The following is a 70,220-nucleotide window of genomic DNA, read 5'->3' on the forward strand; positions in this document are numbered from 1 at the left end:
CATGCGACAGTGCTGGCCCAGAAAGCTTTCTTATAACGAATTGGCCAGCATGGTCCTGAAGGCCGAGCCGTCCCAGGACCTGTAGTCTGTGAACCGGCAGTCTGGAGGAGCTGATGTTCAAGTGCAGGTCCAAAAGCCCGGGAACCCAGGAGTGAGTGGCTCCGAGCTCCAATCTAAAAATTGTGCCACAGGGCTGGGAAGAGCTGGTGTCTTGGCTGGTCCCAAAGGCCAGAACAGACTCAGCCCCAGGCACACAGCAGAGGGAGGGGGCACCTGTCCGAAGTGTGGGGGCCACCAAGTCAGGGCTGCCTGTCTGCTTTCCTTGCGTGGCTGATGCAGTCGCTCACCTTGGACACACCTGGGGCACACCATGGCTAGCCAAGCATCATGGCCCGGTCAAGCTGATACTTTCAAGGAGGCCCAGCTTCCGAATTCCTGTCGATGTCCTTGACATCATGGCCTGCGTGGACATTCACTGCCAGCAGGATTATGGGCCTGAGGGATTCCAAGTCTTGTGGGGATGGTGCTGACTTGTTGAAAGGCCAGGGCTTGCTTTGATCTCGGTTCTGCAGCACTGCCTGGTGGGAGCAGTCTGGGCTCTGGGATCAGTAGATCAGACATTCGAGCTCTAGGTCTGCTCCTTACTGGCTGTGTTACCAAGGGGGAGCTGTTTTAATCTCTCTGATTCTGTTTCATTGTTGTCAAATGAAGGCTACTCATAACGCCTTCCTTGCAGGGCTGGGTAGACAGTGGACATGGAGCTGATGATTTAATTCTTGTACCAGGTGTCATAGTTGCTGCCTCGAACTAGCTGGGCTTTTGGCTTTGTCCTGTGTGCCCCAGTTTTACCCCCATACCTCCTGAAACCTTTGCACCTGAGGTGGCATATCACATTCTCTCTTTTTTTTAAGATTTATTTATTTATTGGAAAGTCATATATACAGAGAGGAGGAGAGACAGAGAGGAAGATCTTCCGTCCAATGATTCACTCCCCAAGTGAGCGCAACAGCCAATCCGAAGTGAGCTATGTCAATCCGAAGCCAGGATGCAGGAACTTCTTCCGGGTCTCCCACACGGGTGCAAGGTCCCAAAGTTTTGGGCCATCCTCGACTGCTTTCCCAGGCCACAAGCAGGGAGCTGGATGGGAAGTGGAGCTGCCGGGATTAGAATCAGCGCCCACATGGGATCCTGGGGCGTACAAGGTGAGGACTTTAGCCGCTAGGCCACGCCGCCAGGCCCGGCATATCACATTCTCCTGGCAGATTTGGAATCTGGGTGGCAGGTGCACAACCAGTACTCTGGAGGGTGGCAGTCCTGGAAAATGGTGAATCGGGATGTAGGACAGAGCTGCTCAGAGCACCAGGCGGCGGGGAGTGAGTGGGGAAGCAGATTCCTCTTTCCTCTACCTCAAGGGAGGTAAATTCACAGGAGGGACAGATCCTTGGCCAGCAGTCAGGGAGAACCACATGTCCCCATATTGGTTGTAAAGCTGTGGGGCTGGAAACATTGGTAGGCTACACAGGAGCAGTGGCAGAGCACCGGCCAACTCCTGCCCAAATCTCTCAACCCCAGGGTAAGGGATGCCAGAACCCTAGATGTACAAGGCCCAGTACTGAAACAGGTCTCAGAGTACCCCGAGTCAGGAAGAACAACCTGATTAGGTCCTAATTGCTGTTAAATTATATATGCATATATGTATTTTGAGTCAAATCTGCATGCCTAATGTGATTTTTTGATTACATTTTAATAGCCTGGCTGGGATAGGGGAATCAAGAAGGAAGGCTTAGCTCACCCTTCTTTGGGGGAAGCGACATTATCAGCAGGGTCAGAGGGAAGCCCTGGCCTGGGGCCCCATTCCTGGGCTCACATGGACAATCAAGGCCTGGCAGCAGCCTGGATGGTGTCAGCCTCGCCTCCCACCAAAGTCCCATTCTGTCCAGCTGGGGAAGTCCACCTGGCTTGTGCCTTGAGGGATACATGGAAGACAGCTGTCCTGTTTGGGCTTTCCAGGTCCACAGGCTGTCTCCCCCAGGCCAGATTCTTCTCTGGACGACAATGAAATTTCTAGCTAAGAATCCTGGCCCTACCCCCATGAATGTGACTTTATGACTCATGGCTCTGTTCCTTGAGGGTCTAGGTTTCTCCAGGGGCAAAATGACCATGTTGTTCCAGTTATGCTTGAGACCCCTTCTGGGTCCAGTGGGCTGTGACCAACTTCCTGCTCACTTAAAGGCCCCTCTTGGCAGGCTTGTGACGTAATGAGTTGAGACACTGCCTGCAATGCTGGCATCCTGTAGCAATGCAGATTCAAGTCCTGGCTGCTCCACTTTTTATCCAATTCCCTGCCAATGCCCCTGGGAAGGCAGCAGATAAAGGCCCACGTGCTTTGGACGCCCAACACCCACATGGGAGGCCTAGATGGAGTTCCTTGCTCCCGACTTTGGCCTGGCACAGCTCTGGCATTTGCAGCCATTTGGAGAGTGACCCAGCGAGTGGAAGCTCTGTCTCTTTGCCTCTGTGTCTCCTGGGAATGCTCCAGCCATGGCCATTTTCCTTGGTGTCTCTCCCTGGCTGTTTCTGTGCCTATTATAGTAACACCTCAAAGTGTGCAACGATGCTAGCAAACCCCATTCACACTTAGCACACACATCCTGTTTTTAAATAGCATGTCTTTCTGATTCTAAAAGCCAAGCTGTACTCGACCACCACAAAAACATTGGAGTCAGAGAAACATAAAGGAGGAATGTAGAATCACCGACATCTTCCGGCAGAGCGCTCCCTGTGAACGGGTCTTTAACATGCATATAGGTGAGGGTTTTTTCTTCTTTCCCTGTTAACATTGGGATTTTGCTGTAGATATCCATTCATGCTGGCCCAAGTCCAGCCTGGAAACTGGATGAGGCTCTCTCTTTTGAGGCTGCTGCCTTTTTAAAGGCCACTCCAGGTACCCATCCAAAGAGGAGCTGTGTGTCCATCTTGATTCCTGTGGTCTTGAATTCCCAGAGTTTAAATTTTGACTGCCTGGGAATGTGTGCATGTGTCTACATGCATTCATGAGAGAGAGGGAGGAAGGGAAGGAGGAGCAGAGACAGGGCAGTGCTGACTGGGGGGAACCCTTGAGAGCCTATCTGAAGGGACTCTGTCAAGCCATGCTGACCATTCCCGGGGTCACAGTCCTGCTTCAGGGCCCACCACTGGCAGCTTCTGTGGGAGCCACCTAACTCCCTGTCTGCTAAGCCAGTTGATTCCCATTGAGCAAAGAAAGCAGCTTTCCTGCCTGCTGTGGAGGTATCTACGGAGGCTGTGCCAAGCGAAGCAATGATGACAATGCTCTCTTGTGATGACTGCGACCCTTGGACCATGCCCACCCTCACTGACATGCCTGGAAGTGAAAATGCTTACATGTCAGGAGTGTGTCGGAGAAACTAGGGGGTGTCTCAGGTGGAGGGATGTAGGCCTTTACCATCACACATTGAGGTGGGGGAGACAGGTCCCCAAGAGGCTACACAGGAGCAGTGGCAGAGCACCAGGCCCATGTGACAGTTCTCCATTTTAGGGACAGACAGAGGAGGCATGCATGAGGCACGGTAGATGAAGAACTCACAGGGCCCGCTCCCTGCCGTGTCCACCTCATGCCCTTTCAGCTCCTGCCCGACCGAGGAAGCTGCACTGTGTCCTGTGTGGATGTTTCCTGGTACCTCACTTCCTTTCTCTCCAGGAGAGAGTTCCAGCAAATATCGAACCCAGATTCCTCAGAGCTTCCTCCTTGCTTCAACAAGTACCTGCTAGGAGATGACACCTACCCCCCTACCCCACTCCCCTCCGGAGTATTAAGGGACAAGAACTCAGAGGAGCACGTGACGGCCCCTGGAGCTCACTGGTTGTGGAACTCTCCCTGAGAGATGCAGTGGTCCTGCCCAATTCTCAGGTCTTGAAAAGCCATTTGTTAGGGAATGGAGTCACAGCTGTGGAATGGTCATGGCTGGGTATCAGACTGTTGCCCAAGGTGGGGCTGCAGGACAGCCATTATGTTCTGTCTGTGGGTTCTGTGGTCAGGACAGGATGCAGGAGTAGAGGGCTTAGACTCTCCATGGGGCCAGCCCCCAGCTGGGAATGCTGAAAGGCCAAGGTTACCTGATGACCAAGGCTGCTGGGGTTTTCTGGAGGCAGTTTTATGTGCACCTGGTCATCATATGGTCAGTGCTGGCCAGGCTGCCAGGTCCTCGGCAGGTATGTGTATGTGTGAATACTGTGCATTTTTGTTTACATCCTCAGAGCATGGCAGCTGGGGTCCAAGGACAGGTGTCCCAGGAGAGCCTGGTGCAAGGTACATCCTCCCTGATTAACTGGCCTCAGTGGTCTGCGCACCTGCCGGCCTCCAGCCCACCCAGATGGAGGGCAGATGTTACTTCTCCAATGGCGAGTCTCACAGTCCTGTGGTGGGATGATGTGGGCGAGACTGCCAGAGCTGCTGGAACACAGCCTGTCCCCCGGGTCTGGTAGGCTCCCAGAGCCTGCAGGGGAAGTGGAGCACAGCAAGCAGTGGCTGTGGTTTGGGTAGCACTTACACCTACAGGCACTGAGGGCAGCCTGCTGTCCGCCCCATCTTCCCAGCCACTTCTGTGTGATCACTCTTAGCCCATACAGGAAGGCCACACTGCTGCCCCAAGTCACAGAAGTGACATGTGTCCACCAGGCTTGTCATCCTTCCAAGCCCTAGCTTGTAACACTCCACAGCAGGCCTGAGCTTGGTTTATCTCCAGGCCAAGTGCGATAAGGATGTGAGAAGCTTGCAGCTGCAGGGTCAGATCTGGGAAGGCTTCTTGGCAGACATGAGGTCTGAGCAAAGCTTAGAGAGTCAAGTTTGACTATCTGGGGGAAGGGGTGGCATACTTGGCAGAGCAGCAGTTGAGTCAAGAGGCCCCCAAGTCACCCTAGGAGTGTTGCTGGGACCCCGAACCCTGGCCTTTCTCCCCCGATCCCAGTCCTGGTACCCTGATACATCATGAAGTTACTCCCTACCCCACCCCCACCAAGTGGCAGAGGCGTGGGGTGGAGAGCAGGATGGATAGATTTGGTCCCAGAAGAACAGCAGTGGCGCTGCCACTGTCCTTTGTGTTCCCATCAGCTTCCTTCCTGTGAAGCTTGGAATAGGACAGAAGCTTCCCCCTCAGCGCACGCACACACACACACACACACACACACACACACACACCAGCAGACATGGTCTATCCCTTTTGTTGAGGGGAATGGGGGAATCTGGGCTGCCCCCAGTGAAAATAAAACTTGGACTCCAGGGCAGTGAGGATGCCTGGCAGGCTGGTGGACTCCCTTGGAGGCGTGGCTAGTCAGAAGTTTAATTTTCTTAGCCACAGCAATCTTCCTATTAAAGGCACAACCACGCCCCTTCCCAGCCTCCCCACCCCCATCTTCTGCTGTGCACCCCTCCACCCTCTCACCCCAGAGCCCCCTCAGTCTCTTTATGTTCCCTTTGTCTCCCTCCACTCTCCTCCCTGTAACTCTGTCTCCACCAGTCTCTGTCTCCAGTCTCTCCCGGATCTGTCTGTTCCTTCCTTCTCACTTTCTCTGAGCTGACGGCAGCCCCCTCTTTTCCCGGACAGACCGTCTAATTGAAACAGAGTGCTCCAGAGAATGTTAAAAGGAAAGGCTGCATTCATTAGCTGGCGCCGACATAATTAGCTTCCTCCTTGCAGTGCCTGGCGTCTAACTAGATAATGAGTGTCCCTCTGTCCAAACAGAGGGCAGGCGGGACAAGAAGGACAGGCCAGACCTGGGGGTGCCAAATGGCCTCTAGCTTGCCCCATCCCTCAGATGCTCAGACCTGCCCTCTCCTGTGCCTGAGCCGAAGTCGCACTGAAGCAGCTCATGTCTAAAGACTTGACATGGCGCTAGCTGCATATTAAGCGGCAGAGGCTGACAAACAGTGTCTGCAGGTGCAGCATCCCCCGGATGGGGCAGGGAGAGCCTCTGGAAGCTCAAGGAAAGCCATGACAGGCACCCCTGGCACTGGCTGAGCTCCTCAGGGTCCCCAGAGGGCAGCGAGGGAGCTTGCTTAGGTTGCAAAGTGTTGGTGATTGCACCTTTGACTCCACAATCCAGTGAGGCCGGGAGCTGCGGGGGGCACCTCCTCTGTATAGGCGAGGACCTGCTGACATTCAGAGAGGCTCAGCGCCTTGCAATCTTCATGCCATGGACACAAACCCAGGTCCTGATTCCAGAGGCCCCTTCTTTCCCTCCCACCCTGATACTTCTGGAGCGGCTTTCCAGCCACAACTTAAATAAGAAGCTGCTGCGGACTCACATCTTGCATCAGCTTTGGGTTCTAAAGTTTGGGAAATCCCGAATTATCTCCTACATGGTTCTCTTTTACTTATGGTGTCCAAAGCCAAGCTCTCGCTGGGAGAGGTTAAGAGACAAGAAGCAAGGGTTTTCTGTGTGGTGCATACGTGGCTCCATCCAGGTGAGTCCAATGTGTGCACCTGGTCAGTGGCATGTGGGATTTAGTTCTTAATAGGCAGGGTTGGTGCCCAAGGCTGAGAGAAGACTACCCAGGCATCATCCTCTCCCTGTTCTGTAGGCTATGGACACCGAGGACGATCCTTTGCTGCAGGACGTGTGGTTAGAAGAGGACCAAGAGGAGGAGGAAGCACCTGGTGAGGCTTGCAGGGGGTCCAGGAAGCCAAGGCCCAGAGCGGGGGCAGGGGCACAGTGTTGCTGGCGCCGCTTGACCCTGCCATCGCGGCCCCCAGCCTCGGGTTTCTGGAGCATCCTGGGCTGGGCCTTTACCAACCCGTGTTGTGCGGGGCTGGTGCTCTTCCTGGGCTGCAGCATCCCCATGGCGCTGTCCGCCTTCATGTTCCTCTACTACCCACCACTGGACATCGACATCTCCTACAATGCCTTTGAGATCCGCAACCATGAAGCCTCGCAGCGCTTCGACGCCCTCACCCTGGCGCTGAAATCGCAGTTTGGCTCCTGGGGACGCAACCGGCGGGATTTGGCCGACTTCACCTCCGAGACGCTTCAGCGCCTCATCTCAGAGCAGCTGCAGCAGCTGCACCTGGCCAACCGCTCCCGGCCAGCATCCCGAGTCCTGCGCGCTGCACCTGCAGCCTCCGGGGACCACACTCCTGGCTCCCAAAAGCCGGCAGCCAATCACAGAGGGCATCTGCAGCGTGAAGCCCCGCCCCTGGCGGGTCGGGCAGCCAACCAGAGCGAAGCCCCTCGGGATGGGCGGCACCGGCCCAGCGCTCCGCCCCCTGCAGGGAGTGCGGCCAATCAGAGCCGTGCCCGCAGGGGTGCGTCGCGCTGGGACTACTCACGTGCCTATGTCAGCGCCAACACGCAGACACACGCGCACTGGCGCATCGAGCTCATCTTCCTGGCGCGTGGCGACGCTGAGCGCAACATCTTCACCAGCGAACGGCTGCTCACGATCCACGAGATCGAGCGCAAGATCATGGACCACCCGGGCTTCCGGGAGTTCTGCTGGAAGCCCCACGAGGTGCTCAAGGACCTGCCGCTCGGCTCCTACTCCTACTGCTCCCCGCCCAGCTCGCTCATGACCTACTTCTTCCCCACCGAGAGGGGCGGCAAGATCTACTATGATGGCATGGGCCAGGACCTGGCCGACATCCGGGGTGAGCAGGGGCCGGGCCTGTCCTGTGGCCTGGGGAGGCCGCGGGAGTGTGCGGCTACACTGAGAGTTGTTGGGAGCTAGGCAGTGGCTAGGACAGAGGGAGGTTTGGAGGTGAGGCGAAGCGGAGGTCTTAGAGGGGAGGCTGGGGGTGAGGGCGGGGACAGTGGGGCATGGTCAGAGAGGACCAGGGTCAGAACAGTAGCTGAGAGACCGGGGCTGAAGACAAACAGGTGTTTGAGGTCCGCAGTAGGTGTGCCCTGCAGAAGGAGGACTTGGGCAGGACCGAACCCCGCAAGTCACCATTGCAGGGACTCTAGAGGGTGATGTCAGACCCAGCCTTGGGATTCAAAGCCGGAGTGGAACTAGACTTAGTGAGAGCTGCCCAGAGCAGGTCCGGGGGCTGCCCCCTCTGGACAACAGTCAGTTCTGTCCTCAGTAGGGACCCTTCCACACAGCCAGGGCTCCTCCTACTGCCTTCGAAGGGGTGAGGGGTGCAGAAATTTCCGAGGAGCCCATCTGGTAAGCTGCTTGGGCCCCCACCCCCGCAGGCTCGCTGGAACTGGCCATGACTCACCCCGAGTTCTACTGGTATGTGGACGAAGGTCTCTCAGCCGACAACCTCAAGAGCTCCCTGCTGCGCAGTGAGATCCTCTTCGGAGCACCCCTGCCTAATTACTACTCGGTGGATGACCGCTGGGAGGAGCAGCGGGCCAAGTTCCAGAGCTTCGTGGTCACCTACGTGGCCATGCTGGCCAAGCAGTCCACCAGGTAGGTCCAGCGCCCCCGCCCCGTGTCCCAGGAATGAACCTCATCGGGAGGAGATTGGTTTCCGAGTGGCTCCCACCCGCGGTCCCTTGATTTGCTTCCCCATGGTTTTCCTTGGGGGATATTTTTTTCCCCAGTTCCGAGGCTGATCCAGGGACATCTTTGCTGTCACTCTGACAAGTGATAAGACCCCTTTTCTTGACCAACATTTATAGTTAGTGAATGTGACGGGCGGGGGAGGGGGGGAGGGAGGGAAAAGGTAGAAAGTCCTAGAACTTTTGCTCCTGAGACGGTGTTAAAGGTTTTTCTGGAAAGAGAGTTGGTCAGAGAATAAGGGCTTGCTCTCTGCCCGTAATACTCACAGGAACAGGGGGACACACTGCTGTGTATCAGTGTTTCTGCTTGTGAAATGGGAGCTGTGAATAACAAGATAGCATGCAAGGGTGCTTTGGGGTGGAAAATGCTTTGGGGTTCTGTGTCCAGGACGCAAGGTACCTGTCCTGCTAGACAGTAACTCCAGGCCACTGCCCTGACCGGCCAGCCCCAGGCACAGGAGCAACACACACAGACACACGCACACACATACAAGATGACTTTCCTCTTCTCCCTGGAGTTTCATAGAAGTGATGACAACCCAGGCCCCTGTAGACTTGGCCGAAGCGCTGTCTTTGGGATTATGAAGTGTTTTTTTTTTTAATGGATTATAGGTTACCCAAGGAAGAGCATCCTGCACCTTGACTTCCTGTGGAATAGTACAACCTGTCACTTTTGCTGCTTTCCCAGCCTCGCTAGAATCTGAGAGCACATGCTCTGTGTTTGCCTGTAGTCTTTGCGGTTTTGTTACAGTCATTTCCTTCCTGTGTGCATTCTAAGCCCCAGTAAGACATTGCACTGTTAATTTATACCAGCTGTGTCCATAGCTGCTCATTCACATATTTACCTTTCCTGATGTTCTTCATTATTTCCTACAATTGTGAATTTCCCTTTAGGATAATTTTCCCAGTGTCTAAAAAACTCCTTAGTACTTTTGTTTGGTAGCCTGAAAAAAAAATTATTTCACTTTCATTTCTGGAGATATGATTTTGCTGGCACAAAATAATAAATGGGCGACGGTTTTCTTTTAATGATGTAGGATGCCCTAGTTGTCCTCTGACTTCCATCGTCTATGGAAAAGTCAGCTCTAAGTCTGTGTTGCTCCTTTAGGGGACTGCACTGCCCCCTGGTTTTATGGGTTTCTTCGGTTACACTCAGATGTGCTGGCGTGGTTCTCCTGGAGTCACACAGCTGCTTGGATCTGTGTTCTGATGTTATGAGTCTTGGTATCCCCATACGCCTTCCACCTGCCTCTCTGTCCCCTGTCCTTTTAGGTCTCTGATTATGTGATCATCTTCCCACTAACCCCCAAATGCATTTGGTGTTCTGGTCTAGGCTTTATGGATTGATTATCCCTAATCCCAAAGCTTCAAGTGGATCTGAAGTGCTGCAGAATCTGACACACACTTGAGAGCCGCTGTAATGCTCAAAAAGTTTTGAACTTTGGAACATTGTGGATTTCAGACTTTTGGATTAGGGATGCTCGACTAGTAACATCTAAATAAGCTACAAAATCTGAAATACCCCAAGCATTTTATAGCAGGGATTCTCAACCTGTGTGTGTGTGTGTGTGTGTGTGTATACATGTCTGTGTGTGTACATGTCTGTGTGTGTACATGTCTGTGTGTGTCTGTGTGTCTGTGTGTGTACATGTCTGTGTGTACATGTCTGTGTGTGTATCTGTGTGTACATGTCTGTGTGTGTGTCTGTGTCTGTGTGTGTACATGTCTGTGTGTGTGTCTGTCTGTGTGTGTACATGTCTGTGTGTGTCTGTGTGTGTGTACATGTCTATGTGTCTGTGTGTGTGTACATGTCTGTGTGTGTCTGTGTGTACATGTCTGTGTGTGTGTCTGTGTGTCTGTGTGTGTGTACATGTCTGTGTGTGTGTGTGTACATGTCTGTGTGTGTGTCTGTGTGTCTGTGTGTGTGTGTCTGTGTCTGTGTGTGTACATGTCTGTGTGTGTGTCTGTCTGTCTGTGTGTGTACATGTCTGTGTGTGTACATGTCTGTCTGTGTCTGTCTGTGTGTGTACATGTCTGTGTGTGTCTGTGTGTGTACATGTCTGTGTGTGTGTGTCTGTGTGTGTGTGTCTGTGTGTGTGTCTGTGTGTGTGTGTCTGTGTGTGTGTCTGTGTGTGTGTCTGTGTGTGTGTCTGTGTGTGTGTGTGTGTGTGTGTGTGTGTGTTTAATTGCTGTGCTTCGGTTTAGATGTTCCAGTACATCGATCGTGTCTTTGATGTCTGAATTGCCATTTAATGTCTGTTGAAATTTTTAAAAGATTGATTCATTTTTATCAAAAAGACAGATTTACACAGAGAAAGAGAGTCAGAGAGAAAGATCTTGTATCCACTGGCTCACTGCCCAAATGGCCACAACAGCCAGAGCTGGGCCAGTCTGAAGCCGGGAGCCTGGAATTTCTTCTGGGTCTCCCACGTGGGTGCTGGGGCCTGAGACTTTGGGCCATCCTCAGCTGCCTTCTCAGGCCAGAAACAGGGAACTGGATCAGAAATAGAACAGTGGGGACTTGAACCAGCACCCATATGGGATGCTGGTGCCACAGGCAGAATATTAACTTGTTAATGCCACCATGCTGGTCTCCCAATTATTTTTTCATGTTGACTTTTTTTTTCTGTTGAGAATTTCCATTTGATTCCTTGTTACAGACTTAAATTGCTGAAATAATTCATCATCTTATTTTTCCTATAGTCTCCTTTCTTATCCTTTTTGTTCTTAAATAAACAACAAAGTTTCAAAAAATTATGGAAAATAGAATTAAAGGATATGTTTATTTTAGTGCAAAAAAAAAGAAAACCATGCTTTTTTTTTCTAAAAATTTATTTTATTTTTTTCCGAAAGTTAGGTTTACAGAAAGAAGGCGAGACAGAGAGAAAGATCTTCCATCTGCTGGTTCACTCCCCCAGGAAGCTGTAACAGCCAGAGCTGAGCCGATCTGAAGCCAGGAACCAAGAGCTTCTTCCGGGTCTTCCAAGCAGGTGCAGGGACCCAAGGCTTTAGGCCATTCTCTACTGCTTTCCCAGGCCACAGTCAGAGAGCTGGAAGGGAAGTGGAACAGCCAGGATACAAACCAGTGCTCATATGGGATGCCCTGTGTACAAGGCGACTTAGCACTCCATGCATTTTTCAATAAGGCACACTTTTTTTTTTAACACCCTGAAGGTGTGTTGTATGCATGTTTTCAAAAATTTTGCAGCAAGATGAACGTATCTTTTAATTTCATTTTTCCCTGCACCTTTAGAAGTACCCTTGCACTAGTTATTGTCCCTGGCCGACTAACGCCGTATGTCACCTGTGTGCTTCTTTCTGTAGTCAGTTCTTTCCCTTGATTATTGGTCATGTGCCCTGCCTGTGTGTAGCCTGATGCACATTCTGTATAAAAACACAGTGGCTAAGGGGATGTGACTTCTTCCAGAGAAAGCTTATTACCCCCTCTGGGCAGATCCCCTTAACTGTCAGTGATCATACCAGGTCAGGGACAGTTGGCGGCCCCAGAGTCTCAGCCTGCTCACCTTTCTCCTCCAATGTTGGAAATTTGCAGTACGGAGCCCAGCGTGTTTTGCAGAGTCCCTTCTCCTGACAGCTTCCAAGCACTATCCTTCATTTGCTTCCCAAATGGCCACAACAGGGGATGGGGTCCAGGCTCAAGCCAGGATCCTGGATCACCATACTGGTCTCCCGTGTTGGTGACAGGTTCCCAAGCACTTGGGCCATCTTCCACTAACTTCCCAGGCACCCAAGCAGAAGGAGCTGGATTCTAAGCCTCAAGCCAGTGCTCTAGGATGGGGTGTCTGGGAGCTGCCTAGTTCGTGTTCTAGCTGCCCCGCTTCTGGCTTGGCTCCCTGCTGGTGTGCAGAACATGACTCAAGTGTTTGGGCCCCAGCACCCCCATAGGAGCCCCGGCAGAGGTCCTGGATCCCAGCACCCCCATAGGAGCCCCAGCAGAGGTCCTGGCTGCTGTCTTCAGCCGGGCCGGGCCCAGCCCCAGCCATTGTGGCCATCTGGGAAGGATCTCTTTGTTTCCTTTCCTCTCTGTGTAACTCTGACTTTCAAATATTTTTTTTTCAAAATGATTTGCCAGTGTCACAATAGCAGCCCTCTAGACATTGATCATTTTCTCAAATCTGTTTTAAAAAAATATCCTTCAGTCTGCTTTCTCTGAGGCTGTCTGCTGGGATGTGTAGCCTCACACCCCACGCAGCCCCAGCCTCCACAGACGTGCAAGAGGGGAAGCATCCTGCTTCTGTAAGCTTCTGCCCGAAGCCCTGCTGATTTTTGTGCTTCCTAACCCAGGCTTTCAGACGAATGCCTCCAGGGTCCAAGCAAACGTAGACTGGCAGCCCACCATTCTGGCTTCTGCCGTGTTGGTGTGTAGTCCTCTGTCGTCACTACTCTGCCACTGTCAGACAGATGATTCTTGAAGTGTGGGTGACTTTCTGGTACAGGGGCCCCCATAACCATGGATTCAACCATTGACACATAGGAAATGTTTGAACAAGATACTGCATCTGTACTGAGCAGGAAGAATTTTTTGCCTTGTCGCTATTCCCAAAATAGCGTGATGTAACAGCAGCTGATGTAGCATTCCCTTTGCATTAGGTATCGCAGGGAATCTCAGTGTGATGTGCAGGGGAGCTGCCTTGGTGCAAGTGGTTAAAGTCATGGCCTGCAGCACCGGCATCGCATAGGAGCGCTGTGAGCCCTGTTTCCAGTCCTGGCTGCTCCACTTCTTATCCAGCTCCCTGCTGATGTGCCTTAGAAAACGCAGATGATGGCTCCAGAGCTCGAGCCCTTGTGCCCACGTTGGAGATCTGGAAGAGTCTCCTGGCTCTTTGCTTTGCCCTGGCCTAGGCCTGGAGATTATGCTCGTTTGGAGAATGAACCAGCGGATGAAAGCTCTTTCTCCTTGTCTCTATGTCTCTCTCTCTCTCTCTTTCTCTGTAACTCTGGCTTTCAAATAAATAAATCTTTGTTGAAAGATGTGATCTGCAGATGGCCATGCATGGGTTGTGTGCAGACACTGTGCCGTTTTGTAGGGTCCCCTGAGCAGCTGTGGATCTTGCACCTGCAGGGCTCTTGGGGCCATCCCTGAGCTTCTGAGGGATGACTGTAGCGTTAGGCTAAGACCCTGCTCCCTTTGCGTTTGCAGCTAAAGCAGGACCTGTTGTCTTTCTGTAGCCAGCAACTGGGACAGGCCCTGGAATCTAGAAGACATTCCATAAATGCCCCCCAAAGGGCCATGTGAGCTAAGATTAAACAAGCTATTTAACTTGGCAGTCTGTTATCCTAATGGCAAGACAGTTGGCCCATTTAACTCAGTAAAGCAAATAATGCAGAGAGCTTTTCTATTTGGCTTTGGTGTGTCCTCATGGTGTTGTTGTATAATTGTATATCAATTATACAACCAATGGCATCTACCTAGTTTATAACTTGAGTGGTTTCGACCGTGGAACCTTCACCACAGTCCAGAGGGTGAGCAGTTGTCCCCTGGCAGCTGGCGCACCTGCCTTCCCCACCCTCAGGAGAGGAAAGCCTTTGCTGTTTCCTATCAGTGGGTGTCAGTTTTTCATTTTCCAGCATTTTCGGCGCATGGCCTCTTGCTGTCGGCCTCCTTCACTGCACGGTGATTTTGAGTCGTGTCCATGATGCCGCATCTTTCCTTCTTTGGAAACGCTGGGTGGTGGTCTGCCGTCTGGTGATGCCAGGCTTTGTTCATGCTCATGCGTGTTGATGGATGACACTGGATTGTGTCCAGGTTCTGCTGCTACAGATAGAGCTGCTGGGAGCGTTCATACGCAAGCCCATGCAAGGCTGACTTCTCAGATAAAACCAGCAGGTGAGATGATGCTGGTGTTTAACTTTTTCAGAAACTGCCAAAGCATCTTCCGGACTGCCTTCACCTTTTCTGTTCCTGCCACTAGTGTGTGAGAACCCTGGCTGCTCCACACCCTTCCCAGCATTTCCTGGGTCATTGCACACCACTGGAGTCACTCTGATAGCTGTGTGATGGCATGTTACTGTGGGCTTAATTCACATTCCACAATTAGTAGTGATAGTGGGCATTTTTTTTAAAGATTTATTTTATTTTTATTGGAAAGGCAGATATGCAGAGAGGAAGATCTTCTGTCCGATGATTCATTCCCCAAGTGAGCGCAACGGCTGATGCTATGCCAATCCGAAGCCAGGAGCCTCTTCCAGATCTCCCACATGGGTGCAGGGTCCCAAAGCTTTGGGCCGTCCTCGGCTGCCTTCCCGGGCCACAGGCAGGGAGCTGGATGGGAAGCGGGGCCGCTGGGATTAGAACCGGCACCCATATGGGATCCTGGGCATTCAAGGCGAGGACCTTAACCACTGCGCCATCACGCCGGGCCCAGTAGTGGGCATTTTTTAAAAAATATATTTTTATTTGAAAGGCAGAGCCACAGAGAGAAAAGGAGAAAGAAAGAGAGAGAGATGTCTTTCATACTCTAATCCATTCCCCCAAAGCACCACAATGGCTGGAGCTGGACCAGTCAGGAGCCAAGAGCCATGATCTTCCTGTCGGTACAGGGACCCCAAGCACTTGGACCATCCACCACTGCTTTCCCAGACCATAAGCAAGGACTGGAATGGGGAGTGGAACAGTCGAGACAAGAACTGGCACTTCTGTGGAATGCAGGCAGAGGCTTAGCTTGCAGTGCCACAGCACAGCATCAGTACCAATACTGCACACTCTTTGTGCTTATTTGTGGTCTATCTTCTTTGGTGAGCTGTCTTTGCAGGTCTTTTTATGTTAATTCATTGAATTATATACGTCATTTGTTTTTAAATTGTTATTGAGTTAAAACCGAAAAAGCAGAGAGAATTTTTTTTTAAAGATTTATTTGTTTTTATTGGAAAGGCAGATTAACAGAGAGGAGAGACAGAGAAGATCTTCCATCCACTGGGGTTCACTTCCCAGATGGTCACAACAGCTGGAACTGAGCTGATTTCGAAGTCAGGAGCCAGGAACTCCTTCTGGATCCTTCCCACAGGTGCAAGCTCTGGGCCATCTTCCACTGTTTTCCCAGGCCACAAGCAGGGAGCTGGGTGGCAGGTGGAGCAGCCGGGACATGAACCGACACCCACTTGGGATCCCAGCACTTGCAGAAGGAGAATTAGCCAATTGAGCCATTGCACAGGCCCCTGGCAGAGAACTTCCATGCACAAAATCTTTGACCAAATGCCTGCAATGACAGGGCTGGGCCAGGATGAAACTGGGCACTGGGAATCCAGCCCCTGTCTCTCCTGTGGATGACAGGTGCCCAGTAGCCAGAGCCCTCACTGCTGCCACCGAGTCCACATCAGCAGGAAGCTGGGATTGGGAGCTGCAGGTGGGAGTGGAACTCAGGCACTCTAGTCCACGTGGAGAGTCCTTCCTGGCATCTTAAGCTGGGAAGCCAAACCCCCACCCCCTGCAGATCTTTTCGCATTTTTAAGTTGGGTTTTCTATTTAGTACTATGACATTCCATTTCTGGTTGATCTTTGTATGTGATGCAAATTATACATTGAAACTTTTCATTTTTATATGCCTATCCACTTGTCAGAAAGACTGTTTCCTCACTGAATTACCTTTTCATCTTAGACAAATATCTTTTGTGCCTTTATGTGAATCTATTCTGGACTTCCTTTTCTGTTTGGCCAGTCCTTCTCCTGTCTGCATAGTCTTCGTGGCAGTATCTTTACAGCAAGTCTTGAAATCCCATCATGTGGTCCCTCCCACCTTTGTTCCTTCTCTTCAGAGTTGCTTTAGTCATTTGGATCCTTTGCATTTCTCTATGGATTTTAGAATCATTTCATCCATTTCTACCACCACCACCACCACCACCAACACCAACAACAAAAAAGCCAATGGGAACAGGAGTGTGATTGTGTTGAATTTGAGGAGTGACATCTTGCTGTTGTGTCTTTGGTCCACAAACATGATATATCTGACCCCCGTCCCCGTGCTCAGATTTACCCCTAGGTATTTGATATTTTCATGCCGTGTTAAATGATACTTTTGAATTTCCGTTTCAAGTTACTAGTTGCTAGTATACAGAAATGTAGAATTTGTGGTCTGTAGCCTTGCAGAACTCACGTACTAGTTCTGGTAGATTGGTGTTTGTTTTTCAGTTTCCATTGAATCTGCCTTGATAATCCCATCTTCTGCTGATAATGACAGTTCTTCCCTTCCAAGCTGGATTTTCTTTTTCTTGTCCGATTGCATTAGCTGACACCACTGCTATGTGGGAGTCTTGAGCATGCGTGTTGCTGTCTTGTTCCCAGCAGAATCTGTAGGGTTTAGCAGGAGTCTTTATAAGTTGGCTAAGCTCTTTCTGTTTCTAACTTACTGGTAGTTTTTTTTTTTTTAAGCTAGCTATAAATACTGCATTTTCCAAATGTTTTTTTCTACATCAAAAGATATTTGAATAGGGAGAACAACATTGCCTGAGCTGTTCATTTTTGAGGTAAGCCTTTTGGTCATGCTACATTGTCTTTTCCCTGTGGTGTTGCATTCTGTCTGCAGGTCATGGCAGACATCAGACGGGATTTTTCTTGCACAGTTCTCGTCTGAGTTTGGTATTGGTAATCCCAGCCTTGCAGGATTGGTCACGAAGTGTTCTCTGTCCCTCTGCTTTCTGGAGAGTTCGCCTGGAACTGGTCTCATCTCTTCCTTAAATGGTTGGTAGAAGCTGCCAATGAAGTTGTCTGGGCTTGTCATAATTTCATGGGAAGATTTTAACTACAACCTCATTCAGATTAAAGTTATTTATTATTGCATGAGCTGTGGTGGCTTGAATATTTTATAAAATTTGTCCTTTATCTTGTCAAATTTATTGATACTAGATAATTTATAATAATAGTCCCTCATTCTCTTTTTGGCATTTGTAGAAACCGCAGTGATGTCACCTCTGTCATACGTGTCTCCCCTCCTTTTTAGCCGTGATCAGTCAGGCCAGAAGCGTAACAGCTTAATTGATATTAAAGAACTAACTCTTGCTCGTATGGATTTTCTGTTGTTTTTCTGTTTCATTGATTTCATCTCTGGTCTTTATTAGTTCCTTTTTCCTGCTGACTTTACATTTAAGTTCCTTTTGTTCTACTTTCCTAAAATAGAATCTGAAGCCATTGGCTTGAAATTTTTCTTTTCTACTGTATGTGTTCCATACTATAAAATTCCCCCAAACTACTATTTTATCACATCCCACAAATTATGTTATGCTGTATTTTCATTTTCATTCATTTAAAAATACTATTGTCCTTTTTAAAACTTTTTAAATTTTATTTGTTTGTAAGGCAGAGTGAAAGAGACAGTGAAGAGATCTTCCAGGGGCTGGCAGTGTGGTGCAGTAGGCTAAAGTTCTGCCTTTGGCACCAGCATCGCGTGTGAGCACCAGTTCGTGTCCTGGATGCTCCACTCAGATCCAGCTCCCTGCCTGTAGCCTGAGGAAGTGGCGGAGGAAGGCTCAAGGGCTTGGATGCTTACACCCGCCTGGGAGGCAGCTCCTGTCGCTGATACGAGTGTTCTGTCATTCATTAGACACAGGGTGGCTCGTGGTGTTGCTCAAGTCTTCTCTATCCTTACTGATTTTCTGTCTGGTTGTTTTAGCAGTTACTGAAAAGGAGTTATTGGCATACCTAACTGTAGTTGTGAATTTATCCATTTCTTTTTTTCTTCAGTTTTTGCCCTGTTACGAGGTACAAAATACTTAGGATTACTGTCTCCTCCTGATGAATCGGCCCGTTTATCATTTGGAAAATACTTGCTTCATCCCCGATCACATTCTTAGTCCTGGGGTTTATTTCGTTTGTTCTTTTGATTCATGTTAACACAGTATATCTGTTTCCACCCCCTCTCTTTTGACCTGTTGATGTCTTTAAGATGGATTTTTCTTTTTTTGTAAGCAGCTGAATCTTGACTCTTGTAAATCTGTTTGCTCTGTATAAACCATTCAAAATTAGGGCCTGGCATGACGGCCTAATGGATAAATCCTTACATCGCATGCACTGGGATCCCCTATGGGATCCAGCTCCCTGCTTGTGGCCTGGGAAAACAGCAAAGGTGGCTCATAGCCTTGGTACCCTGTACCCGCGTGGGAGATCCAGCAGAAGCTCCTGGCTCCTGGCTTCAGGTTGGCTCAGCTCTGACCATTGTGGCCACTTGGGGAGTGAACAAACAGGTGGAAGATCTTTGACTCTCCGTTTCTCTGTATATCTGCTTTTCTAATAAAAATAAATCTTTTTTTTTAATGCACAATTAATGTAATTAGCCATATGGCTCATCTTTAGTCTGCCTTGTCCTGTTTGTCCCGTAAGTTCTCTGTTCCCGTTTCCCCTGTTGCCTTCTTTTGCATGGATTGAGAATTTTCCGTGAGTGTGTCTTATCTCCCTGTTGGCTTTTTTGGCTGTAGCTCTTTGTTTTCATGACAGCTTTAGGAGACAGAGTGTGCCTTTTACCACACCTTCAAACTGCACCAGACCTCTCTGGGAGTGAATGCGTACTCGAGGGCCGCACACATTCCACCCTCTCCTCCAGCCCTTGTGCTGTTTTCATCACTGGCTTTATGTTTGAGCATATTGTAAATCCCTCACTACATTTTATTGTGTTTATTTAAATGGTCAGTTTTCTTTTGGAGACTTAGATAAGCAACAAGAAAATTTCATATATTTCTTGATAGCGTTTTCATTTCCAGTATTTTTTCCTCCTTTGTACAGATCATTTTTCCTGTAGGTTACTCTTTCCTGTCTGCCTGGAAGGCTGCTTTTAACGTCCTTCATCGTGTGGCTGCAGAGGTTATTTCGTTTTGCCTTTGTTTCTGAACTACATGCTGCTGGGTGTGGAACTGGGTTTGGCTCGCCGCCCTCCCCGCCCCTCCCCTGCCCGCTGTGGCAAGGCTGTTGTCCACTTCTGGCCTCCTCGGGTTTCCAGAAAGAAGCTCCTCCTGACCCTTGTCCTCCGTGCAGGGTGTGGCTTGTGACTCAGGTGGCTTTCACGACTTTTTTTTTTTTTTTTTGGAGCAAGTTAATGCTGTGCGTTGTTGCACAGTTGTATTCATGTTTCTTTCCGTTGGAGTTTGTTGCCCGTTTCTGCAATCGGCAGCTGTAGAGTATTCAGCAAGTGTATGAGGTTGTCGGCCTCTCTGGGGGAGTCTCCTGTCTGCTGCTGTTTTCCTTATTAAAGAATCCCTGGCGTATCTCTCTCTCTCTCTCTCTCTCTCTCACACACACACACACACACACACACACTAGGTGGTGGTGTAAAACTGTGTGTCAGGAAGCCAGTTTGAGTTTAGAATTTTTGCCACAGATAATTGAGAATTAGCAGGTAGCACAGAACCCCCTCATAATTGATGATTGTCTGTGGAGAGCTGGGGTTCTCAGCCTTGGCCGTGCATTTGAATGACCTGGGAGATTTAGGACCACACAAGCATGTCTGATTTCATTTGCCTGGAGGCTGGTTTTGTTCAGCCTGTGGGTCAAGGTGCCTGGAGCCCCCCGGAGCCCACCAGTGGTTCTGATTTGCAGCCCAGGCAAAGAGCCTGGTCCTGGACCTGCCTCACCCCTGCCTATCTTTCTCCCCTCCCCACCCCCGCCCCTTCCCTGGCCTCTCTCCACCAGCAAAGTGCAGGTGCTCTATGGGGGCACAGATCTGTTTGACTACGAGGTGCGCAGGACCTTCAACAACGACATGCTCCTGGCCGTCATCAGCAGCAGCTGCATCGCCGCCCTGGTCTACATCCTCACCTCCTGCTCAGGTAGGGTGGCCGGGAGGCCCAGCACAGGGCTGGTCCCGACTCTGCACCTGCTGGGCACTGGTCTATGTCCTCACCTCCTGCTCAGGTAGGGTGGCCGGGAGGCCCAGCACAGGGCTGGTCCCGACTCTGCACCTGCTGGGCCTTAGTGTGCCAAAACTGTGACTTCTTGAAAATGCCAAAGAAGTCTTGAATCTGCCTGGGCAGGGCTACTTGGAATTCACAGTTCAACCGCACGCAGTAGCAGAGGTCCCAACCAAGGGTGTGAAGCAGGTTGGGCCATGCCTGGGGCCTCCACCCTGAGCACCTCACACAGTTCTTCCACCTTCACCCTTTGTCTGGCTCTTCCCGACAGATTGCCTTGTGCTGGGGCGCTAGGTCTTCCTTAACACAGTGTCCTGGGACTGGGCTCGGCCCAGGTCAGCTGCCCTTCATCTGCCCTTCAGACCCTGGTTTACTCGCCCACCAAGACCTCCCTGGGCACACCAGCTCCTCACTATGCCTCACTACGATCTGTCTGTGGCAGGCATATTGTGTTGCCCAAGCGGACAAGGAATGGTAACACACCTAGAAATGTACAAAGCACTTGTTCATCCATGTAGCTAGCTGTCAGTGGGCTTGGGGTGACACACTGAATGTGTGGCTTTCAGCATTCTCTCACTGAAGACAAGGTCTGCCAGACAGGCCACTCAGGGACCCCTGTCTCCTGCTTGGGCCTCCTGCCCAGCCCTTTGTTGGCAGGAAGAACAGACTTGGCACATCTCCTCCCACGCTGGGAACAGACAGGCTGGCAATAGGCACCGGGGTGGCAGAGTGAGGTCAGGGACGTGAAAATGTGAGAGGGCTGTGTGTTGACGAGGGTCCTCCCCACTCCCCGCCGTGCCTGTCACCCCACCCAGTGTTCCTGTCCTTCTTCGGGATCGCCAGCATTGGCCTCAGCTGCCTGGTGGCGCTCTTCCTGTACCACGTGGTCCTTGGCATCCAGTACTTGGGCATCCTCAACGGGGTGGCAGCCTTTGTGATAGTGGGCATCGGTGAGTGGGTTTTGTGGCTGTGCTATGGGCCTCCCACTTGGGTCTTGGCACACAGAAAGCTGGGAGGGGGCTGGAATGTGAGTTGGGGTGGGTGATGCTTGGTCTGTGCTGGGTGGTGAGAGCACAGGTGCCCTGAGTAGAGTAGAGGAGAGGATGATGGGAGGTGAGGATGAACGAGGAGAAAGCTGAAATGGAAGGATGGACCAGGGGTCCGTGAAAGACCATGTGAACATAAGTTGTGTTCTCTGTGGGTGGGGACAGTCAGAGGGCACTGCCCAAGGTGCAGGCTGAGAAGCAGGAGTCCCTGGGACCTGGCCTCTAGGAGGGACCTCAGAGCTGGCTGGGACTGATCCTGCAGGCAGCCAAAGCGTCCTGACTGCCCGCGGGCCCCGGGCTCCCTCCCATAGGTGTGGATGACGTCTTCGTGTTCATCAACACCTACCGCCAGGCCACACATCTGGAAGACCCGCAGCTGCGCATGATCCACACCATCCAGACGGCGGGCAAGGCCACCTTCTTCACCTCCCTGACCACGGCCGCCGCCTACGCAGCCAATGTCTTCTCCCAGGTGGGAGCCTGCTGCGCTGGCCCCGGCCTCTCCGTCCCATCCATGTCTCTGTTCCCCACCTGCCCCTTTGTGGCACACAGCCTTTGCCTCAAGCAGGCTCCTGCTTTCCTTGCTGATCCCCCAGTATTCAAACTCACAAATGGCAAAATGATTACTGAATGTATTTGTGTATGTATATTCATCTGAGAGGCAGAGAGAGTTCTTATTCGCTGGTTCACTCCCCAGATGTCCACAACAGCCAGGACTGGCTGAGTTGAAACCAGGAGCCAGGAATTCCATCCCAGTCTCCCACTTGGGTGGCAGGGCCCCAGTGATGTGATCCGTCACCACTGCCTCCCAGAGTTTGCATTAGCCTGAAACTGGAGTCAGGGGCCTGAGCCAGGGATCAAACCCAACACTGCAGTGTGGGATGCACTGTCCTAGCTATGTCTTAGTGACAAGGCCAGATTTCCACCCCAAAGAGGCTTTATGTTCGTTAGTTGGTAACCCCAATTCCGTCCTGAAGGACATTTGAACACTTCAATGGGGAGGGCATTGTGGCACAGCAGGTTAAGCCATTACTAGCGATCACATCCCATACAGGAGTGCTGACTCATGCCCCTGCTAATACAGATGCTGGAAGGCAGTGGGTGAGAGCTCAAGTGCCTGCGCCCTTACCACCTGGGTAGGAGGCCTAGACGGAGTTCTGGGCTCCTGGCTTCCAGTCTTCAGGCTGGCCCAGCCCTGTCTGTGGCAGGCACTCGGGGAGTGAGCCAGCGGATGCAATCAATTTCTCTCTCTCTCTCCCCGTCCCCCTCTGTTTCAGCACTTGCGGTATGCGGAGCTCTGGGCAGTGGGCTGCAGATAGCACAGAGCCTCCATTCTCAGGCTAGAGGTCCTTCCTCTACTGCTCTGCCTCCTTGCCCAGCCCCTGGCATCCTGTGTCCTCCCGGGCCAGGGGCTGGCAACCTTGTAGCCTGGGTATCCCAGTCTTTCCTCTGTCTAGGCGTGACCCATGGGCCTGAGGCTCTCTCACCTGACCATCCCCAAACCCCTGCCACCTCCCTATCTCCAGATCCCAGCTGTGCACGACTTCGGCCTCTTCATGTCACTCATCGTGTCCTGCTGCTGGCTGGCCGTGCTCTTCACCATGCCCGCCGCCCTGGGCCTCTGGAGCCTTTACCTGGCCCCACTGGAGAGCTCCTGCCAGACCAGGTGAGCTGTGCCTCGTCGTCCTCTCCCTCCACAGCTGGCCTGCAGGGGTCACTCCACACGTGACACCCCTGTCTCCAAGCCTGTGGGATTCCTCAACGAACATCACTTGTGTGCCCAGTCCTGGGCTAGGCAGGGCAGCCAGGAAAGGCGGAAGCCCACGTCCCAAGTCCTTAGCATGTGACCTCATGTCCTCTGTGCCAGGAAGTAGCAAGGCTTGTTTGTAGGAAAGCCCAGGAGACTACCTTCACTTCTGATCCCTAGGAGCTGGTCCTCCTGTTATGGCCATTTTAGAGAAGAAAAAGCAAGGGTCAAGGGAGTTGGATAACTTTGTCAAGGTAGCAGAGCCAGGATTTAAACCAAGACCCTGAACCCCACACCGTTCTATCCTCATGTGACGTGTCCTCGGGTTTTTGTCTTGGTGGAGATGCAGTGAGCAGGTGCAGAGTGAAGGACGGAAGGGGCCTCTTAGAGTTGGCAGCTGGAGAAGGATGCCAAGAGGGGAGGGTTCATGGATGGAGCAGGCCCAGTGGCTGCCTCAGGTTGGGAATATTGAGGGGAGGCACATGAGGGTCTTAAGACTTAAGGCAGGGCATGTGGAGGTCTCTGTGGCATTCAGGGGTTGGTGATTAGTGAGGAAAGGTATTGCACAAAGAGATGCCACTCAGGCCTAGGATGGAGTCCTCGGGTCTCCCTGACTCCCACCCTGGCATTTTAGGACTGCTAGGCGTGGTGGTGCAGGTTGGGCACTGCACAAGGAGACTCTGGCTGATGCCCTGCCATCTGCTCTGCGGTCACTCAGACTGGACTGTCTGTGGCAGAAGCAAAGCATCTTCAGAAGGGACACCTTGCCCTATCTCTATGGGCTGCCAGCCAAGGGCATGTCTTCCCTGGTGGCCTTACTGGGCGTGGCAGCTCTCCCAGCCGTCACACTTGGGTCCCAGTCTCAGCTGCTTTACCTGAGCAGGTTACTTAGCATCTGCATGCCTCGGTTTCCTGTTCTGAAAAATGGATGTGATCCCTGTGTGGGAGTCCTATGAGGAGCCAATAAACATCCTCAGGACTCTGAGCCTGCTGCACGGCCCCGGCCCTCATGAGAGTTAACTGTAGGATTATTCCTGTCCCCAGCCCCTAGAGCAGGCTTTGTGCCTGCCATGCCCTTCCCCTATGGCTCAAGCCTCACCTTCTTGCACAGCCCAGCCACGCCCGGCTACTGGCAGCAGGGACTGGTCCCCTGCTCCGTCCCCTGAAAGTTTAGGCCACCATGTGTGGCCTGCCACTTCCCATGGGCGTGTCTGCTGTCTCAATTTGTCTTCCGGAGGAAGAGTGGCACAGCTTCCAGAAGTCTGTAAGGCCCAGCCTCTGGGAGCTGCAACACACAGCAGCAGGTTGACGCATGGGCCCCCGGGCTCGCCCCGCCCTCACTCTCTCCATAGCTGCCACCAGAAGTGCGGCCGCAGGAGTTCCCTGCCCTTTTCTGGGGACGTGTTTGCCACCGCCGAGCGGGCTGGAGGCAGCCCTGCCCAGAGTTCCGTGCCCTACTTGGACGATGACATTCCCCTGCTGAACGTTGACGAGGAGCCAGGTGACAATGCCCTACTGACTGCAAGCCCCAGGGCTGCACTCACCCTTAGGGTTCCCGATTAGACTGGGCCTGAGGTTGGGGGGCTGGGTGAGGACGACCTGCGGGGTTCTTCCTCCAGCCTTGTGGCCTCCTGGAGAGGTTGTGGGCCAGGGTGGGCCATGACAGAGCATCTCTGTACTCTGGCAGTGTCCCTGGAGCTGGGAGATGTGTCCCTGGTGTCTGTGCCCACTGTTGGCCTGCAGCCTGCCCCTGACAGGGGCAGCCGGGGCCAGCTCATCGGACAGCTACAGGAGCTGCTGCACCACTGGGTCCTGTGGTCAGCTGTCAAGAGCCGCTGGGTGATTGTGGGTAAGTTCCCTTCCCATCACCCGGTGTATGGAACATGGGACCAGTCCCCCCCTAGCACCTTGCAAGCAGTGGAACCTGCTCCTCATGCAAAGGAACCTTGGGTCAGACTGAACTGAAAGCCCTGGCCCTCTTATCAGCCATGCTTCCTCCTGCACCCATGCGCCTGGGCCTGCAGTACCTGTGGTATTCCTCTGCCCATCATCAAAAGGTCCAAGGCAGCAGAGACCTTCACACTTGGCTCTGGAGTTAGTCTGGCCTGGCTGTTGGCAGGGTGGGTCTCAGCCAAACCTGGATACTCCAGCATGGCTTGTGGGCATCCCACAGCGCCATAGCCACTGGGCTAAATGCATACCCCAGCACAGCTAAGTTTGAGTGCCAGTTCTGCAGCATGCTCACCATGCAACTTGAGCTGCCAGCGAGCCTGCCACCCAGTTCCCTATTCTGTGATGAACTGTATTGTAATGAGGCGCCCGCGGAAGGCAGCAGCATCCATGCAGGTGGTAGCCGCGCGCATGCATGGCTTGCAGAGGGCTCCTTCAACTCCAACTGCCATTGACATCTTCTTCCACAATGCCTTAGAATGCTCTGCGGTCAAGTGGATGTGCCAGCTCCTTATAAACTATTCTATGCTCTGAGATGCTGGTTGGGTGATGGCTTAGTCAGACCCAAGTGATACCACACGTCACAGCCTAACCCACCATGGAGGCCCTGTCCATAGCACATGCTACCCACAGCGTCACCCCTAACCTGAGTGGCTCTCACCCAGGCTTGGGACCCCAGCCTCACCTAGCACGTATCCTTTCCTCGCAGGGCTCTTCGTCTCCATCCTCATCCTCTCCCTAGTGTTTGCCAGCCGGCTCCGCCCTGCCAGCCGGGCGCCGCTGCTCTTCCGGCCGGACACTAACATCCAGGTGCTGCTGGACCTCAAGTACAACCTGAGTGCCGAGGGCATCTCCTGCATCACATGCTCAGGTGTGGCTCCCCAGCCCAGGGGAAGGATTAGGGCAGCAAGAAGGGGAGAGGTGAGAGAAGTCAAAGCAGAGAGCAGCTGAGTTGGGAAGGACCAACGCCAAAAACAGGGTGGGGGGCTGAGCCAGGGCGGGGGTGGGGGGGCTGAGCCAGGGCAGGGGGCTGAGCCAGGGCGGGGGTGGGGGGGCTGAGCCAGGGCAGGGGGCTGAGCCAGGGTGGGGAGCTGAGACAGGGTGGGGGGCTGAGCCAGGGCCAGGGGCTGAGCCAGGGCGGGGGTGGGGGGGCTGAGCCAGGGCAGGGGGCTGAGCCAGGGCGGGGAGCTGAGCCAGGGTGGGGGGCTGAGCCAGGGTCTGTGGGCTGAGCCAGGGCGGGTGGCTGAGCCAGGGCTGGGAGCTGAGCCAGGGTGGGGGGCTGAGCCAGGGCTAGGGGCTGCAGGGAGTTCAGATTCTGTCCTGTCAGCGGAGAGGAGGGACAACAGGCAGAGAAGGGCCACTGTCAAGGCCACAGGTGCTGTGCAGCATGGACTGGAGGCCAGCTCAGGGAGAGGAGTGCAGGACTGGAGTCAATGAGCCAGCAGTGGCAGAGGAGCCAGGCCTGCAGGCAGTTCCCACAGGACTTGGTGATGGAGCAACGGAGGGAGCTGAAGGCATCTCTTACTGTGAAGGTGACTGGTACAGGCCCTCAGTTTACTCGGGGCGCAAGAGTAGGGCCACACAGCACGGTAGGACCAGTGAGAAAACAGATGAGACACGCTTGAGTGAATGCCTGGGCCTCACAGGAGGGCATGCGCAGGCTGCTGTAATTGCTTTCACTTAATTAGGGTGGTGTTCAGATTAACTTGGCCTTCCCCTTGGTCATGACATTGGCCAGATGCGTGGTAATTGACTGTCGCTCAGGGAGGTGTCTGAAGAGTCTCTTGTACATCAGAGCCAGCCCGGGCCACGTCCCCAGCTGCTTTCCACCTCCCCAGCCCGCAAGGCCCGGCCCCTCCCTCTCAGCCCAGGGCTCCCAGACAGGTGCAGAAGAGCACCTGTTCTCTGCCCTTCTCTCTCCCACCCCACCACCACCACTGGGGATGGGAGACCCCAATCCTACATCCCTGGGCCAGTCCCTGCTCCCAGCCTCTGGGGGCCCAGGAAGGAGGCTGTGCTATGGCTGACGGGAGGGTAGGGGCAGGTCTGTTCCAGGAGAAGCCCCGCAGCCTGCAGAACAGCATCCGGACCGCCCTGGAGAAGAGGAAGCGTGGCACGGGAGCACCCTGGGCCAGCCGGCCTGAGGCCACCCCGCAGGGTCAGTGCTGGGAGTTGGTACAGGAGCAGGGGTGAGGCGGGCCGGTTCCTGTACAAGGAACAAATGCAACTATTTCTCGGGGGTTCTGGGTCCTCAGCACAGCTCAGCAGCTCCCCTGAGCCAGGGTGGCCTGGAATGTAGGGCAGGGGTTGGTAGGGATGTACTGAGCCCTGCAGGCTAACAGACTGTGGCTGGGCACTGTGGGAATGAACCCCTCCAGGCAGTGCTGTTTGTCCTTCCATCTCCCAGCATTGTCACGTGTGTCCTGTAGCAACAGCCATGCCATCATTCACGCTGTGGCTTCCCATTCCCAGCATCACCACTCACCTGTCACTGGGTCTTCTTCGCTGCATCCCTGTCACCCAGAACACCCCCTTCCATGACAAATACCACCTTGCCCATATCCATGCCACAGTCCTGGGCCAGGAGAGAGGGACAGAGCCCACTTTTGTAGCTAGCCCTGGATTGGGGTTCCGCCCCTTGGCCCACAGAGCTGCCCCAGGCGCCAGAGAGGCCAGTTGCAGTGACTGCCCCTCACTTGTCCCCAGATGCCCCAGGCACTGTGTACGTGTCCAAGGTGAAGAGCAAAGGTCACCCGGCTATCTACAGGCTCTCGCTCAATGCCAGCCTGCCTGCTCCTTGGCAGAGTGTGGTGCCCGGGGATGGAGAGGTGCCCTCCTTCCAGGTGAGCCAGGACTGCCGGACAGTGAGCCACCAACACGGGGATGGGTCCCCCATGCTACAGCGGTGGCACTGACCTTGCAGGGGGCGGGGGGATACAGGGTCTTAGAGGGTAATGCTACTCCAGTTCCCCATCTCTGAGGGCCGGGTCCAAAGCAGGGGCCCCTGGGACAAAGATTTGCTGGTGGAAGACAAAGGCTCAGAAGGCAGGGGGAGGACTGGTTCGGCTGCCAGACTTGAACCCTGAGCTTCTGCTTAGGGCTCTGTCCGCCACACTGGGCTGGGACAGGGTGCGACACATGAGGAGGGAGGGGACAGGCCCCCGCCAAGGCCGGGCTAGCCAAGGCAGCCTCCCCGAGTCACGTGTCTTGTCTCTGTCAACCCACTGCTTAGGTGTATAGAGCGCCTTTTGGTAACTTCACCAGGAAGCTGACCGCTTGTATGTCTACAGTAGGGCTGCTCCAGGCGGCGAGCCCCTCCCGCAAGTGGATGGTGACCACCTTGGCCTGCGACGCCAAGCGGGGCTGGAAATTCGACTTCAGTTTCTATGTGGCCACCAAGGAACAGCAGCACACACGGTAACGAGGCCAGAGCCCCCATGTGGGAGTGCCCACCCCTCGCGTGCTTGTTCATTCTCTCACATGGGAGATGCCATAGGTCACCCTCGAGACACCTCTGTTCACTCCCACGCCCCGGTCAGGAGTTTCTCTGCCCAGGACTAGGGAATGGTGAACTTTGGCAAAAACCCCAGGCTTACAGCCTGCCACCCTCCCGCAGCCCCAATCACTATCACCATTGTCTTTCCTGATGGTTACAGGGACCCCATGCTACTCCTCAAGCAAGTGTCCACCTCAGGGCCTTGGCACTGGCCTTGCTCTACCCAGCTGCTCGTCTTCAGATTCAGGTCTTTTTCCATATGTCACCACTGCCCCGGGGGGAGGCTGTTCCACAGCTCCCACCCCATCTAACTCCGTCCCACTCAGTCCCTCCATGTGTCCGCCACCACTCCGTCTGGCCCCAGCATCACCCAAGGTCATACTGATCCACTCTGGTCCCTGCTTGCCCACGTATGTGCATCCTGCAGCAACCCTTTAAGTGCTCAGATCTTGCTAAATCCCAGCACCCAGCACAGTGACCTGCACACAACAGGTACTCAATAAGTGCTCACTGAGCCAGTGAGTGAGGATTCTTGCTGAGGCCCTTATCCACACTCAGTGGGGAACTCATTGAGAAAATGCTGGGGTAAAACCTCTCCTCCCGTAGGTGTGGTGGCAGGGAGCATGGTGGCAGGGGTCTGGCTGTACGCTCAGCCCCTGCCCAATGCCAGGAGGGGCGGGAGGGGACTGTGGGCAGCAGGTTGGCATTCCATTTCCTGGGCTCCCCAGGCCAGCCGGGGCAGCTTTTACTAGCGTTCATCTGCTTGTTCAGAGCCTGGCTCTCCGAGCGTCTGTCCCAGAAGGCCATGCTGCTGAGGCCAGCCCCGACCCCCTCCCTCACTGGTTCATGAGCACTGACTGCCACGCTGTGCTGGGACTGGGGACGCTGGGAAATGATGTAGTCACAGCTTCCGCGCTCGGCTGCTGCCAAGTCAAAGGCGCCATTGCAGCAAACTGGGACACACTGCCTGACCCTCTCAGTGGAAGAGAGTGGCTGGGTCTAGACCCGCCCTGTGACATGGGGACAGTGGCTCCTGCAGGGGGCTGGCTTTGGGGTGTTCAGCACCTGCACGAAGCCAAACTCTGCTTGGGGAAGAGGGGTGAGGCTTCGAGATAGGGTGATTTCAGGGGTTGCCTCTGCCTGCTTCTCCCGAGCCTAGAGGTCAGGTACCTCCTGGGGGAGCATACCACACTGAGAAAGCATACTGAGCTGCATCGGGTCCAGGGGTTCAGCAAACACCCTAACTGTGGAACCCTTGCGCCAGACACAGCCTCATGGTGCCCCTAGTGGTCCTGGTTGCAGCCAGACTGGAGTCTGAGCAGGGACCAGTATACCAAGCCATTAAGGCAGAATCACAAAAGGCAGAAAACGCCTAGGTTCTTCACTACCAGACCCTTGCACATCCCTGAGGCCACCATGAGAGCTGCTCTTTGCCCCTCATGCCACCTGCTGGGAGACCAAGACCAGACAGGGCAGGGGCCTTGACCGGGGTCAGACACTCAGTGTTGTCTGGGGACAGTCTCAGGCAGGCTGCAGACCTCTGTCCTGCGGAGCACCCGAGGCTGTGCCTGCGCCATGACGTTGCCTCCCTTGCCTCCACAGGAAACTGTACTTTGCCCAGTCCCACAGGCCCCCATACCATGGGCGTGTGTGCCTGGCCCCACCCGGCTGCCTGCTCAGCTCTAGCCCCGACGGGCCCACCAAAGGCTTCTTCTATGTACCTAGTGAGAAAGGTATCCCAGGGGCATCCATAGGGGCCTGGGAGCTGACGTCCCCTAGGGACACACGGGGGGCTGGGAGCTGAGCCCCCAGGGGACACACGGGGACCAGGAGCCGGGACCTACTTCCCTGACGGCTCTAATTCCCCCTGCAGTGCCCAAGGCCCACCTCTCGGCCACCTTCGGCTTCAACCCCTGCGTGAACACGGGCTGCGGGAAGCCGGCAGTGCGGCCACTCGTAGACACAGGGGCCATGGTCTTTGTGGTCTTTGGCATCATCGGCATCAACCGTACACGGCAGGTGGACAACCATGTCATCGGAGACCCGGTAGGTGCCTGGGCCCACTCACCTGGCCTCCCGGTCCAGACAATTCCATGGGTCCTGTGACATCATACCTCCTCTGCCCTAAGCAAGATTTATCCCATAAACAGAGTTAGAGCCGTCAGGGATGTGGGTCCCGGCTCCTGGCCCCCGTGTGTCCTCTGGGGGCTCAGCTAGGCACCTGGGGACACTTTGGGGCCCAGGCAGGCTCCTTCAAATGCTCATTGGAGACAATAGACACAAGCAGGCAAGCCTCCTTGCCTTGCCACTCAGCCCTGGCTGTTAGCCTTGGTTATGGCACATGCTGCCTTGTGAGGCCTCCTTTGCTGTCCCTCGTGTGCATGACCCACACTGGTGATGTGTGGGCTAAGACTTGGCCTGGCACAGAAAGGGTGCTGAGGACGTCTGGTGGGCAAATCCCTTAGTCAGGCTGAGTGCCAGGCACAGGGCATGACAGACAGGGCCGCCATCCAGTACAAGGTGGAGGCAGCATGGATCTCAGGCTTTCTGAGCAGGCTGGCAGGGCGGACACCAGGCAGTAGTTAGAACAGAGGCAGCATGGGGCTGCCTGGAAAGGCAGGGGATAAATACCAAGTCCAGGACATTGGGAGAAAAGGGGTGAGCCCTCAGAGATGGGCAGAGGCAGGCATGGGGGACAGGGGGCAGGACCTCCTGGGCCAGGCAGCATGCCAGGACACAGGTGTCCACAGGTCCTGGGTAGAGGACAGCACTGTAGGGAATCACCAAGGGGACAGAAGCTCATCTCACTGAGCCAGCCCGGCCTGCCTGTGTCTCCTTGGGAAAGGGCAGCGTCATCTACGATGGCAGCTTTGACCTCTTCAAAGAAATCGGGCACCTGTGCCGCCTCTGCAAGGCCATCGCCGGCAACGCGGAGCTGGTGAAGCCGGGCGGGGCCCAGTGCCTGCCCTCAGGTACGAGGGCGGGAGCCAGGAGCAGGGACTGCCACGCGTGTCTGGTCACATGTCTGTGTGTGTCTACGCCGGGATAGAGTGCGTGCAAACACTCACGTGTTTGTGAGCTGAGAGCGGCCTTGTGCCTGAGTGGAACCTGGCACAGAGGTCACAGGTGTGGTGTGGCCCCAAAACAAGCTGGCTGAGGCCTGGCTGGGATTGTCCCAGAGGCAGCCCAAAGGGTCAGCTCCCACCCCACAGGCACATAGGCATTGGGGTTTCCCAGTGCCCGTGTCAGGGGTTATCAGCACTTGGGAACCCTGGGAGGAAGGTGCGTGTGCATGCATGGGAGTGGTGGGCTGGGGGCCCCGCCGTTCCGAGGCCCCTGCCCACTCCCTCTCCGGCCTCTCCTTGCAGGCTACAGCATCTCCTCCTTCCTGCAGATGTTGCACCCGGAGTGCAAGGAGCTGCCCGAGCCCAACCTGCTGCCGGGGCAGCTCTCCCATGGGGCAGTGGGTGTCAAGGAGGGCCGTGTGCAGTGGATCTCCATGGCCTTCGAGTCGGTGAGCCGGGGTGCCCCACGGGGCACGGGGGCACTTGCTCCTGTGTCACCTCCTCGGGAGCCACTGAGGCCCAGACACGTGGAGAGGCTTGCCTGTGGTCACATGACCAGTGAGCATGGGTGCCTGGGGCTAAACCAGGCCACCTTCCTGCCAGGCTGAGCTGTGCCCTTGTAGCCACAGGTACCAGCCCTACCCCCAGTCAGGCTCTGTGTCATTGTGTAGTCGCTGGGGTTAAAGGGACTGAGGAGTCCAGAATGCCACACTCTGTCCCTGTGGGAGACTGGGGTCGGAGGCACGGAGCCTGGTGGGCTTCCCCACGTGGCCAGGGGAGGCCAGGCTTGGAAGAAGGGGACAGGCTGTCTCACACATGCTAGAGCTCTGCCTGAGGAGCACTGAACACACACAGGCAACACACTCACCCCCCTGGCCTGGCTGTCCCCTGCTGCCTCCGTCCTAACCCAGCTCCAGCGCCTGCCTACGGGGGTGAGCTGGGTGCTTGCTTGAACAGAAGGGGACAGAGGCCCTGCCCTTTCCCAGTCCCAGCAGCTCTGCAGACAGCATGACGAGAAAGTTCAGGAAAGCTTTTGGGAATGAGAATAGACCAACTCACCCGTGCTCCAGTGCCTGTGTCTCCTGCTGTGCCAGCAACAGGTCCCCTAGCCCCGGCCAGAAGGGCTCCAGGCTTCCCTGGAAAGCAGTTCAAAGCTCATACGGCTTGTTAAGTTTATTTTTAAACTGTGGTAAGATACACATAGTGGGATGCCTGCTGTTGGAGTCTGTTACACGTAGCAACACACCGGGAGGGTGCACACTCACGCAGTCTCCGCATCGGTCCTTCCATGGCGTGGGTGGGGGTTTCACCTGGACTGGGAGCAGCTGCCTTTATCAGGCTGAAGCCCCAGGCAGCTGCAGAGAGGAAGGTGTTCTCCGCTCAAGCCCAGCCCGGGTGTACCCCCCACTACCACCCAGATACACACATGGGCACAGGTGGGCTGCACACTGGTTTGTGCTCAATGAGAGAACATGGGAGAAAGTTCAGGAGCAGGACTAGTGTCTGTTCCTTTCCCTGTTCTGTGGACACCCTGGGGCTGGGCACAGTGATGCAGGTGGGCTGCTCACACGCTTGGGGACTCAGTGGGAGGCTAGTTGCCAGGCCCTGCTGAGCTGTGACAGAGAAGCACCAGTGCCATGCAGGAAGGCTTGCTGGAGGAGGAGGCATCTGAGCTGGCCCTGTAGGATGAGCATGAGCTGTCCCTGTAGGCACAAGGCCCAGGCTGTGTGGAGGGTGGGGGGCAGGAGGGTGGGGGGCAGGAGTGTGGGCTTCCCAGAGTGGGAGGTGATTGGGTTGGAAAAGGACAGGAGCCGTGGCTGCCTGTGCGTAAGCCTGCAGCCGCTGTGAGAATCACATGGAGGGGCTGGTGGGAGCCACGGGGATTGGATCATCCTTGCCACAGCTCAGCCCTCGGGAAGGGCAGCCAGGCCACAGCCCCCAGCTGCCTCACCAGCTCGTGTCTCCCACAGACCACATACAAGGGCAAGTCCTCCTTTCAGACCTACTCAGACTACCTGCGCTGGGAGAGCTTCCTCCAGCAACAGCTACAGACATTCCCGGAGGGCTCAGCCCTGCGCCGTGGCTTCCAGACCTGTGAGCACTGGAAGCAGATCTTCATGGAGATCATAGGCAAGTGAGGTGGGGCAGATGGGGAGGCGGGAGTTAGGGCAGGGAAGGTGGGGCGGAGCCAGGGGCAGGGATGGGGGGCAGGGAAGGTGGGGCGGAGCCAGGGGCAGGGATGGGGGGCAGGGAAGGTGGGGTGGAGCCAGGGGCAGGGATGGGGGGCAGGGAAGGTGGGGTGGAGCCAGGGGCAGGGATGGGGGGCAAGGGTGGTTACTCCTGAGCCACTCCCACACATTGCTTGTCTGTTGGGTCCTGACCAAGAGCCCCAGGAAGCCAGGATGATGCAGCAACCAAAACACTCAGGGGTGGTCAGAGTCTGGGTCCTTTGCTGCTTGGGGCACCTGGCCTCCTCTCTGATCATAAATTCAGCTCCCTGAAATGTCACAATTATTGGCCTAAGGAGGTTAGCTCCTCAGGGCCAAGAAACCCCCAGGGTGGGTCCTGTTGGTACCCCAGAGAGGTCCAATGGCTTGGATGGAGTGGCACGGCCCAGCGTTGCCCTGACTGCCCATCCACACACACTCCCGCACTGTAGCCCCTTATCCTTGGCGTGGCTGGAGTGGCAGCCACCTGAGGGCTGCTCTTTCCTTCCTCACAGGGGTACAGAGCGCCCTCTATGGCCTGGTGCTGTCCCTCCTCATCTGTGTGGCAGCCGTGGCGGTGTTCACCACGCACATCCTGCTCCTGCTGCCAGTGCTCCTCAGCATCCTGGGTACGTGGGCAGAGGGGCAGGGAGAGCAGGGGCCCCTGGGAGGGCTCTAGGCACAAATCTCCCCAAAGGCGGCTTCCCGACCTGGCAGAAAGGCACTGCACGTGGTACTGCAGTGGTGGGGCACCTGAGGCTGCAGCCCCCAAGCCGGTGCTCCCCAAGAAGGGCCAGAGCCCCTCTGCCCCACTATGTCCTTGCTGTCCCCTCTTGGACCCCAGCTCTCTTTAGCCTTGGGGACCCCAGAATTCCTGTCTCCCCATCCCCTACCCTGGGTCCTCCAGGATGGTGCAGGTGGGGCTGCATCTCAGTCGCTCATCTCGCAGGCATCGTCTGCCTCGTGGTGACCATCATGTACTGGAGTGGCTGGGAGATGGGCGCTGTGGAAGCCATCTCCTTGTCCATCCTGGTCGGCTCCTCGGTGGACTACTGCGTTCATCTGGTAGAGGGTTACCTGTTGGCTGGAGAGAACCTGCCCCCCCACCAGGATGAGGTGAGCACCCAGCTTGCCCCCCTGAATTCTTCTCCTGCCCCAGCACAGCTTGGGGGGACCTCCAAGAACAACTGGACATCCCTGGAGCTGACCTCGAGGTCCCAGGGACTCAAATTCTAAGAGGAGCTGGGCCCTAACAGCACCCTTGGATGCGCACCCCCCAGCTTCTGTCTCCTTAGGTGAGCAAAGAGGGAGAGGGTGGGGCTAGACAAGTGGGGGAGCAAGGACACTTCCTGCCTCCGGCCCCCATCCATATCCTATTCTCCAGCTCTGAGAGCAGGGGCTGAGCTGTGCCCAAGGCCACGGCCCCTTCCCTCCATCTCTGTTAGGTGCCTGCATCTTAGCGCTGGCATCCTAGCACCCATGCCCAGCTCTGTGCCTTACAAGGGTTTGCTTGGCCTTTTTCTTTCCTGGTTTGGCATTGAATCGGTGTGACTATACTCCAAAATCTAAAAAATTGCATGAGTTACACATTCAACTGCCTTGGGTCAAAAGCAGTCAGATCCCTCAAGACTGCCCTCTACAGAGGACCCAGTGCAACGCCCCTGAGCCCTGGGAATGGAAGTCCGCTCCCTGCACCTTGTGTCCCAGCCCTGATCATCCATCACCCACCGTGGCCCGGGACCCCAGGGAGGAGCCTGTGCTCCCCTCTCGCCCCACCCACTGGCCCAGGCTGGACCTGGACAGCAGCCCAGTGCTCGCCCTCGCTCTGGCCGCAGGACGCGCGCTCACAGCGCCAGTGGCGGACGCTGGAGGCCGTGCGGCACGTGGGCGTGGCCATCGTTTCCAGCGCACTCACCACAGTCATTGCCACCGTGCCGCTCTTCTTCTGTATCATCGCACCCTTCGCCAAATTCGGCAAGATCGTGGCTCTCAACACGGGCGTGTCCATCCTCTACACACTCACGGTCAGCACGGCGCTGCTGGGAGTCATGGCGCCTGGCTCCTTCACGCGCTCCAGGACTTCCTTCCTCAAAGCACTGGGCGCCGTGCTGTTGGCTGGGGTTCTGGGGCTGGGTGCCTGCCTCGTGCTGCTGCACAGCGGCTATAAGATCCCCTTGCCCAGCGGGGCCTCCCTATAGCCCACACCCTGCCCGCGGCAGTGGACATGAGGTGCGGCACCCCCTCAGCTGGGGTCTCCTTGCACCGGCAGTGACTCTAGAGCTCCCAGCCTGGCAGGAGGAGCTGCAGCCAGGTGGTCCAGCGTCTGCTCTGACCTGTCATCAGAGGGGGTCACCCTGTCGAGGCCTGGGTGCCACCCCTCCCTCGTGGAAACTGAAGCTGGAGACTCAGCAGCTGCCTGTCACTCCTGGCTCCCTGGGGGCCTGTGCAGGAGGAACAGTGGGTGGGGTCTCAACCTGCTGCCACCCTGATCCTGTCCCAGCCTGGTCATCCCCCAGGCACCTCAGTTCCTGGCCGCAGAAGACAGGGACCCAACTTGGGGTTCTGCATGCCCTACCTAGGCCCCGGCCTCAGGGGCTCCTCCAAGACCTCCCCTAAGGATTAGGGCCCCAGCCCAGCCTGCTTCACAGCCCCCAGCCTACATCTCCACCTCAGCTCCCAGGGTGCCTGGGGGTAGCCCGTGCCTGCCACCTGCTCACAGCAGATGGTTCCTAATAAAGTGAGGTGAAACCACAGACACCCCTCTGGACACAAGCCCCTTCCTAGCACTGGCTCCCTCATACTCTGGAAATTGCCATGCATTGGCCGGACAGCTGCATGGAGGGAGGGGCGGGTGAAAGGTGCTGGTGCTCCAGGAACAAGGATCGGAGTGCTCTCGGGGCCAAGTGGGAGTCCCATGGACTGCCCTGGCGGGAAGGGGCACACTGCCCCCTGGGATGCATATGAGCAAACCATTGGAATTGGGGAGTGGGGCCCTGGGGCACACTGTCCCCTGGGATGCAACCATCCAAGCCGGAACACTGACACAGACAGCCGAGGGACTAGGTTCCATGGCTTCAGCTGCCCAGCATGCAGTACTTTGCCCCAGCCACAGAAAGCTCTGGAGATGAGCCTCTAGAACAGTGGGTGACCCGTGTTGGCCACCACTACCCGCTGCTCGTCCCTTGTCTGTCTTCACCATCTGCCATTTCCTCCACAAATGCTGAGCAGGGCTATGTGCTCATCATGCCCTCAGGGAGGGGCTGTGTCCTTGTCCCTGGTTCCTGTCTACCCTGTTCCAGATGCCTCCCTTGAGAACCGTTCCCTATCCTAGGGGCTCAGGTCCAACTCAACCTGCCCGGTGTCCCCAAGCCTGGGGGTGGGGATGGCACAGCAGTTCACACACTTTGGGGGCTGCCCAGCACTGCCTCCCCGCCCTGTGTCAAGTGTGCTTGAGCTGCGTGTCTGGCTCCTTTCAGATGCAGCTTCTGCTAAGGTGCACCCTAGCAGGCAGCAGCTGATGGGCACTCACACAGGAGGGCTGGACTGACCTGCCGACTCGGCTTTGGCCTGGCCCAGTCCTGGCTCTCCAGGGCATTTAGGGACTGATCCAGCAGGTGAGAGGTCCATCTCACGCTGTGTGTCTCTCTGTTCCTCTGCCTTTCATATAAACAATATTTTCAAAACAAAACCAATACTTGCTCAGTTCTGGAAGCTGCACATCCAAAGGTAGGGTGTGGATGGGTTACCCCAACCAGAAGCTCTGATGGACAGCCTGCCCCAGCACCTCTCCTGGTTCCTGTTGGGCTCCTTGAGGATAGCACTCTGGTCCCTGCCTCCATCTTTGCCCTTGAACTTGCAGAAGATTCCATACTAGGAGTGTTTTCCTGTGACGTGGCAGCCCCCTGAGGCCTAGTGCAAGGTGCTGTGGCCAAAGGGAAGGGCCACCCCTCCGCCACAGCACACAGCACACAGTGCTCTGTGGGCACGCGTCAGGGCCCTCCAGCTGCTGGTGTCGGGGGGGAGACTCCTCTACAGGATGTGTTCTGTCCCAAGCAGCACAACGATAGGCACGCAGCACCTCATGGACGAGCCCAGGTCTGCCAGCTCCAAGCTCTTGTCCTGACACCTTCCCAACAGCCTGGTTTTAAGGTGCAGATGGGTTTGTTCGCTTATCATTTGCATGCAGATCCAGTAATGTCCATTTCTTCCACCCCTACCTTGATTTTAAGGAAGGACTCCTCTTCATCCCCGTCCTCCCCTTCCCCTGTCACCCACCTCTGACTTTCCAGAGTGCCAGGGTGGTGGGCAGGGTGGAGGGGACCTCCCTCCATGGTGACTGGGGCTGCCATTTAGGACGCAGACCCACTGGGCCCCTCAGGACTCTCTTGTGATTTGGGGAGTCCCATTTCCCAGCTGAGCATCCTGGATGTTAAGAGAGGAAAGGAAGAATGCACAGCATGCTAGCTTCGGGCCAGCTCCCTCTTTGTGGGGGGCATGCTGCTCCACAGCTGCTTGGCCTCAAATTGACCTTGTCCCTTGAGGCCCTGCAGGATGCCTGATCATGTCAGCTCCTGGCTGACATGGTTCTCCCTCCCAGGGAGGAGGGGCCCGGGCCAGTGGGGAGGAGGTAGATGACGAGGTGGGAGCTCCAGGGAACTGTGGCCACGTCACTGGCCATGTACTTGAACCACAGCTCCCTCCATCATGTATGTGCACACCATGGTCACAGGGTCACAGAGGCACTGCCACCATGGCCTTGACCTTGGTATGCCACTGAAGCATACAGCTCCTGGTCTGAATGAGCTGCACTTGTCAGTGAGCACAATGGTTGGCCTGAGGTCTGTCCTGTGGTGAGGACAGAGGGCCTGTCACTTGCCACCTCCCCAAGCCTGTGCTCCTCCCAGACTCCCCTGGAGACCAGGAGCCCCCACAGAGAGCCAGCTTTACAGAAGGGCACCTGCACCCCAGGGCATGCTGCACTTGGCCTTGGTTCCCTCCCCAATGGCAAGGACTTGTACCCAGTCCACTGCTGTGGGAACAGGAACCCTGCGATGCAAGCCCTGTGTGTATCTCCATGCCAAGCAGACTGTGAGCCCGAGAGAGGACAAGTGCTGCCCACCCTTGGCCAACCAAAGACGCTGGGGATAGCAGAGGATGTGGCTGTGTGTGCCTATCTGGTTGGGAAGCAGCCACAGATTTGCCAGCTGCTATGTCCAAGGACGCTGCTGGTAAGAGTATGTGCTGGCTCCAGTGTGCAGTAACTCCACCACCGATGCGCTGGCCTTGCCATCCAGCAGCTATGAGCCTGCAGGTGTGCAGACTGGTCCAGGGTAGAAGCTACTTCCAGACCACTCATCTTGTGCTCTGGAGCCTCCAACATCAGCATGGGGCCTGAGGGACACCAGCTGCAGGGTGCTCTGGAGCTGCGGGCAAAGATCCAGGCCACATGCCACATGTCCTGGTAGAAAACTCACCAAAGCACATGAAATGTGGGAAGAACCATTGCAAAACAGTAGGATGTGCCAGTTGCTGAGAACCAAAAATGAGCCAATGAGAATATATGCTCATTTGTGTGTGCGTGTGCACAGAAGGCTCCTGAAGGCAATGCAGGAAAACTGGAATGTGGTTACAGCACAGGGGTGCCAGGCAGATGGCAGATGACTGCAGGGGGAGACTGGCGTTCAAGGTCTCTGCCCTCTGGGGTTTCAGCTGCAGGACTGTGTCATCTAGATTGCCTGCAAATAGGAAAGAAGTGGCTGTCATCTGCTCCTTAGCAAGCTCACTCTGGCTTTAGGGCTAAGGGTGGAAGGAGACAGGGAAAGCACCCTCCTTCCCACCCTCCTTCCATCACAGGAGGCCAGCATCAGCCAAGGTACATTGCACTGGAGGAACCACCAGCGGCTGCCGGCACCCCACCAAGTCCCACGCATACAGCCTGCCCTCTCTGAGCTGGACGCGGCACTAGCTGTGCCAGGGAGGCTGAGTCCCAGTCAGAGGCATACAGTGATCAAGGGGTAGCATTGCCTCATCTGCTTCCCCCTGCACGCCTCACTCCCTCCCTGCCCGGCACCTTGCCCAGCACATCCCAGTTGCCTGCAAGGGGTCGGTGTGTTCAGGTCCCTGAAGGAGGCCAGAATCAGCTGTGCAGCCACTGAGATCATTGTCTGTCTGTCAACCCCATGGCTTGGGGCCAGGCCCATGCTTGGTCTTTGCTTGTCGGCTCATCCATTACGTAGAGTAGTAGCAGCCACGGTGATGTGTATCGGTACCTGCTGTGCCTTTGCTGCTCCGCCATTGTTATCAAGCACACAGCTCCCAGCATGGGTGGCATCTGGGTGCTTGGAGTCACAGAGCGTGGCAGCACATGCAGGAAATGCCAGACAGCTCGTGCAAACCTTGATTTGCAAATGAGCATTTTGGTGTTAAAAAAATGGAATCCATACACATGAGGAGTCTTCAAAGGATTTATGGAAGATGAGTGCGGTGAAAAATATGCATGAATTTCAAATGTTTGCATCAAAATAAACTTACCCGCTTTAAAACTGGAAAGGAAACAGGGAAGAGATTCTATCCACCAATACGTGCCCCAGATGTCTGAAATGGTTGGCACTGGGACTAGTCCAAGCCAGGAGCTGCAAATTTAATCCAGGCCTCCCTTGTGAATGGCAGAGACCCAGTGACCTGGGTCTTCTGGGCTGGCAGCAGCAGGAAACTGGAATCAGACGTGAGAGCTGGGGCTCGACTCCAGACACTGCAATGTAGCATGCGGAAGTCTTAACCTCTAGGACCGACATGTGGCTCTAAATGTACATTCGAATCTCACTGAAGTCCTTGCACAGACCAATGTGCTCCCACACTCCTTGCTCTGACCAGGAGTGGGATGTGCTTTCCCAGCCTGTCCATCCCAGTGGGACAGCTTCAGTTGTGCGTTGGGAGGTGACAAGCAAAGAAATGAAATCTGCTGGACCCAGGGAACCCCTCCTTCACAAGAAGGGAGTGTTGTGGTCCTCAGAGCTGGAGAAACACATGGAGCCTGCTTGATCACACCCATGGCCTGAGCCAAACTCACCTGACTCAGCTGATGCCATGAGAGTTTGCTGTTGGCAGCCACTGCATGTGGGGAGGTTGGGGGGCGCAGCTTTGTGGCACAGGTGAGTAATGGTGTCTGCTGAAGGCAGCTGAGAACTTTTCCACAGCCCTCCAGGCCTTTCAGGGTCTCACTCATGACTTCCCTCCACGCATAGCTCATGCCTCTGCCTCTGCCTGGCTGCTCAGGGACTGAGTTGAACCACACCCCTCAGTGCTGACATGTGCAGAGACCAGCTGGCCTCCAGGTCCCCGCAAAGTCTGGTCCCGTGGCCTGCCCTCTCCTGCTGTACTCACTGCACCTTCGGAGCTGCTCGTCAGGAAGCAGTCACAGGTGCCCCCTCGGGGTTGATGGACCTGAGATGTGACCACACGTCGCGGTGTTAAGGGTCTGTCACCTGGATCCCTCTTTCTCCCACTAGGGTGTGCTCCATGAAGGTCAAGACCGTGTTCTCGGTCCTGGCATTGTAAATATCGGTTACCCACATTTTGTCCGCCCTTTGTCAGTCTGCGTGGCTGGAAAATGGAAACGATATCATTGGCACTGGCCAGGGTCCTCACCATGCTCGCCTGTCAGTACCCTTTATGCTCCAGCCTCTGCCCACCCTCTCCTGGCTTCCCAGGTGCCACCCCTCTTCCCCAAGCATCTGCTTGTCCACAGATCCCAGAGCCATGTCCAGCACACATGTGCCTGCCAGAATCATGGCTTGCCCTTCCCCAGGAAAGGGAAGGGTTTCTGACCAGGTGGGCCCCATCTGTCACTGCATTCCACCTGTTTTGTCTCATTGGTGACAACAGGCAACAGTGGAGGTGGTGGGCAGGAGCATGAAGGAGGGACAGAGGGATGAGGGCTGGGGTGTAACAGCCCCTTCCACGTTCCTCCATCCACCTGAGCTGACTTCACAGCCAGCACCCATCCCAGCAAGAAAAGATATCTGCATTTTTCAGAGGAGGAAGCGACTCCTTCCTCTTTACTCAACTTGGGATTTGAACCCAGGTCAGCTTCCTGCAAGATAGGGTCTGCACAGGGACCACTACCCTGTGGAGTTAGTAGTGTAGAGGGCACCCTGGGACCACTAAGAGTGAGCGAGAGGTGATGCCATCCACAAGAGGTTGTCCATGGGCATCCTACCAGCTTGCAAGGCGGGCACAGTACAGCCCCTTTATGCCGAGTAGGAAGCCAAGGGTAGGCAGAGTGCAGCAACTTCTTCCAGGGGGCACTGAGGTCCTGAGGTCCAGCACGGGGCAGAATCCGAGACCTTAGGCCTCACCCTGCCCCCAGCATCGATAACCAGACCACCAGTCTCGCTGGATCCCTGCTGTAGCTGAGTAAACTTGGACCAGCCACCCACACTCTCTGAGGCTGGGGGTATCAATTGTTCTTGCTCTCTGATACCCCACTTCAGAATCCAGTGGCTGAGGACAACATTGAACTCTCCAGTCTGAGGGGTCCGAGCCAAGCTGTGCAGTGCTGGGTTGGGTGGTCTCCAATTCTGGTCAGGCCCCCTCGTGCACTTGCAGACAGCTAGAAGTTAACTGGGTGACTCCTCTTGGGAGCTTGGCTGACTATCAGGGTAGGGGGCAGGGGCAGAAGCCACAGATCATTCACCATCCACACTGCATATCAGGGAGCTTGCGGTGGAGTTCCAGCTCGGCTCCCAAGAGCAGCATCTTGCCAGTGTGCATCCTGGGAAGCAACCAGTGATGGGGTGAGAGCCTGGGTGTCTATAATCTCTGGGGGATACCTGGACTGGTTTCTGGGCTCCTAGCTTGAGCCTGGTCAAGCCACAGCTGTTGCAGGCACTTTGGTGTGGAGGTGACCCAGAAGATGGGAGATCTTAGCCTGTGTGGGTGCATCTCTCTATATGTCATTCAAATATATAGAAATGAAATCATTTTAAGGGCTGATGATTCAATGAGACCATTGGGATGGCCTTAATTCAATCTCATGGTGTCCATGCAAGAAAAGTAGACAATGAATCCTCATCCACTCTGAGCTCACCCCCTATAGGAAGTCACTTCTCAGGATTCTCTATTCCCATCCACACCTCCTGGTCCAGACAGAAAATGACAAAATAGGGTGTGTCCCCTCTCTCCCCTCCCCAGCCAGGCAGAGCCAGTTGAAGGCAGGGCAGCCCTTCTGGGCCTCTGCTCACTCCAGACCCTGAAGACTTCTGAGCCACTGTAGGCCACAGGATGCATGACCAGGCTTCATTCTAGAAGAAGAGAGAAGGGAGGTTGGACAGAAGGGGCAGGACAGACGTGCATGTGTGCCAACCCCCAGAAGTAATTCATACAAGGAAAATCTGGTGTGACATTCAGCTAAATTAACAATTTATAGATAATTTACAATGCTCATGTCATTAAGCAAATGCACTTTAAATTGATTTCGAATTAGTGCCCTAATGATTTCCCCCAGGATCAGTCTCCGCCAGCCCCTTTGGTGCAGCACTTTCAATAAGAGGAAGGTGTGTTCCAACAGCCTCTTTATTCCATAATTGAAGTCATAATTGAACTTGAGGTCATTTCCAAGGACCTATTGATCTGCACAGAGAGGGAAAGTGCTGACAGGAGCATCCTGGGGCCAGAGTGGGGTGAGGAGGGGGCGCAGGGGAGACACCTGCAGTTGGGGTGGATTCCAGGCCATTTTTTGCATGACCTGCAGGTAGCCTTGACAGCCAGTGGCGGGGGTATCGGAGGGCCTTGAAGCATTCCAAGCGCTGTATGCTCTCCCTGCAGGCTTGCCCTCAGCTCTGTAAAGCCAGGGGGAAGGTGCAGGGCCCCCCGACATGCTCCCAGGACCCCAAAGTGAACTCTGCACCCTGTCTTTGCCCACTGTGACTGCCAGGCTTAGCTGGACGGAATCTTGACTTTGCCCATTGAAGAATTGGGACATGAGACTGAGAAGAGTGGTGAGCAAGGCAGCGAGGCTGAACGGGTGGACACCTCACCAGGCATATCTGAGAGAGAAGACAGACTCAGCCATCCAGCCTGGGGACAGTAAGGTGACACTGTGTAATGGCGAGAATACACCTGGCAGGACAGGCGGGCACCCCAGCGGAGAGCTGAGCATACAGTCTGTGTCCACACTGGGGCTTATAGGAAACAGGGTCCAGTTCTTCCTGCTGTTTTGCCTCCCCGACCCCTCAACCTAATAAAGGGCTTGTGGGTGTGAAGTCAGTGACTCTTCCTAAGGTTTAACTTGCCGGTGTGACCAGACTGGATGGCTCACCTGGCACCAGTTACAGGAAATCTCTCCTAGAGAGCTTTCCTTGAGGTAAGCCTGGGACTGCCTGTAAAGTTCTAAGAGTCTGGGAAGGATTTGGTAGTGGAAAATGCTAGGCTGCTTCCAAGGCAGAGACAGGAAGACAGACAGGGACTGTTTCTTGAGGGAGTGTGTGCACTCCAACGTCAGAGCATGGCCCATTGTGAACGGATCCCGGGGCTTCTAAGGAGTGGATCAGTGTTGGGGACAGCCTGTGAATGCCGTTGAGACTGCTGCTGGCCAGGCAATAATGCAGCCCCACCTCGAGCCTTAGAACTAGTCAGGGAGAATCAAGATGGTGGAATAGGGTAAGGACACGTTTAAACAGACGGAGAAGCATTTAACCAGAATGAAGCAGAGAGGACATATTTCAGGAAATACGAAAGGACAGAACAACAGCAGAGGGGTACCTGGAGACTGACAGACACAGGAAAGCAGCGGGCACAGCAGTGTGGTATTGCAGTGAATGATATTCCAGCACGGCGATCTAAACTCCAACAGCAGCCAGAACTCCACCAGCAACCAGGTGGGAAGGGACTTTGACTGGGAGCTTGGGAGGTGAACCCAGACGGGGAACTGTCTGTCCTGCTGGTCCATTTGATTTGACCAGGAGCAGAGACAGAGCAGCAGGTCCCAGGCAGGCAGAGCGAGAACAGCGAGGATTTCATAGCCCAGTCAGCCCCCTAGAGTTGAATTGATCGCCATTTTGCCTAAGGAGGAAAGGGCAAGGGAAAGGACTGAGTATGCTCTGAGAGAGAGTGAGCTCATTTCTGACTCGGTGAACTGCAACGACGTGGCATTCTACGGGTTCCATCCAGGGCAGGTCTGGGTAACCCTCGGATCTGTCAGCGAGCAGATCAAGAACTGTTGTGGTAGCACGTCGGGCGCCATTTTGTGCATTGTGGCAAAAGCTTTGGGACTGCAGGGGCAACAGTGAACTGCACATGTGCTGAGCTCGCGAGAACTCGCTGAGGTCCCACAGGAAAATAATACCGACTGTGGCTTAGTACCGGTCAAAACAGGTCCATGTGGCACCCAGACCTAGCGTCCAACAAGTTCCGACAAGATTAGCGCCACCAACAACCTAACTAGATAGGACACCTGGTGTCTCTTTAATCCTGGAACCCACTCCAACCGGAAGAGGGAGAAAGGTTGCAGAGACAGCAGTGCAGCCTCAGCACGGTATCACAGGCGGTGGAGAGTGGTGAGCCAAGAGCTGGGTTGTGGAGACCACGGTGGATATCTGACATAAGAACCCAGACCTGGAACTCGCTGGAGGTTGTGGCACAAGCGGCTGCAAGCAAAAAGTTGTGTACCAACTGCAATAAGTAAAATCGCATTGCAGACGTGTGGGTGACACAGCTTAGAAACCTGTCCCAAGGAGAAGACTCTGCTAACCAGAAGTACAATGATCAAGAGCAAAAGAAGAGACAAAGGCACAATGAATATTACTGAGCACTCCCCTGCAAAGGAGCAAAACCCTATGCCAACCTCAGAGTTAACTGAGGAAGACATTGAGAAAATGGGGCACACAGAATCCATAAGACTCATTTTAAAGATTCTGGTCAAAAATGAGAAGTTAATGCAAGAGTTCAAAGAATTTAAGGAAGCAGTAAAGGAAATCAAGGCTGGTATATCAGAAATTAAGAACACAGTAGAGCAAATTACAAGTACAGTGGAGAGTCTCCAAAATAGAATGAAGCAAGCAGAAGAAAAAATCTCAGAATTGGCAGATATCTCCTGTCACCAGGGGGGAGCAAACAAAAAGCTGGAAGCAGAGCTGGATCAGGACAAAAAAAGTATTCAAGAATTGAAAGACACTATTAAGAGGCCAAATATAAGAGTTATGGGAGACCCGGAAGGTGAAGAAAGAGAAGCTGAGTTTGCAAATGTATTTAAGGAAATAATCAAGGAAAATTTCCCTAATCTGGAGAAAGAATTGGGAAACAAGATCCAGGAGGGACGCAGAACTCCCAACAAGCTTGATCAAAAGCGATCTTCACCAAGACATATGATTATCAAGCTCTCTTCAATTGAACATAAGGAAAAGATCCTTAAATGTGCACGTGAAAAACATCAATTGACATATAAAGGAATGCCAATTAAGCTCACAGGAGATCTCTCACAGGAAACTCTACAGGCAAGAAGAGAATGGAGTGACGTATTCCAGGTTCTAAAAGAAAAAAATTGTCGGCCTAGGATAACATATCCAGCAAAGCTTTCTTTCATCTTTGAAAATGAAATAAAATTCTTCCATAGTAAAGAAAAGCTAAAAGAATTTGCCTCTTCCAAACCTGCTCTACAAATGATACTTCAAGATGTTCTCTTGACAGAGAAGAGGAATAGCACCTACCAAAACCAAAGGCAAACGGGAAGAACATCCCAGTAAAATGACAACAGAAGACTAAACCAATGAACAACCCATTCCTAAAATTACAGGACCAAAGTACCACCTATGTATATTTAACTCTGAATGTAAATGGCTTAAGCTCAATCAAACATCATAGATCTGTAGACTGGATTAAAAAACAAAACCCATCTGTCTATTGTCGGGAGGAGACACACTCCAACAAAGATCAGCGGAGACTCTATCACATGGGTTTTGTTGTTTTCTGTTAGTTTCATCTCTTCAAAACACTTTCTTCTGATTGGATCATTCAATGACTCGTAGATCATACAGTGGCATCATTTTCTTCAAGAAGGTTCTTGATTTTCACTTCTTCAGCTACGCGTTATACATTTAATAGCATGTTGTTTAACTTCTTGGTGTTGTTAATTTCTTTTTTCTCCCGGAAGTTGATTTTGTTTTGTGGCTCTTCATTTAAGGGAAGGTATAGTAGCTGTGTAATGGAGACTGTCATATCTAGTAACATGTCATTTAACTTCATGGCATTGTGAATTTCTATTTTTCTTTCTATTGTTGATTTTGTATCATGACCTTTCATTTAAGGGAATGTACAGTAGTTATGTAATGGAGACTAACAACCAGATGTGAGGATGCAGTGTGGTCGGCATCTCTGTTTCCAGACAAAGATGGACTTACAGTGAAACTGTTTATATTATATCTTGACAATAGGATTCTGGACTCTCTGCCATTGTCCATGACTGAGTATGAAGAACTATATGTTAATAATGATATAAAGGAACTGGGGGGGGGGAGGGAATTGGGGAGGGGATAGGGGAATATGGAACTGTATCGTAAAATGATAGCAATAATAATAAAATGTGAAAAATAAATTAAAAAAAAAAAGAACTAGTCAAACACTGACCAGCACTATGGCTCAACTGTTTATTCCTCCACCTGCAGGCACTGCCATCTTATATCGGTGCCAGTTTGTGTCCCGGCTGCTCCACTTCCCTTCCAGTTCCCTGCTCATGGCCTGGGAAAGCAGTGGAGGATGGCCCAAAGCCTTGGGACCCTGAACCAATGTGGGAGACTGCCGGAGACCCGCTCCAGCTGACTCGAGAGCTTGCAAAGGATGTGCAGATCAGCAAGAAGACAAGAAACAGGAGGCATGGACCACTACAACATGATGCTCATAACAGACAACTCAGAAAAGTTGCCTTCTTTATTTATACACAAATCATCACAAGCTTTTGCACAACATCCAATTATTTTATTTTAAATTCATTATAAAGATGATTACAAAAACAATCCTAAAAATTATTATTATTTTACTTCAGAGAAAGTATTTTCAGCAAGCATTACTTATTCAAACCTGCAGTCACCTGGCTGAAGTCAAGAACTCCACGGTTGGCAGCACATGCGGTTGCATGGTGACAGGTGGTTTATTTATACTCAAAATCAATTTTCACTAAACCTAAACTAATATTACTTAAAATATCAAGAATACAAGATTAAAAGGAAAGCCTATGAATGAGAAAAATTTATAAAGGCAAATATCATAGATTCCTTATTAAATCTTATAATCAATCATGCATTAATTACCACCACTTTCACCCAGTGCTGATTCAATTGTTTTTTGTTCTTTTGTTAATGGGCAGTGAAAGGGATCAGGGCAGTTCAGCCTTTCTACAGACAGAGGGCCTTTACAAGAAAGTTCTTTTTATCTTTATAAACTGTTTTTTTCCCCTAAATATGAGTGCCAATGTAAGGTAGAAGCTTTAAGCCATTTTTAGGGGGCTCACATTTGTCTCCCTTTAGAAGATGCCCCATATACTTTTGTTTTCTGTGGTGAGAAACCAAAATGCGTCATATCATGTGTTGTAACAGTTCGAGGTGCATGGTAAACAAACTCTTTGTACCTCCATGATTGCCATCTGTTCCAAGATATTACCAAGTCATTTCCTAAGGAGAACATTACTTACATTAGGGGAAGCTTCAGGATGAAGATGGGCACATAACAGGATGTTTGGAGACATTGTGGGCTCAATTGTACTATTGTACGCTTTTAGCTATGTGTCATAGCCTTACGGCGCTAAAGATGTTTTTATCATAACATGATTCATCAGTATGAGGTGTCATACCAGTTACAGGAATCATTTCACATTTTCAGAAAAACAACAACACTCTCAGGAGAATTTTATGAACTATTAAAGAGGTGACAAGTGTCCATACAAATGGGTGAGGCAGCAATGACGTGATTAGAGACATTCCACCGGGCTTTGCCACGCAGCCAGAAACTCCTCATAGCCTTGCTAACCAAGGAGCGGTGCTCATCACACAGCCATGCCATCTGATCCAATTGCATGGCTTCCTGCAGGAGGCCCAGAGGATGCTCCTGACTCCCAGCCTGGGATGGGGCCAGCTCCAGCCATTGCAGCCACTGGAGGAGTGAAGCAGTGGATGGAAAATCTTTCTCTCTGTAAGTCTACCCTTCCAATAAAAAATAAATATTCTTAACAATTACCCAAACATCTTAATTAACTGTCAATATTTTGCCTCCAAACTTAATAGAATCTGGGGGGCAGGGAGGTAAGAACACCCACTGAGTTCTTCATAGAGACTCTTCTCTCAGGCCTGTTCCAGTGTTGAATGGGGAAGGAAAGCCGGGTATTATCCCTTCTCAGCCCCGTGCCAGCTCTTCCAGGTTCCGTTACAGAGGCAGACACCGTGACAGCCACAGAGAGGGACAAGAGAAGACCAAAGGTGGAGATTAGCCGGCAATAGCCCTGTAATCGATGCTGATCAATCTGGCACGGCAACACTCTGAAGCACAATTAGTTAAGCAGAGCCCCTCCTCCCTCACTGAGGACACCACCTCCATTGATCCAGAGGACAGAAACAGCAAAATCAGGGAAGAGGACTGACTGTTTTTCACAAAAACTGCAAATGAACATGACTGTCAGTGGAGATGGATGGAATAGAAGTTGTTGGGATAAGAAAGAATCAGGCACAGGGCAGGGGATGGGGAGTGAGACGGTGGGTTTAAAGGGGTAAGGTCCCCTTTCGTGTAGACAGACGCCTCTCTAGATGAGCCGGAGAGCCCAGCCATTCAGTCTGGATGTCATGGGTCATTGGGGAGGAGAAGCCAGTGAGACCAGCCGAAATCCAAACAGAGAACTGCAAGCTAAGGGCTGAGACACACCACCTAGACCAGGCGGAAGGAGTTGGGCGCACTGCCTGAGTGCAGACTGGTGCTCAGGAGGGACAGGGGTCAGCTTATCCCACCACTGCTCCTCCCTGGCCCTGCCAATCTTCTTCTAGATACTGGATTTGTTGAATGTGAAATCAATAAAATTCCTCCCAAGGTTGCATTGTGCAGTGCTCGGGCTGGGTAGCCCAGTTGGTGCTGGGCAGAGGAATCTCCTGGGATGCTTCTGTTGGGAGCAGGGGTAAGACTTTGTGAAGTAGTGGGCTGCTTCTGAACCACTGCATTCCCGACCTGGGTTAACTTCTAACTCCTAGCTCCCTACTTAATACAGCCACTTAGGAAACATACACTACAGCCCAGCAGGTTCACTCCAGGATCTACAACCAACATATATGAGGACTTTGTTCTTAAACAAACAAAAACCCACACAGGGGTATCCAGAGATTTGCTAACAATCCAAATTTCCAGTGAACTGTATAAGAAATTCATTTTGGTCAAACAAAAGAATATTATACAGTAATCAAAAGGGATGAGCTACCACGCAATAACATGGGTGAATCTCAAGGCGCAATGTTGAATGGAAGAAGTCAGTTTCAGAGGAATGCATACTGAACAACCCCATTTTTATTCACTTCAAGTACAAGGAAAACTAGTCTATGAAGACCAAAGAAAAGTGATCACTCCTGGAGCTGGCAGGGTGGTGCAATGGATCAAGCCATTGTCTGTGGTTACAACACCTCGTGTGAGTGTCTGCGTTCCAGCAGTTCCACTTACAATCTTGGAAAGGCAGTGGAAGGTGGCACAAGTACTGGGGCCCCTGCCACGCTCATGGGTCACCTGACTAGAGTTCCTGGCTCTTGCCTTTGGCCTGGACCAGTCTAAGCTGTTGTATCCACTTGGTGAGTAAACCAGTAGATGGAAGCTCTCTCCTCTCTCTGTCACTCTTCCTTTCAAAAAACAAAATAATAATAAAAAAAGATATTTTAGGGCCCAGTGTGATGGCTCCATAACTAAATCCTCACCTTGAACATGCTAGGATCTCATGTGCGCACCAGCTCGTGTTCCAGCTGCTCCACTTCCCATCCAGCTCCCTGCTTGTGGCCTGGGAAAGCAGTCAAGTATGGACCAAAGCCTTGGGATCCTGCACACGTGTGAGAGACCTGGAGGAGGTTCCTGGCTCCTGACTTTGGATCAGCTTAGCTTCAGCCTTTGTGGTCACTTGGCCAGTGAGCCAGTGGATGGAAGATCTTTCTCTCTGCTTCTTCTTGTTTCTGTACATATGACTTTCCAATAAAAACAAATCTTAAAAAAAATTAAAGAAATGTATTTTTAAAGAGAAACAAAAGTGATCCCATATGATGAAAGATGCTGCTTGCTGGCAGGCTCAGGGATTTTATCCAGACACTGGTTACATACACACACCACTTCCTTTAAGCTGGATTCTGAGCACATGCATACTTGCTGTGTTATAATCCACACTTTTAACAATTATTTTTAAGCAGCTGCCCTGTCACTCCAAAACTTGAATTATCATCAGTCACTAGATGGATAGAGCTTGTCCTGTTTACTATTTTAAAAATATTTACTTATTTATTTGAGTTACAGAAACATGGAAAGAGAGAGAGTGTGTGTAATCTTCTATCCACTATCTCGTGGCAGGGCTGGCCGAAGCCAGGATGCAGGAGCTTCTTCTGTGTCTCCCATGTGGGCACAGTGGCCCAAGAACTTGGGCCATCTTCTGGGCCATTCGCAGGTGCTGGATCAGAAGTGGAGCAGATGGGACTTGAACTGTTGCCCATGTAGTATGCTGGCATCACAAGAAGAAACTTTACCCATTATGCAACAATACCAGCTCCTGTTTTCCATCTTGAGAGGGGAAAAAAGTACCTGCCCTGGGGATATTTGGGCATGGACTCTGCAGGCCAGTGCCATTCCAGACTGTGTGATTTAATACTTGTCTAGTGGATGTCATGGCAACTGGTGTCTGTGAACTGAGGCCTGTGGCTCCCCTGACATTCAGCATGGTTGATAAGATGTCCATCAGGTAGAATTACCAATACGCTCAGCATCCTCCAGTCCTATCTCTCTCCCTAGCATGGAAAGAGACAGCAATTTAAATACTCAGAAGTATTTAAATAAGTATTTAAATAAGCCTCAAGAGCTGCCAAAGGAGAATAGATTTACAGCTTAGCCTTGAGACCTCCTGAAGCCATCACTGATTGCAGTGCGACCCAGCGATAGCAGGACATGGTGACCCAAGTGGCTCCCCCAGGGCGGGGACAGGGAGACAGGACTCAGCACTGCGGACAGAGGTGACCCTTGGAAACTCGGGTGCCTGGATAAAATGGCTCTGCCATTTCAGCACCAGGATAGCGACCCTTGCATTCAACATTCAATGGCCCTGGAAATAGCTGGTGCTGGCAAAGCAGATTTGCATGGAGCAAACTGCCCACAGTTTGCTATTCACACACGTACAACTGTTTCCAGCTTACATAACAAATTAGGTCCTGATGTTGCATCCAACCAGAACCTCTCCCCAAGAAGCACAGCCCAGAAAACTGGGCTATGCAGCAAAGTTTATTGAGGAGGTAGGTAAACCAACCGGTTGGGGTCAGCTCTCCTTTCCTTCAGACAGTGACTCCAGGGTGAGGGTTAGAAGGGTTTTTATGAAAAGATGAGTTACACAGCCATGGGAGTCAGGTGAATTGGACAGCCACAGGAGGCTGCCATGGGAACAATGGGTGGACAATGGGTAGGCTATAGCCGCAGGAGGCTGTCATGGGGACAATGGGTGAATAAATCATACAATATTGATTCCTGAAACTAAGGGTTACTAGCAGGGCATGTTAGCCTAGTTATCTGGCCCAAAAAGCAGGAAAATGGCAAAGCATTTTGTACAGAAGCATAAAAAACAGGTTAGCAAACAGGCAGGCCTGAACCAAAGTGACTCATTTGTGACTGGCTTTTACACTGACAGCATAAAAATGCATGCTTTGTGGGAATATGGGTTTGGAAAATACCCAACACTGCTACCACCTTTCTCTGATCCGGGTGTTTCCCCCGAGGGACTCATGTGTCAGGGAAGCCCAGGTAAACGTGGCTTCTCACGGGTAGAATTGTCAGTGGAGTACATGGACAGAACAGAACCCCTGGGACCCACCTTATTTTCCAAATCTAGATACAAAAGTACTTCTCTCCCTAAAGTGGGAGAAAAAGCTATTTTAAACATATGCTTGAAAATATGTGCCACCACAGATCAGTCTATTCTTTCAGCTTTTAGTGAATACATACTATGTACTAGGTAATAAAAGTAGAATGATGAGCCAAACAAGTCCTCATCGTCTGTGGTTTACATTCTAGCGGCAGGGAAGGGATCAACACAGCAATAACTGACCGTAGTGATTGAGAGCGTCGGCATGACTTAGTCTAAGTGCCAGGAGACAATAAACAAGGGAATGGGTCATATGATGACAGGGTAACAACTGCTTCAGTGAGGGTGGCCAGGGAACTTCAGAGCAGGAGACATTTAAGTTGAAACAAGGAGAGGGAGCCAGATTTGTGACTGTTGGGCAGAACTGCAATCCAAGAAAAGGGCACGGCAGTTGCAGGTTATTGGTGTAGAAAAACGCAGCAGGTTCTGAGGATGGTGAAGGGGTCGTTGTGAACGGAATGAGGAAAGACAGGGAGAGCATAAACCTGGAGAAGGAGGGGGCCCGTGTGGGACAAGTAGACAAGTAGTTGGGGTTTTTTTGTAATATTTTTTTATTTGAAATAGTTACAGAGAGAGAGAGAGAATCTTCCATCTACTGGATCCTTTACCAGGTGGCCATAATACCATAACAGCTGGAATGAAGCCAGGAGCCAGCAGCTTCTTCCAAGTCTCCCATGCCGTCATACAAATATCAGGGACCCAAGCACTTACGCCATCCTCTGTTGCTTTCCCAGGCCATACTAGCAGGGAACAGGGTTAGAAGCAGAGCTGCCAGGACTTAAACCAGAACCTCTATGGAATGCTGGAATCACAGGCGGTGGGTTAATCCACTATTTCATGATGTCAAGTTCACGAGCAACCATTTTTCTGACAGTGATCAGAAGTGGAGTAGCTGGACACAAACCAGTGCCCAAATGGGACACTGGTTTTGCAGGCCACATCACGATACCAGCCCCCAAGTAGTTGGATTTTAAGCAAGGAATTAATGTGATCTGGTTTAAGTTTAAAACAACTAGCTTTTTAAGCTACTGTGTCAATTTGACTGGACTGCTGGGTGCCTAGGCATTTGGTCAGGTGAGACTTTTTGCCTGCAGTTGTGTTTCTGGGTGAGGCTAACATGGGCATTCCCGGGCAGAGCACAACAGGTGCCCTCCCTACTGTGGGTGGCCCCATGAAACCAGCCCAAACCTGAATAGAACAACATGGCTGACCCTGCTGTGGGGAGGAGGAACTTCCTGCTGCCTGAGTTTCTTCCAGCTGGGACAGCAGTTGTTTCTTGTGAGTGATCCTGAACTGAAATACTGGCCCTTTCAGAGTCGGAAGCCTACCAGTATTCAGAGTTGTGCTAGAACGGACTTTCAGTAGTGCTGAATTTTCCACCTGCACTCTGTTGACCTCAGAACTTCTCAGTCTCCATACTTATATAAAAGAGTCGGCTACAATAACGAGTTCAGATGTACACAGATGGTTCTATCTCTCGGATTAATGCAACTGCCAGGTGGAGAGCAGACTGGGGCACTTCAAGTGACATTGTGGGGCCACATGGGCTGCTACAACAGTCTACTAAGAGGTGATGCTGGCGAGAACTTCTCCTCACTTGCTACCCCTTGCAACTGCTTCACCAAATGAAGGCTGAACTTGTTACCCATGCCCCCTCGCTCCAGTTTCTATACCCTTGTCCCCAGATGGCCAGACCTTTATGGGAATGTCCTGAGAGCTAGGGCACAGAGCCACGGAACCCTGGTGGGATGTCCTGAGGGCCGGGGCACAGAGCCACGGAACCCTGGTGGGATGTCCTGAGAACCAGGACACAGAGCCACGGAACCCTGGTGGGATGTCCTGAGAGCTTGGGCACAGAGCCACGGAACCCTGGTGGGATGTCCTGAGAACCAGGACACAGAGCCACGGAACCCTGGGGGATGTCCTGAGAGCTTGGGCACAGAGCCACGGAACCCTGGTGGGATGTCCTGAGAGCTTGGGCACAGAGCCACGGAACCCTGGTGGGATGTCCTGAGAGCCGGGGCACAGAGCCACGGAACCCTGGTGGGATGTCCTGAGAGCTTGGGCACAGAGCCACGGAACCCTGGTGGGATGTCCTGAGAGCCGGGGCACAGAGCCACGGAACCCTGGTGGGATGTCCTGAGAACCGGGACACAGAGCCACGGAACCCTGGTGGGATGTCCTGAGAGCCGGGGCACAGAGCCACGGAACCCTGGTGGGATGTCCTGAGAGCTAGGGCACAGAGCCACGGAACCCTGGTGGGATGTCCTGAGAGCTTGGGCACAGAACCACGGAACCCTGGTGGGATGTCCTGAGAACCGGGACACAGAGCCACGGAACCCTGGTGGGATGTCCTGAGAACCAGGACACAGAGCCACGGAACCCTGGTGGGATGTCCTGAGAGCTAGGGCACAGAGCCACGGAACCCTGGTGGGATGTCCTGAGAACCGGGGCACAGAACCATGGAACCCTGGCTTAGCTTGCTGCTCACAGAATTGGTGAACGGTTGCTTCAGCACCAACTGGCTCATCTAGAAATGGGATTCCATATTTATTGGAAGGGTATACAAGGCAAGGATTTAGCTACTGAGCCATCATTCTGGGCCTAAATAAATAAATAAACCCCTTATCTAGTTCTTCCCAAAATCTTTCAAGCCATGAGTTTCCCCTTGAGGAGGACAGACACAGAAAGTTCCTAGTTCACCCTCCCTGGCTCACCTGGGAAATGAACTCCATCACCACACCCGAGGGAAGTTGGAACCCAAACTGCCGGGAGACCCACAGGCAGCTGTACACTATCAATCACGCAATGGCTAAGAGCATCAAGGTGGAAGATGAAAGCATCCATCAAATGGGGACTACTCCTCCTGGACCAGCCACAGGACCCAGTAAGACCACAGAGGCACAGTGCACAAGCCTGAGCTTTCCCCAACTGGACTCATCAGCCACAGATGCCAGGAAGGAAGAAGTTTGAATCATGGAGAGACCTCTTAGCTGACCATCAGTGTGTCCATGCCTGGTTCCTTCTCACTCAGGATGACTGGCCAACCCCTTCCCTTCCCTGAGCATTCCTCTCGGTGAATAGTAGGCCAGGCATATTTAAGTGTTTGTCTTTTATTTATTTGAGAGACTTACCAAAGAAGAGGGGAGATAGAAAGAGCTTCTATCTGCTGGTTCACTCCCCAGTTGGCCACATGATTGGGACTGGACTACATCAAAGCCAGGAGCTTGATCCAGGTCTCCCATGTGGAGGAACACAAACACTGGACCAGCTTTAGCTGCTTTCCCAGGTACGTGAGAAGGGAACTAGATTAGAAGTGAAGCCATCATGACTCAAGCAGGTGTTCATATAGGATGCTGACATCACAGGCTGGGATCTAACCTGTTGTGCTACAATGCCAGTCCCATAGGAAAGTTTATTTATTTATTTAGGCCCAGCACGATGCTCAGTGGCTAAATCCTTACCCTGCATACCCAGAATCCCATACAGGCACCAGTATGTATCCTTGTTGCTCCACTTCCCATCCAGCTTCCTGCTTGTAGCCTGGGAAAGCAGTGGAGGACGGCCCAAAGCCTTGGGATCCTGCACCCATGAGGGAGACCTGGAAGAGGCTCCTGGATGTTGGTATCAGATCAGATCAGCTCCAACTGTTACAGCCATTTGGGGAGTGAATGAGTAGATGGAAGATCTTTCTCTCTGTCTTTCCTTCTCTCTGTGGATCTGCCTTTTCAGTAAAAGTAGTGAAAAATAAATCTTTTTTTAAAATTTATTTATTTATTATCAAACAGGCAGATTTACAAAGAGGAGGAGAGACAGAGAAAGATCTTCTCTCTGTTGGTTCACTTCCCAAATGGTCACATGGCCAGAGCTGAGCTTATCTAAAGCCAGGAGCTAGGAGCCTCCTTTGGGTCTCCCATGTGGGTACAAGGTCCCAAAGATTTGAGCCATCCCCTACTGGTTTCCCAGATTACAGACAGGGAGCTGGATGGGAAGTGGAGCAGCCAGGACATGAGCTGGCATCCATATGGATGAGTCTATTAAGACGATTAGTCTATTAAGCCATCTCGCCAGCCCCAGGAAGGTTTGTTTAAAATCCACAATCCCAAAGCTCAGGTGTGTAAATGATTCATACATTTCCCTCATGACCTTCGTTCACACACACACAAGCAGCTCTTCTGGGCCTTGGAAAACAATGGTCCCACCTGAATAAAAAATGTGAAAAGTATGCATCGTGCATGGGACCAGCGCAGAATGGCCGCCAGGCTTTGTCTGTCCCTTGCCACCTGTAAGAAACCCACTTGGGTCAGTTTGCCGAGTGTGTGCCTGGTGTCCCTGGGTCACTCAAACTGGCAGCCAGAGGACGCTGCCCTCACATGACATACTCCTCCTCCTTGAAATGGGCTGAACTTCTGTGGTCAACCAACAGAATATGGTATGAGTGACACGACCCTTCTTTCTGAAACCCATCTTAGAAACCAGCAGCTGCTGTTCCCTGACTCTGGAGATGTCTACCCCTGGAGGCCTGGGTCCCCCACTTCAGAAAGCCAAGATCACCATGCTGGGAGGAAGCCCAGGCTACAGGACAAGGCAGATGTTCCGATTGACAGCCTGGGGTAGTCCCTACCAGCCACTGGCATCAACTTGCCCCTGGACAATCCTCTGTAAGCAGACGCCGTCTCTACTTGGTTCAAGCCCAGTCCTGACTAGTGATCCGTGAGCCTTGCACATTGCTTGCTTTAAGGTACTGAGCTTTGGGCAATGCATTCTGCTGCAAAAGCTAAGTAGGACTGTGTGTGTATGTGTGTGTGTGTGTGTGTGTGTGTGTGTGTGTGTGTGTGTGTGTGTGTGTGTGAAAGGGGCTCAGTTTCCCTCAAGGGCCAGAGGACACACACTAAGCAAACAAGCATTGTAACTCACACTTGGAGAATGCCCTGGGACCCACTGTGCTTACAATTGAATTTACTTATTTACTTACTGACTCGGGAGGAATGCAAGACATCTTTCATCCACTGAACGTAGGAATTCCACCAGGTCTCCCACGTGGGCAGCAGGGAGCCAACCATTTGAGTTATCACCACTACCTCCTCACTAGAGGAAGCTAGAACTGGGAGCCAGAGCCAGGAGCCCAACCCAGGCACTTCCACTTGGGACACTGGCACCTTCGTGTGTGTGAAGAGCCCAGCTGTCGTTGCTGACAGGAATGATGGTGCGGGCAGACGGCAAAGCGGTCCCCTTCTCAGGCACTTGCTGGCACTGCCTGGGCCACACTCAGGTACGGGGTGGAGCACCTGTCAGCTCTTCTGTGGGTTCCCTCTTCTTCGCTCCAGTGAGCTTGTTGCTCCTCCTTCATGGGTTCCCTACATGAGGTCTCCATGTTGCCCAAGTCCCGGGGTTACCACTTGCCCAGACGTCATGCAGCTGTGCTGTCAGTAGCATTGGCCTTGAGGTCCTGGTCACTCTCCACCACCAGACCAGACCTGTATTCACCATTGCCACAGCCCCTCCTTGCCTTCCCTCCACTCCCTACCCCTGCAGGAGTCCGGCCTGACTTGGGACCCTGAACTCCAACTCCTCTTCTTTTCTACATTACCTTGTCTTTCCAGGCTTCCCAGAACTGCTGCCACCACTGTCCCCAAGGTTCTAGAATTCTCCAGAAGGCCCCAGTTCCTCCACCCTCAACCTGTGAGACTCCCCCTCCCCCAGGAAGATGAGGAGGTGCCCACCCTTGCCACCACCCAGGGAGCAAGCAGGGTGGCAGATTTGGGGAAGGGAGGCTCTGATTCCTGCGTGTCCTTTGGACTTTTGTCACTTGCACAGGGTCGCAGGCCTGCCTGTAAAGGAGAGATAGCAAGGTGCCCATCTCAGGCGGTAGGAGGATTAAACAAGATAATCCAGGAGAGAGACGCAGCACTTGGGTCCTGTTAATGTAAATGAGACAAGAGCGCTCCAATTCCTTATTTAAATAAGAATCCCAACCTCAGCCAAGCTGGCCCATCACCCACCTGTGCCTTTACAAAGTCTATTCCCAAGCATCTATGCCGTTTCAGAAAACACGGCTGTCCACTGAAATGTTACTGCCAGGCTAATCAATGATTAAGTCAGTCCATCCATCAGATTTATGGGGGATTTTCCGGGAGGACGCATTGAACACAGAGGCGTGTGAACAGCTGGGAAGTCGGCGCCAGGTACAACGCTTTGTTAGAGATGACACTGGCCAGAACGGCTTCTTTTGATGCAGACTTGAATCTGCCTTCCTGTTGCAGGGAAGGTGGAGACTTTTTTGCACATCTTATCTGCTGCGATTGCTTTCACTGGCGGTTACGGGACCCACAGTTGCAAGACCAAATACCGGAATTCTATTAGTCTGCACGGAAGGAGGCAAAACTCAGCCCCAGAAAGTCCAAGTGGCCGATCCGAAAGGGGGAAGGGCAGAAGAGCATTACTGAACAAACTGGTCTGCTTTATAAGAATTTCTCAAAGCTTGATTTCTTCATTTGAGCAACAGAGAGCAAGAGAGAGAGCGCGAATGCTGCCATCCACTGGTTTTCTCTCCAGATTACGGCACCAGGCTGGGCTGGGCAGAGCCCAACTAAGTGTCAGGAACACAATCAAGGTCTCTCCCCACCCCCCTCACAGCAGTAACAGGAACACAACTTCCTGAACCATCGCTACTGTCGCCAGAGCCCACATCAGCAGGAAGCTGGCGTGAGAGGTTGGAGATGGGATGTGAACTGAGGTAACAAACCCAGGTCCTTGAATGTGAGGAGACATGTTAAACTCTGGGTTAAAGGCCTGCCTCACTGCCTTATCTCGTCATTTCTGTTTGTGGACCTCAGTCCCTGCTGGGTCCTACCACCCTAGCCTGATTTGATGGCCAGTGACACTGTGACTGAAGGTTCACAGTCCAGAAAACAAAACATTGGATTGAGTCATTTCACATTTCCTCAGCTGTGTGTCTCAGACCTTTCAAAGCCAACCCAGTCGGACAGTCTTCTTACTTCCTTTCCTCTCCCAGGTACAGCTCATCTTCATGTGACCCTCAAATGTTTTCTTCCACCCAAATGCCCTGCCGGCTCCACCCCCACCCCGCCGCCTCATGTCAAATCCAACTCCTCCCCTCAAGACCTCACTGACTCCATGTCCCAGGAAGCTATGGGGCCACAGGACCACTGGGTGGAATGAAAGGAATGTGGACAGTTCCAGAACCTTCTTTAGCAAGTGAGTGGAGGGCAGACTGGGACTCTCCCAAAGGAATCCATCCAGTGTGGTCCCATGCCCATCACTGACAAGGCCCCTCCATGGCTGGTATCCATTTCTCTGCCCAGACTAAGCACTCACGACCTACCACGCCAGCTCCATCGCATGGGGACCACAGAGCTGGAGGAGCTGGGGGAGGAGGGGGAGGAGGGGGAGGAGGGAGTTGGGGTTCTCCCAGTCCAGGCTGCTCAGAGCTCCAGAAAAACAGTACTGGGATGCTTTCCTTCTTGATTTCCAGTCCTGCCACCAACTCCAGGGCTCCGGGGGAAGTTCCCCTTATGGGGTCCCTCTTCCTCACCTGCTGTCCTGCTTGGCTCAGGCCAAGTTGAGGTTCAAACAGGCAGTACTTGGGACCTTTCTCTTCCTTCCCCACCCGTCACCCAGTGCTCAGTATGCCATCTCTCAGCTTCTCTGGTTTAAGAAATCACCCCATAATGTTTCAAGCAACCTTCAGCCTGACTGCCAGCTTTGTCTAGCACATAGTAGATGCCCAGTGAATTTTGACAGCCAACTAAACTAGTGCCCACTAGCACAGGTACCACTAACACTCGGCAGAGAGAAACCTTGAAATGACCTTCAGAGGTCATTCCCTTATGCAGTGGACAACAGTAGCTGAGGGACAGGCAGACAGCCTTGGAGCTAAGCTTGGGCCCCATGCCCACCTCTGACCTGGCTCCAGCTTCCTGACAACACAGGAGGCAGCAGGCGGTGGCTCAAGTTACTGGCTCCTGCCACCCACGGGGAGACCTGGATGGAGCTCCTGAATCCCATTTCCAGTCTGGGTAAAGCCCTGACACTGTGGACATCTGAGGAATGATTCAGCTGATCGGAGTGCCCTCTCGCCCTCTCTCACTTAAAAATATAAACAACATTTTAGTGTAATTATTTTAAAGCTTTTTAATTGAAAAGCAGAAAGAAGGAGGGAGGGGGAGAGAGTGTGCAATTTCCCATCTCCTGGTTTACTCCCCAAATGCCCACAGTGGTTGCAGTTGGGCTGGGTCAAAGCCTTGGAGCTGCAAACTCAGTCCGGTCTTCCATGTGGGCGCCAAGTATTTGAGGGAATCCTGCCATCTCGATGTGTGTACATCGGCAGGAAGCTGCCATCAGGCGAGAGCAGGGCTCAAACCCAGCCACTACATCATGGGACCCAAGCCGGGCTTTAACTGCTACCCCAAACACCTGCCCTCAAACCTGTGAACCCAGCACTGTGCTAGGAACAGAGACAGAACTGAGTGATGTAGGGACATCCCTGCCCCAACCCAGGTCGGCACTCACTTGGGCATTTTCTCTGTCCAGGTTGCCTGCTGTGCCCCATCTCCACCCTTTCCTTGCCTCTCCCTACCCCTCAGATGCTGGTGCTGACCTCACACAGTGAGGGACCAGAAGGGAGTGTGGAAGTCCCTGAAAATGGTCATTATTGGATTCAACAAACCCCAGGTCAATTGACTGGGCTGGAAAGGTCTGGTTCATCTTGGGTCCCATGACCTCCAGCCAGGGAGCCATTTCACACCTCCTGCCTCAGAGAAGACCCAAAATGGGAGGGGACAGTCCCCCAAATGTTCCCCCGTTACTCTACCCCCCCCCCCCGTAAGAGCCTCAGGCCCCTGTCTGAGCCCAGTTCACACCTCCACCCCTCTGCAGGGCCCTAAGAAGAGTCCTGCTCCTCACTGGGGAGGCACCCACCCCTGCAGGCTGCCCCTGTGCCCAGGCGTCCCCACCTCCCCTGAGGGATAAAGTCCCAGTACATGAGGTAAACCCCATGGTGCCAGAAAATCCATGCAGGGCAGGAGCCCCCGAAGGCAAGTGTGGGACAAAAGCAGGGAATTTCAAGCACACAAAGGGACCTCCGAGATACGGGAGTCGCTTTTTTCCTCTTCCAACACCAGAGTGAGCTGCCCTCGCCACCCTCCCTTCACAGGAGAATCCACTGCGAATAAAGCTCCCTGTCAGGAGAAGAAGCCGCAGTGTTTTATTAGCTTGCCTGGGGCGAGGCAGGGGGCCAGGGGGAGGATGCTGATGCGTTGGTAGGCAGACAGGGGATGGAGGCGGGGAACCACTCACTCTACACTGACACAACCCAGCTTGGGCTAGTAAAGCCGGGATGGGACCGGGACCACAGCAGGAACTGGGGGACACAAGGAGTCAGGTGCTTGTGCAGCTTTGCCCCAAGGACCCTGGACAGCGCCGTCCTCTCCCTGAGCCTCAGCTCTCTCCACTGGGAAACAAAAGAAACAGATGAGGGCTTTGATCTAGAAGTCTCACGTATATAGTTGGGTCTGGAAGGTGATGGTGGCATCCCCAAAGTCTGCCCCAGCCACCCCCACCCACTGCAAAGAAAACAGAGTACAGACCTCCGGGACAGCACAGGGGAAGCAGAACTGATAGATAACAGAGATCAGCCTAGAGTGTCGGAGGCACAAAGACCTGGCAAGGGCTGGCCTGGAGAAGTCATGACTGAGGGCCAGGGAGACTCCCGTGCTAACAGGGACACTCTCTGGGGGCATTTCATGGTCAAGGTCAGACAGGGGCAGCATGGGGAGAGCAAGCAGAAGGCAGCCCTCATCAGAGCCCCCAGATATCTCAGACGAACTCTGGAGGCAAAGCGGCTCCCCAGGCAGGCAGACGTGACCTGGGGCTGCCTGCCTGTCCTCACTCTATCCTGTGAGGGCCATGGAAAAGGGAGGCCACGCATGCACTGGGCATGTGTCTGACGCGGGACCTGCACCCAGAATTTATAGAGAAAAATTGCCCGCTGTGATGCAAAGCTAACTCAGGTTTACAAATTAAGAACTTGCACGGGTGTTTCCTCCATGAGGCCAACAAGTGCCTGCAACGCTGAAGCTCAGCTTCTGTAGTCTGGGGAAACGCAGACCAAAACAACGAGGAACTATCACTCCATGAGAACATTCTAGCAAGTGCTGGCAAGCTGTGCACTCTTGGGAGGCGACAGGTGATGGCTTAAGCACCTGGGTCCCCACCAGCCAGATGGAGGACCCAGATGGAGCTTCTGGCCCCCGGATTCAGCCTGACCCAGCCCCAGTTGTTGCAGACACTTGGGGAGTGAACTGGAGAATGGAAGATGAGTGTGTGTGTGTGTGTGTGTGTGTGTGCACATGTAACTGCCTTTCAAACAGAAATAAGCCTTAAAGGAGCAGCGCTGCCTCAAGCTGAGGAGCTGGCGGGGCTGGAAGCCCCAGGGAACCTCAGAAGGAACAAGCCCTGCCAGCACTCATATTGTGACCGGGAACTTTGGCCCTGAGAATGATGGAATAAAGTCCACTCTGCCAACCCTCCCTCAGCTCCAGTTTGTGCTCATCTGTGGGTCAGCTCTAGGAAGTAACTGCCTGGTGAAGCCCTTTGTACCCTCCTGTTTGTGTGATAAATCAGATGGGAAGATTCAGAGAGGGTTGGTAGTTTTCCCAAGGTCACACAGCATGACCAGGAAGGCTGAGACTGGAGCCCCGGGCTGTCGGCCTTCAGAGTCCCTAACAGTGAGGCCTGGTCCGAGGCTGCACGCTCATGGTCCTCTGCCCTGGACTTGCTCCATCACTGGTAACCTGAGTGACCCCATACACATGATTTCACCTATAATTGGAGAGATGATCAGGAGCTACCCCAGGGGGGTGGGCCTCTGCCAAGGATGCGCACATCTGGATTGGGAGTGCTGATTGGAGGACCTGCTGTACTCCATCCACCAGCTTCTTGCTAATGAGCCAAAGGCAGCAACACAAGGCCCAAGTGCTTGGGTGTCTGACCCCTACGCAGGAGACCAGGATGGAGTTCCAGGCTCCAGGCTTCAAGTTGGCCCAGCTCTGGCTGCAGGCAGCCATTTGAAGAAGGAACCACAAAACAGAAGTTCTTTCTCCCCCTTTCTCTATTGTCTTCACTTCTAATAGAGCAAAACCTGACAGCAAACACAGGGTTGGGGTTGGACTTGAAAGACAGTGTTGGCTCGGCGCAGGAAGACGTTCCAGGATTGGGGGCACTCTGTACCCCGTCTGCTGCCAAGAACCCCCTGAAGGCCACTCAAGCCTGGCCTCCCTCTGCTGCTCACGGCTTCCCAGAGGCCAGAGCCGGCCCGCAGGTAATGCTTGTGACCTTGGATTAACAATAGGCGAGCCTTTAGCAGCTGTGAACAGACCTTCACTGCACCTCACCACTGCCTAGGAACTCTTTCAGGGACCTGTCATAATGGCTCCATCGGCTAACCCTCCCCTTGCAAGTGCCAGGATCCCACATGGTGCCTGTTCATACCCTGACTGCTCCACTTCCCATCCAGGGAAAGCAGCAGAGGATGGCCCTGAGCCCTGAGCCCCTGCACCCACACGGGAGATCTGGAAGAAGCTCCTGGCTCCTGATCAGCTCTAGCTTTCGCAGCCATTTGGGGAGCGAGACAGATGGAGGACCTGTCCTAGTAAGAATGCTTTTCAAGTGAATCCACCTTTACAGGAAGTACTGACAGCAGATTGTTCCTAGAATCTTCCAGTTATTTTCAGACTGCATTTGATCCACATCACCCAAGGGCAGCCAGTGGTCTGCACCCAGGGCTGTCTGGCTGCAGAGCCAGGGTGGGCTATGACCCATTCCTGCTGCCCTGCCAGTCCCATCCTTGCCCATTCACCCTACAGGGTCAAATCTGTACCTCCTGGACTCCTGCTGGGAGTGAGCCCAAGGCAGGGCAGGTTCTGGCTCCTGAGACCAAAGCATTTCTCTTCCATCCTTCCCTGTCTTGCCCTGGGAGAGCACAGCCTTAATTGCCCTTTTTAAGAGGTGCAACTGGGCTAGGGACAGCCCCTGGGAGCCAGATCCCTGTGCCACCGGCATGTGGCAGAGCCAGGGTTGATGGGGTGAAGCAAGGAGCAGCCATGCTGGTGCATCAGCTGTGCATGGTGCCACTTATCCTGCCTGGGGAGCTTCTCTGGCTCCATAGGAAAGCTTAGACACCTGGGGGCTTCAGGGGGTGCTTTTCAGCTGCCTGCTCTCTCCTGACTGCCCCTGACCATGACCCCGCCCCCAGTGTCCCCGTCACCGGCAGGGGGATAGAGGCAGGCTCTCAGTCAGCAGGCCTGCTCCGTTTGATTTATATTGGAGGGCCCGGTGTGATAGCCTAGTGGCTAGTCCTCGCCTTCAATGTGCTGGGATCCCATGTGGGCACCAGTTCTGGTCCCGGCAGCTCCACTTCCCATCCAGCTCCCTGCTTGTGGCCTGGGAGGGCAGCCCAGGGCCTTGGGTTCCTGTACCTCCATGGGAGACCCAGAACAAGTTCCTCTCTCCTGAGTTCAGATCGGTGCAGCACCTGCCGTTGTGGTCACTTGGGGAATGAACATCGGATGGAGAATCTTTCTGTATCTTCTCCTCTCTATCTGACTTTGCAATAAAAATAATCTTAAAAGATTTGCAAAGCACAGACCTTGCATCCACTGGCTTACTCCCCAAGCAGCTGCAAAGGCTGGAGCTGAGCCAATCCGAAGCCAGGAGCCAGCTTCATCTGGTATCCCACACAGGTGCAGGATCCCAAGGTTTTGAGCTGTCCTCTACTGCTTTCCCAGGCAGGAAACTGAATGAGAAGTGGAGCAGCCAGGACACAAATCAGCACCCATAGAGGATTCATGCATCTCCAGCTATGCCACACAGCAGCACCTATTAGTATATTTTATCACAGAACAGTCAGTTGTTCCAACATTAGTTGATGCTGCTGGCCTGTTACTATGTCTGAATTTTTAACTCTCCTTTCTGCTATGCTGTGGATTTAGCACCATGTGTTTATCCAAGCTTTCAGACAGCCCCGGGGTACACCTCAGAGTGCACCCCTCGTGGGCAAGCATTTAGATGACCCCAGCCTGCAGGTGAGAAAATGGAGGCCAGAGCAGTTACAATGTCTGCCTATGAGGCAAGGTTCACCCATACCCCCACCCCCATCTTCATCACAAGGGTGATCTTGGTTCTTATCTCACATAGAATACTTTCACTCACATAGGGACAACAAACAAAACAAGCAAACTTTTATTCAAAACAAAACTCTGACGCTTTCTCAGCCCAACAGGGACCAGACTTTTTGGTTAGCCCATCTGTCTCCCCATCTCCCCCTTTAGAAGAAAAGACCCTCAAGGCTGGCAGGGATGTGGGGCGACGACCGCTCTGGCTACTTCCTGCTGATAAGGGGCGTAGAGCTGGGGTGCCTTGGCCTGAGGGTCCCTCTAACGCAGGTGTCTCGGGGTCTCCATGGGGTGGAGTCGGACGGGCCTTGAGCGCTTGACCCTAAGGACACAAAACATGAGTTTACCAGGTTAGCTCGTCACAGCAAGGAAGAGGACGGCACTCGCTGGTTCTGGAGAGACATGAGCAAACATCTGTTTAACGAAATCTCCTGTCAACTGCCTCCTGCAACTTTCCTCTAATGTGTTTGCATTTCGTCATGGTGTAAGTTGTCTTCCCTCCACCAATGCCAAGGTCTTTACTGGTCAGTTAAGCCACACCATTGAGGCTCCTGCAAGCTTTAGCATTTACTTTGGAATTGTAAGTCTAAAGACTGCCCTCCAACACCTAGACACACAGTGTAACAGAGTTGGCCACTCTACACTACCCCCTGGGCAGTTTGGTTTTCCCAGAGAATTTCTCTGTCAAAGGATATTAAAAACCCTCAATGTTATAGTTGTCCTCTCTGGGTCAGGCTGGACTTGGAAGGGACATTGATCACATCAGGCAGACACTAGGCACCTATGGTTCAGCTCCCCCTGCACATTGAAATGGTACAACCCCAGCTACAATCTGATGAGCGTGCCTTCTCTTCCGCCCGCACTCCCTGTGAAATCAGTGCACGAGGCTCACCTTCCTCTAAAACACCCACTGACCAGGGTTGTGTCCAGGGCCCGCACCATGGTGTGCTCGGGCACTGGACACAACCTATTAGAGGTGCTGGCTAGAAAGAGACACAACGGCAGTTTCAAGAGTGGAATTGGGCTCATGGGAAGGACAGTGAATGCTAGAATAGGGATGGTATTAGTGGTGACTTCTGGTGAAACGACTCTTACCTCTAGGTGGGGTCTTTCTAAACGACAGCTTGCAGTTTTGTCAGGTCCAGGGTCTTTGTCTGAAGTCGGGTCATCAGGGGCTTTATGGGTCCAGGCTTGTGCTCTGAAGTGATGGTTCTGGGCGCCAGGGACAGAAACCTTTGCTGCAAAAGGAGTGGACACGAAGACACTCTCAGAAGGAGGAGAGCAGTGCCTGGGAAGGGCTGTGGCCAGCACCTTATCTCTAGGATGAGATTCAGAAATCTCCAAAGCCCTGGGCTCTTGCTCTGGTAATTCTCCATGAGCCCTTGGGACACCAGCCAGATCAACTCCAGGCTCCACCAGGCTAACATGCTCTTGGGCTGCAGCCAGCTGGTCAGTGAGGAAAGGCCTTCCATACAGCCGCTCAAAAGGGCTCAGGCCTGAGTATGAAGGAGCCTTTCTAACGTGCATCAGTGCTATGAGCAGCAACCTCACCCAGGGCAGGTGAGTTTCCTGAGAAAGTTCCCTCAGGTGCCGTTTGAAGATGTCACTGGTGCTCTCTGTCTGAGGGCTGGGGTTGTCTTCGCGTGCAGAAGAAAGGGTGTTCAAAGCCCAGAGCCCTCGCCGCTCCCTGTGTGACTGCCTCCTTGAAAGAAGAGGCTTGGTCACTCTCAAGGCTTTTTGGAAATCCAAATCTCGGGATAATTTCTGAGAGAAGAACCTGAGTTACTTCTCTGGCCTTTTCGGTCCTGCAGGGAAATGCCTCTACTCAGCTGGTAAAGGTGTCCACCCAGACCAGGAGATACTGGGCATTCCTGACCTTGGGCATGAGAATGAAGGCCAGCTGCCAGTCCTCTCCTGGATAGCTTCCTTTCTGTGATCCAGCAACTGCAAACTTTGGTTTCCCAGGCTTGGTTTGGGGACACAATCCACAAGCTCCTGCAACCTGCAGCAGATCGGGCAGCCAGGTCTGCCAGTCCGTTCCCCTCTGCTGTGTCACCTGCCTCCTCCTGGTCTCCCCTGCAGTGAATGACAGCCACCTCCTGGGGAAGGGACACTGCTGACAACAAACGGTCTACCTCCTGGTGATACTTAAAAGGAGTCCCATTGGCTGTGAAGAAATGCCTGTCCTTCCACAGGGCTGCGTGGATGTGCAGGATCAAACAAGCAAGCTTGGGGTAGGGTATATGTTGACCCTCTTGTCTTTGCTCAGTTCAAGAGCTCTGATTAAGGCAGTCAATTCGGCCAGCTGGGCCCGCACGCCAGGGGGGCAAAAAGGCACTCTCAACAGTGTCTGCCAAAGTAACTACGGCATACCCAGCCCAGCGGACTCCGTGCTCCACAAAGGAGCTCCCAGCCACAAAGAGAACCCAGTCTGGATCTTCTAGCGGAGCTTCCTGAAGGTCCTCCCTGGCCTTGCAAGATGACCCGCTCGCTCTCATGCTCGGGGGCTTGCATCACCTCCGGGAGGAAGGCAGCAGGGTGAGGAGAGGAGCAGGTCTTGACCCGAACCACTGGCGTCTCCAGCAGTACGGTCAGGTATTTCAACAGGCTGTTATCTGCTAGCCGAGGGCCACCTTTGGAGGACAGCAAATCGCTTATGTTACGGGGCAAATGCACTACTAAGTCTTGCCCTGAAGTAACTCTGGCCGCTTTGGGGATCAGCAGCGTGATGGCAGCCACGGCTCGGAGGCAGGCTGGCCAGTCTCTGACCACCGAGCCGAGCTGCTTGCTAAAATACCCCACAGACTGCTGAGCCAACCCTCTTGGTTGGGTGAGAACTCCTAAAACCACCCCCTTTTTCTCAAATACATACAGATTAAAAATCTTACCTGTAGGGAGGGCTAAGGCAGGGGACTTGAGTAACGCCCGTTTCAGCTGGGTGAAGGCTTGTAGGGTCTCGGTGCTCCACACCAGGAAATGACAGCCAGCGAGGCGGGTGTCTCTTGCAAGTTCATATAAAGGGCGGGCAAGAGACTCACATTCAGAGATCCATACCTGACAAAACCTCATCAGACTAAGGAAGCCCCTGAGCTGCTTTGGCGTTTTAGGGAGTGGGAAGTTGGCAATCAGCTTAATCCTGTCCCCTCCCAACACCTGCTTTCCTGCATATAATGTCAAACCTAAATATTTCACACACGGCAGACAGAACTGGGACTTCGACCTTGAAACTTTATAGCCCCTTTCAGCTAAGAACTTGAGAAACACGTTAGTGCCCTCCTGGCAATCCACCTTGGTTTGAGCACACAGTAGGATGTTGCGTACCTGCCGTAGCAGTGTTATCCGGGAACAGGAAAACACTAGCTGGTCTTTGGACAAGGCCTGCCCCAACAGGTGTGGGTTGTCCCTAAACCCTTTAGGTAATACCGTCCAAGTCAATTGTGAGGACTGAGTTGAGGGGTCCTCAAAGGCAAACAGAAATCTGGAGGCAGGGTGCAGGGGGGTGCACAAAAAAGCGTCCTTTAAATCCAAAACTGTGAACCAGGCTGCTGTCTCTGGAACCTGCGCTAACAAGCTGCAGGGATTATAATCCACGGGACGCATGGGCACCACAGCCTCATTCACGAGGCGGAGATCCTGCACTAATCTCCATTCCCCACTGCACTTCCGGACCCCCAGAATGGGAGTGCAGCAGGGCCTAGTGCACGGCTGTAACAGGCCGTGTCCCTGGAGGCCGTCCACTACAACTTCCAGCCCCTTTCTGGTCTCAGGCTCCAGTGGGTACTGTTTCTGGTAAGGAAAAGCAAACCAGTTTTTAAAATGCACCTGGACAGGCTGACCCATCACAGCCCAACCCATGCTCCCCTGAGTAACCCAGACATCAGGATTAACATCCACATCAGTAAGAGGGAGGCAAGTGGTCTGCCCTGGTCGTATGAGGACTGTGGTTCTCATTAGGGCCAAGAGATCCCTACCTAACAAAGGGGCTGGGCTTTCCGGTATGATCAGAAAGGGATCAGTGAACATAGACTT

At 53.2% G+C, this 70,220-nt stretch overlaps 1 protein-coding gene across 2 annotated transcripts; it reads left to right on the forward strand.

Annotated features, from left to right (window-relative positions):
• Positions 1–6,552: 6,552 nt before the first annotated feature.
• DISP3 (dispatched RND transporter family member 3) lies at positions 6,553–36,209 on the forward strand. Of its 2 annotated transcripts, XM_040987665.1 has the most exons (21): positions 6,553–7,129; positions 7,196–7,661; positions 8,209–8,428; positions 20,153–20,289; positions 21,186–21,320; positions 21,728–21,888; positions 22,943–23,082; positions 24,516–24,664; positions 24,851–25,012; positions 25,823–25,984; positions 27,158–27,271; positions 27,820–27,956; positions 28,346–28,530; positions 30,212–30,342; positions 30,483–30,655; positions 31,455–31,581; positions 31,978–32,123; positions 33,645–33,804; positions 34,397–34,510; positions 34,831–34,997; positions 35,717–36,209. In XM_040987665.1, exons 1-21 carry the CDS (start codon positions 6,602–6,604, stop codon positions 36,077–36,079), a joined length of 4,077 nt encoding a protein of 1,358 aa, XP_040843599.1. In that variant the 5' UTR covers positions 6,553–6,601; the 3' UTR covers positions 36,080–36,209. The 2 variants fall into 2 exon arrangements, with proteins under 2 accessions (XP_040843599.1, XP_040843597.1); XM_040987663.1 differs by having other exon boundaries at positions 6,553–7,661.
• Positions 36,210–70,220: the final 34,011 nt, after the last annotated feature.

Source organism: Ochotona curzoniae, unplaced genomic scaffold (genome assembly GCF_017591425.1).
Source record: "Ochotona curzoniae isolate NIBS_2020 unplaced genomic scaffold, NIBS_Ocur_1.0 contig_4792, whole genome shotgun sequence".
Classification (NCBI taxonomy): Eukaryota; Metazoa; Chordata; class Mammalia; order Lagomorpha; family Ochotonidae; genus Ochotona; species Ochotona curzoniae.

What these genes read in the sequence shown, in the direction of transcription:
- DISP3 (XM_040987663.1), top strand. Translation starts at nt 6,602, where the DNA reads ATGGACACCGAGGACGATCCTTTGCTGCAGGACGTGTGGTTAGAAGAG. An exon ending in GGACCTGGCCGACATCCGGG is followed by an intron (nt 7,662 to 8,208) that starts GTGAGCAGGGGC and finishes CCACCCCCGCAG; the next exon opens with GCTCGCTGGAACTGGCCATG. An exon ending in GGCCCAGTGCCTGCCCTCAG is followed by an intron (nt 31,582 to 31,977) that starts GTACGAGGGCGG and finishes CTCTCCTTGCAG; the next exon opens with GCTACAGCATCTCCTCCTTC.